The 71,696-nt window shown below is 44.6% G+C and overlaps 3 protein-coding genes and 1 pseudogene across 3 annotated transcripts; 2 read left to right on the plus strand and 2 right to left on the minus strand.

Moving 5' to 3' along the window:
- The first annotated feature begins 8,834 nt into the window (after nt 1-8,834).
- LOC121135765 (PRAME family member 12-like) lies at nt 8,835-17,858 on the plus strand. Its single transcript, XM_040734910.1, has 6 exons — nt 8,835-9,217; nt 9,528-10,115; nt 10,852-11,408; nt 16,542-16,592; nt 17,344-17,620; nt 17,849-17,858. The coding sequence occupies exons 1-6, from the start codon at nt 8,835-8,837 to the stop codon at nt 17,856-17,858; spliced, it is 1,866 nt and encodes a 621-aa protein (XP_040590844.1).
- A 10,520-nt stretch (nt 17,859-28,378) lies between these two features.
- On the minus strand, nt 28,379-32,595 carry LOC101827736 (oogenesin-3-like). Its single transcript, XM_040734911.1, is given in 8 exon segments — nt 28,379-28,398; nt 29,703-29,820; nt 29,822-29,915; nt 30,080-30,272; nt 30,275-30,366; nt 30,788-31,363; nt 32,148-32,150; nt 32,309-32,595. Coding segments are annotated over 8 exon segments (1,383 nt in total).
- Nucleotides 32,596-48,935: 16,340 nt separating this feature from the next.
- LOC121135766 (preferentially expressed antigen in melanoma-like protein 7) lies at nt 48,936-51,576 on the plus strand. Its single transcript, XM_040734912.1, has 3 exons — nt 48,936-49,222; nt 49,676-50,173; nt 51,012-51,576. Exons 1-3 carry the CDS (start codon nt 48,936-48,938, stop codon nt 51,574-51,576), a joined length of 1,350 nt encoding a protein of 449 aa, XP_040590846.1.
- An 8,682-nt stretch (nt 51,577-60,258) lies between these two features.
- On the minus strand, nt 60,259-64,574 carry LOC121132784 (annotated as a pseudogene).
- Between the last annotated feature and the right edge of the window lie 7,122 nt (nt 64,575-71,696).

The following is a 71,696-nucleotide window of genomic DNA, read 5'->3' on the forward strand; positions in this document are numbered from 1 at the left end:
TGGAAACAAGGTGGTATGGAGTAAATTCTGATCAGTGGCACTGAGTTTGATAGGGTTAAAATGGGATGAGGCACAGTTGTCCCTGGAGATAGATAGATGATTGTGTGTGATTTGGAGCCAGGCAATTTTAACTTGTAGATGTAACTCCTGGAGGAAGTAATAAATAGTGTTTCTCCACCATGTTATCCATTAAAGAATAATCATACCCTTCAACTCTAGGTGCACTCTCAGTCACTGACCTCTTTAGTTTGATCCTAGGTTCAATGTCAGGAGAATCCTGAGGCCTTTGCAATAGAATAACAGTGTATTTGATCCCCAAACTCCCTGCCTATATTTAAAGACCTTGGACTCTTACTGTTATTCAACTTCTTTTTTCCTTGCCTATGTCACTGTCCATCCATCTGCTATGCTGTTGATTGTATCATAAGAAAAGAATTTTCAATGCAATGAGGACATGGCAGTCCGTCTCTCCTGTGAAGAAGGTTTGAGAACTTGCCTAAGAATTGCAATCCACTATGTTCAGATGGATCATAATGTTGACTGATCAAAATGAAAGCATAGAGCAAAGGCATAGGGGTCTAGGTACACTCTCCTTTTCCTTTCATATTTTCATTTCTGGTCTTGATTTTCCTTCTGTTTTTTATTTCATTTCATTATACATCCCAACCACCATTCTCCCCATCCATATCCCCTTACCCCATCCCATAACCCCTAGACTCCTTCTACCCTCCCTGTCTCCGCCCTAGAGACTAAGGACTCTGTATGACTATGCAATGCATAAGTTAAAAATGAAAAATTTAAATGAAGCACAGTCATACATGATGGACATATTGTCATTTTGAAAATATTTGTGGATGGCTGATATTATTTGGTTTATATCTAAAAGAGTTGGTTGATAAGAGTACCATATACAAGCTATAGAAAAATGAATTAAAGCACAACACAATGGGATTCAAATTCAGTCAGAAGAGTTTAGGAAGAGCCGGGCGTTTCTCTGTGGCTTTGGAGGCTGTCCTGGAACTCGCTCTGTATACTAGGCTGGCCTCGAACTCACAGAGATCCGCCTGCCTCTGCCTCCCGAGTGCTGGGATTAAAGGCGTGCGCCACCAAAGCCCGGCTAGACTGATTCACTCTTGTGTAGAACTGTGTGGCCTTAGACTCATAGAGATCTTTCCACCTCTTAAGCTAGAGCTCATGGATTAAAGACATGTACCAACATCTCATAATTTCTGGATCCTGGGATTAAAGGTATGTGCCTCCCTTTGGTAGCTTTATAAATCCCCAGGCATGATTTACTAAATTGTAATAATTGTAAATAATATATCATCACATAAACAGATTCCTCAAACCATCAGAAGTAGCTGACGACATCATCTGTAACCATGTGAAGCTATGGAAACAGGAGCCTGGAACAAAAAGGCAAAAAGAGATCCCCATGTGATCAGCAAAAAAACAGAAATGAAAATGAAATTAAAAAGAACACTATTACTTGGAGATGACAATTTACTCTTGGACCCAGGAAACTCACTTGTTCAATGTCATAACTGTTTCCTTCTAGAGCACTAGAAAAGCCTACCTGAGATCTGGAGAAAATAATGGAACACCAGGGGAGCAATTTCATTTGGACACTAAAGTTATGCATACATGTCCTTCTTGTAAGTTTGAGGTCATTCTAGGCTCGAGGATGAAAGAGCCCATAGCTAGGTGATGGTGGGACAAGCCTATAATTCCAGCACTTGGTATACAGAGGCAGGCACATCTCTGTGATTTCTAGGTCAACATGATCTACACAGCAAGTTTCTGGACAGACAGAGCTATTTCCTAAAGAAACATTCTATTAAGAAAGAAAGAAAGAAAGAAAGAAAGAAAGAAAGAAAGAAAGAAAGAAAGAAAGAAAGAAAGAAAGACAGACAGACAGACAGGCAGACAGAAAGAAAAAAAGAAAGAAAGGAGGAAAGCCCATGTATCAACCACCAGATAGAAATAACCTTTTTTGTTTCATTTTGGTTTGTTTTGTATTTTGAGACATGGATTAATACAAACTATTTTGAAACTCACTGTGAACCCTGGAGTTCTTCAAACTTCCTCTGTAAATCAGGCTGTGGTCATACACAGATATCCAACACATTCTGTCTCCTACTTGTTAGGAACAAAGGGGAGTGTCACCACTGCCTGGATTGGAGCTCACTGTGAAGACTAGCCTGGTCTGACACTCAGACAACAGCTTGCCTCTTCCTCCCTAGTGCTAGGATTAAAAGTGCACAAGTATGCCTGGTTTAAATTGACATAGGATAAGCAATTTTGAGGCATTTGTGTGACTCATATTTATCCTTCTGAATCAAATAGCCTGTAGTTCAAGGACACCTTAGTCTTCTTACTGATACTGTCTTAACCAAGGAAATAGAAACCACAGATGAACTAATTAAGTATGGCATAAAAAGGAGAACATACATCGGTATTCTGGGTATTCGGGCCTCAGGTGGTTGAAGTAAGAGAATCTCTGTTTAGATTTATATCAAAAACAAAATAAAACACAACCTAGCAAACTAAAAGAATGCTTAAATCTAAAAGAATACATAAAATAATACATACATTTGAATTGAGGACAAGCTAGATTAACCTGCATGATATATACTGTACTTATGGAGCTGAGGGATTTCCTGTGCTGGAATCAGGTGACAAACCACCAAATTCAGGCAGGTGCAGGATGTGACTCCAGGCTCCAAGACTCTGAGAGTTTCCCTGATTGCTCTAAATCTTTATATACCATTCCACTGAACCCCCTTATTTGTAGACAAACTGTCTCTGCCAAAGTCTACCATCTGATTTGATAATTGAATCTTCACTCACTCTCTCCTTTCAGTATTTAGACCATTTAGATGGACAAGATCAGATCTAAACCAAGAAAAGTTAGACAATTGTTTGTAAATCATTCAATGAGCCAGGTGTTAATGGTATAACTCTATATTCCCAAGACTCAGGAAGTCTGAGGCAGGCTTATCTCTGTTTGATAGAGGCAAGCTTTGTCTGCAAAGTTAGTTCCAGGACAGCCAGAGCTATGCAGACAAATAGTGTCTGAAAAAAAAAAAAAAGAAATTGGCCAGGAGTTGGTGGCGCATGCCTTTAATCCCAGCACTCGGGAGGCAGAGGCAGGTGGATCTCTGTGAGTTCCAGGCCAGCCTGGTCTACAGAGTGAGTTCCAGGACAGCCTCCAAAGCTGCACAGAGAAACCCTGTCTCGAAAAACCAAAAAAAAAAAAAAAACCAAAAAGAAATCATGCACTGAAGCCAGGCAGCAGTAGTAGCACTTGCCTTTGATGACAGAGCTTGGGCAGGAGAGGCAGGCAGTTCTCTGAGTTCAAAATAAGCCTGGTCAGCAGGGAGATTTGCAGGACAGCAAGGACTAGACATAGAAACCATTTTTTGAAAAACATACATTAGTAAACAAACAAACAAATGAATAAATAAATGAATAAGAAGTCACTCATTGATCCAACACAGAATCACCCAGGTGTTAATTTTGCAAGTATACATTTCTTGAGATGGTATTTCACAATGAACACAAGGGTGGCTGGCACTCCTGATGTTGCCCAAAATGGCCTCCAACTCTCCACATTCCTGCTGTCCTAATCCTTCTTTGTTATGGGTTGTACTTCAGTGCCTGCTGCGCAGCCTGGTACCCAGAATCTGAGGAGGGTGTTGGGATTGATGACACAGAGACCATTCGGTGGTGACAGAAGGCTTGCTTAATTCTTACCCTGGCTGGTTATATACCCTGACACTAGAGGCAGGGATGGGGGTCAGGTAGAGTTGGTTAGTCATCAGAAAGGTCATGGTCAGGGTGTTCCCATGGGCGAGAACTTCCAAAAACTTTAGGAACTTATTGCTCTGGTAAACATGTTTTTACGGACACCAGATTGTTTTTAGTAAACATGTCTTCTACTGGTTACAGCTGTTTGCTATCAGGCTGATGGGGAAGTGAGCCTCCTGCCAAGGTCTCTTGTTCCCACAATTCCCCCTTCAAGGATGAGGTTCTCTAATGATGGGCAACCTGTGGGGAAGAGACCTCCTGCCTAAGACAGGGGTCGCCCGGTCCCCCAAAGATGGAAGGTGACCCTACTTGACCTAAGACAGGAGTGTCTCATTAGAAAATAAAAAAGGGGGAATTGTTTACTGGAGCAATCCCAACACAAAACTTAGCTTTATTCCACAGGACCAGATGACAGATAGTCTCTGGTGCTACCATATTAAATTGGGAATCCCCATGGGTGGACATTCGGACCCAGCCAATGCATCAACCTGTTGTGGCCCGAAGGTTCCAAATCAAACCAAGCAATCACAGAGGTGTCCCTATGTGTTCCATCATTTCCAAGCAACAGAAAGAATGAGCTAATCAGAATCATTTCTTCTTACTCTTGATAGGAAAAGCAATAATGACTTACAGAAATAACGATGCATGGCGAGACTGTTTTTCTTGTCTAGGAGGTATAGGCCAGCTATTGGTAGGTCCCTAGCTTCCCTAAGGATGGGCAATGGGAACATTTATTCACAATATAGTTAAAATGGATTCTGAAGTCAAAATGGCAGCACTTAAGACAAGGGGCTTTTGCCTGTTCCCACCAAAGGAATGTCATTTATTGGCCTGTTCATCCTAGATGAAACATAATTCACAATTCTCTTTGCAGTCAAAGGGTTCTAACACATCCTGAAGGCACCTTTCATGTGTTGGTTCACTTACTCAATACAGACACAGTCTGGATGTTCAGCAATGTAGGCTAGGCACCACTTTGTTTGGGTGTAGCTAAAGACAAACATTATCAAACACAACTTGTTTTATTTCCTTTTTGAAGGATGGTTTTCGCTGTAGGGAAGGAAGGCTATGCTTCCTGAATGTAACTCATTATGTAGGTCAGGCTAGCCCCTCTTTACCATGCTCTTGCCTATCTTTGAGTTCTCTGTGTTAGCTATTATACCTGACTAGTGCATTTGACTGTTGAACAGTGCACAGTTGCCTGGCTTTACTGATACATTATTTATGACTTATTAAATCTTGACTGAGGATTCAGAAAACAAATTCAACCTCAAGCTATAGAGATTAGACAGTGGGGATTCACACCTTTAATCCCGGCAGCAGAAGCTACAAGGTGGTGGCACACACCTTTAATCCTATGACTCAGGATTGAGTGATAGACGATTTCTTAGAGTTCAAGGCCTCCCAGGGATAAATGAGATTGAATTAGTCTAAAAGAATAACAGATCACACACCTTTAATCCGAGCAATAGTGGGGCATATAAGAAAGAAGCAGGGTCTTCAGTATTCAGTATCAACTGAAGACAGGAATTCTTTCATCAGGCAAGCAAGAGAGGCAGCAGCTTGAGGTTTGGTGAAGAGGTTGTGCGTGGATCAGTCCTTTCAGCTTGAGACTGAGGTAAGAGCTAGTTGCCAACTGCTTTGCTTTTCTGAAATTCAACTTTTAGTTTGCCCCCCAATATCTGTATCTGGGTCATTTGTTCAGCATATTATACCTGGCATTGTTGCAAGTTCCTGTAGTGACAGGACTTTATGGACAGTGTAAGAGGACTCCAGCACAGTCTAGTCTCTGTAGGGTGCTTCAGGCAAGTCCAGGTTAGGGGATTAAATAAGATATGTTATGTCTTGATATAGGTGGTTTGGTTGTGGGGTTTGGGGGCCAGTGTACAAGTGTTCTGCATTTACACTCCCAGGTTATCTGTCTGTTTTGTCTAATTAAGGCAAACACAATGTCTGTCAAGGCTGGATTGTCTGTCAATCCTGGATCTGTGATTTTCTATACTCATGACCTTAATTCTATTTCCCAGGTGTGTCTTATGTGCTTCGTGGATCTTTCATTTTTTAGTTGTCATTCTCTGAAAATATAAAGTCAAATAGTCAAGGCCAAAGCAACCACATTCCTAAAGAATAGTGCTCAGTTCAGCTAGTCATGGGTTTGGTTATCAGAAAACAAGTAGTATCCCAGAACAACTTGTAAACTATAGTTGAGGGAAATTATAATTCAAATAATAACAAAACATTAAACAGTGAAGCTTTTTCTTTTTTTTTTTTTTTTTTTTTTTTTACGAGACAGGGTTTCTCTGTTTTGGAGGCTGTCGGTCCAGCCTGGCCTCGAACTCACAGAGATCCGCCTGCCTCTGCCTCCCGAGTGCTGGGATTAAAGGTGTGCGCCACCAACGCCCAGCAAACAGTGAAGCTTTATTGAAGGGATTTTTAATGATATCAATTACAGAGCAGATTCTTTCCTGAATTCTAAAATGGGCCTAAGAATCTGTACAGTACCAGAAAGATCTGGAGTTGTAGAGCAGCCTTGTCCATTATAGATAAGTCTCAGAAATACTCAAAGGAAGTCCAGTGTGGTGGTTCTTGCCTTTTATCCCAGAGCTCCGGATTACAGACATTTGCCTTCAACCCTCTCTCAGGGCATTGCATTTCCAGTATCGAAAGATGTGATCTGCTCTATGTACATTCCTGGCCAGTGACTCCATGCATGGCTCACAGATCATTTGGTGATTTCCCATGGAACACAATCTCTCCTAAATCACTGATACTGACCTTGAGCTCCCTTTGAATTCCACACAGGTGTTGACTATGTTCCTTCTTTATCATAATGCTGAGTAATGGCCATTCCGGGCCATCAGAAATGGTTGTTCCCAGATCTAGGCAAAGCTGACTATGTTCTGGAGCACAAGTGAGGCCACAGATCATCCTGTACACAGCATAGCACACAAACATATAGGAAGAGCTAATTTAGCTGGGTGGTAGAAATGCATGCCTTTAATACCAGCATTTGAGAGAAAACGGCAGGGGGATCTCAGAGAATTCAAGGTCAGGATAGGCTCCAAAGTTACATACAAAAAACACCCTATCTTAAAAGAAATACCAACAAAAAAGAAAGAAAACAAATCATAATTTAGCCAGATGGTGGTGGCAGACACCTGTGGTTAAATATTGTTCATGATTTATTAAACTACTACAGATCAAAATAGCAAAGCAAACATACTAGGTGAGCCACACCTTTAATCCCAGGACAGAGTAACAGAGTCCACGCCTCTAATCCCAACACTAGAGAGGCATAAATGGCAGAAGCAGGGTTTCCAGTAATCAGTCTTTGTATTATTTTCCAGTGACATCGTGAAACTTGGTGAGAGCTCATGGAGACAGGATCAGCCATTTCAGCCTGAGGTAAAGGCAAGTGTTAGTGGCTTGTCTGCTTTGCTTCTCTGATCTTCAGCTTAAGCTTGAACCCCAATATCTGTCTCTGGGTCTGTTACGTATCATGCTACACATACCATTAATCCAGGCACTCAGAAGATTGAGGCAGGCAGATTTCTGTGAGTATACTTCAGCCTGGTCTGCAGAGCAAGTTCCAGGAGTGTGGGGCTGTTACACAGAGAAATACTGCCTCAAAAATCAATACCAAAGACAACCTAATCTTTACCAGAATCTCAGTTCGGTCCCTTTCCCAAAAGTAGATCCAATTGACCTGAACATGCCCTATTTATATCCTCTTCCACAAAAATAGGAAGGTTACTGTAACCCGGCTGTAGATTCTATACTTCTAGGCAAGGATTCCATAAAAGGTAAAGCAGATACAAACAATCTAATTCATTAATTAATTAATGAATTAATTAACAATACATAGACAAATCCTTAGTGTTTTGAGGTCACTTGGGGAATGGGTTTTTGCTGTCAGTGTAGTCTCAGTTCTTTCTGTTACCTGATTTGAGATGAAGTCAAAATGGTGTCACACACACTTCATACCACTACAATCAGGCAGAAGGATTACTGAGACTTCCAGGTCAGCTAAGGTTGCATAATGAGTTCAGGTATGCTTGAGTTACATAGAGAGAATTTATATGAAAATTGAAAATATATCATTGTACGGAATACAGTACATCCTATTGCTGTGAAGTGTTATAGAGGCTTTGGGCACTTGACTACCATCTGGGCTTTCCTGCTTTCCCACATCTGATTCACTCAAAAGATGGATGTAAAAGTCCAAGTAGGACTAGATTGGGAGATGCTCAGTTATCCTATGAGATGGCAGCTTTTGCCTCAGAGGTGAGACTATGAAGGGAAGTTTTGACAGGAAAGAGGGATATAAGGGTTAACAGGGTCACTTAGGCACTGGTGGTTGGATCCTAAAATAACTACCAGGATGTGCTGGGATTTGAACACCTGTTATGTGTGTCCTGATCAGGTAAGCCATTCATCCCCATCACATCACACAATCATACCCAGGGTCACCAGTCTCTCAGTTCATCTTATAATTCCTGATTTTGTTGTTTTCTTTGGTGTGGGTCTTTTGAAGCTGAAAATTCCATTTATCCCAGTCTAGTCTAGAATTCCATATGTAGCTTATTGTTATGAGTTCTGAAACCTGGAGCTAAACTTCTGTGCCCTTTAACTGAATGTTGAGGTTGCTATACTCAAGCTAAGGCACATTGAGCAAACACTGACCAACAACTCAAAGTGACTATGGACTTATTAACTGCAGATGAAGGAAGTTCCACAGAACACCAGTTGGTCATGAATCTCAGGAAAGCATCAAGAAGACAACTCCCAGTAATCAAACTCCTAAAGGGGTCTGTGGCTCACTTGACTCCAGGTTCTAAAGTTTTACAAATAATACTGACTCCATCCATTTCATGTATTCTCCCAACAAGTACCTTTGATTGAATGCCAAGCACAATTGGCTTTGGGATCTTTAACTTTGCTCTTGAGGATCATGAGAAACATTTGAAGATGGTTGCCAACAAAAGAGTCTGTCTCTCATTTGATTCTCCACTTTCTCATTGTCTATGTCAGTAGGATTCAGGGGAGCAGTGGATGGGATTGGCAGAATAACAGAAAGGATTTATTCTCTGGATCTTTCTATAGTGCCTGTGTATATTAAGGCCAGGATGAACTCCCCATCCTCGCTCAAGCTGTTGGCAATAAGAAGTCTGCTGAAAGATGAAGCCTTGGCTATCTCGGCTCTGAAGACCCTGCCCATGGAACTCTTCCCACCCCTATTTCAAGGGGCCTTCGATGGCAAACAAACAAATATCCTGAGGGCCATGGTGGCAGCCTGGCCCTTCAGATGCCTTCCTGTGGGAGCGCTGATGAAGACTCCTGAACTGGAGATTTTGAAGGCTGTGCTGGATGGCCTTGACCTGCTGATTAAGCAGAAGGATCGACCGAGGTAAGTGAGAAAATGGTAGCATGGAGGGAAGAGTGTGGGTAGTGAGTGGTGACTACAGAATTCAGAATGTGGTCCAAGTTGAATCAGAGCTTTCTTAGAGAAGTGCATAAATGAAAAATGACATGTGAAGAACACTGCTAATAGACACAGACACATACAGTGACTGTATCTCTGCTATTCTTTCCCCAGCCACTAGAATTGTTAAGAGGGTTGGTTTAAAGAATGGATTTAAGGGAAGTTGATGTGTGTGGTTTAGGCAGAGAGTACATTGGTATTTCTTGCATTTGATTCACTCTCGTTTGACCAACAGGAGTTGCAAACTAGAAGTGCTAGATCTTCGGGATGCACAGCATAACTTCTGGAGTGTGTGGGCTGGATCAGAGCATGGGGGGTGCTCTCCAGATGTCGTTAGTGAGAGTCAACCAGTGGTGAGTCTACACACACAACATGGAAAACAGGCTGTGACTGTGATGATGAACCTTTCCCTCAAGTCCAGGTATCTCTGTAAATCCCTAAAATATTTCCACTGGTGGGCTAAGCAGAGGAAAGATGTGCTGCAGGTTATCTGTGAAAAGCTGGAGTTTGGGGCCCTCCCTGTCTATAAGCCCCTAAAGCTGCTGGAGGTATTTGAGCCAAGCTCTATACAGGAGTTGGAAGTGAATGCACGCTGGGACCTGAAAACCCTTGCGATGTTTGCCCCTGGCCTGGGTCAGATGAGAAACCTTCAGAAACTCCTTGTCAATGAAATCTTCACTCCTGTAGAATGGATTACTAACAGAGAGATGAGAGAATGGAGTTTTAGAGAGATCATTTCACAGTTCTTCCAACTCAACAAGCTCCAGCATCTCTATTTGAATGGTTTCTTCTTCCTGAATAAAAGACTGGACCAAGTGCTCAGGTGAGGAAGATGGAGAGCTTGCTCAGCAGGGCCGGGAGGAGCTTTTCCTTGTTATGTAAAACACCAGTGAACACCTGGGGCTTCTCAGTTACCCCTAAGTATGCACTGATGTGACCTGAGGATGATTGATCTAGTAGCCTTTCTGTTCCTTTGGTATCCATGATCTAGATAAGGTCTTTGCTAGGGACCCAGATGAGGGGAAAACAGATCTGCAGAGGGGATGAGGTTTTAAATCACATGTTGCCCCATGTCAGCCCTGTCCTCAGAAGTTTGTGCCCAGTTTACATCTGTCTCTGTTTCCCAAAGCGACAGGTGCTCTTTGAGCTCAGGTATAGCCTTAGTCAAACGAAAATGACTGGTAGTGATTAGGGCCAAAGGGAAGCCCTGCAAGCAGGACAGTGTCTATGCTAAGAAGGTGGGGATCATGGAGACCAATGCTGGCACACACAGGTATCGCACTATGTTCCTGCTAGGTGTCCATCTAGGTTTCCTTCTGATACCATTTGCCATCCCATGAGGTTTTGTTCTGGACAGTGCAGAGGGACCTAAATTGGGACAGAAACAGTCAAAATAATGGTGCATGCGTTGGTAATTCTCCATCAGGGAGATCCTTGGCTTGGACTTCAGGATGCTCCCAGAATGACCTTAGGAATAACTAACCCCTGCTGTGTTGAAGTCCTCCCCTTTCTCAGCCACTATTAGACTTAATGAGATAAACTCCTTTCCCTTTCTGCAGGTACTTGGAGAGTCCCTTACAGACCCTTGCAATCACAAACTGCACGCTATCAGAATCAGACATGAGGTATCTGTCACAGTGTCCAAGCGTCCTTCAACTCACATATCTGGAAATTAGTAGTGTCACCTTTTCAGATTTAAGTCAAGCACTTCTAGGAAGACTGCTAAAGAAACTGACAGCTACATTGCGGACTTTAAAACTGAAGGGTTGTATGCTCACGGACTACCAACTCGGTGACTTCCTCCCTGCCCTGAGCCAGTGTTCCCAGCTGGTTGAGGTGAATTTTGTGAGGAACTTACTGATTATATCCAGTCTTAAGAAGCTGCTGCAGCACACTGCTAACCTTAAAAAACTGACTCTGGAGATGTACCCTGCCCCTGTTGAAGTCTATGATGACAATGTTGATGTTCTGCCACAAAGATTTGCCCAACATTGTTCTGGGCTCTTGGAAACACTCAGAGGTATAAGAGAGCCAAATAAGGTCTATTTTTTCAGTAACAGATGTCGACGTTGCCGGGAATTCTGTGTCTATGAACAGGATGTCTCCCTATGTTCATGTTGGGAATAAATGATGACAGACCACTGCTGAGCTATGAAAATGAAAGCCAGGAATCAAGTGACTCATTAGAGACACAGAGCATGTCTTTTAAGGGATTTTGGATTTATTTGAAAATATAATTTCATTGATTCAGACAAGAGAGAGAGAAACTTTGACATGGAGAATAATGGTACACAAATCTGCTGTGGGCCAACAGTGCATTCCCAAACTCAGATAAGAAGAGAGATTTGAGAATGGTAGGGATTGTCTTCCAGCACGATCAGGTTGTGAGAGACCATAGACACAGGGAATGGAATAAAGACAGAGGATAGGACAAAGACCATATTGCCTGGATTAGGTGTGTTCCATCTCTCTATATTTTTTTGGCCTCTGCATTTTCCTTTTCCACCTAACTTAAAGATTTGTAATACATGCACATATATTACTTTTTTGCACAATAATGTCAGCTGATGAACTTGTGTTGAGCATATAACACTCACAGTATTCAGCTTGATCTCTCTATGATTTCAAGAGGGATGTAAGCATGATATTATTTCCCCCACCATCCTTACCATTACGGTTTCAAATAAGTTCAATAAAACACTTTTCCTTTTTCTCTCAATACATGTTTTTATTTAAATTAGAAACATGCATGTTTCACATGTCAATCCCAGTTCCCTCTCCCATCCCTCCTCCCTTATCGATTCACCAGCCCCTCCCCGGGTCCCTACACAATCCCCACATCGTTCCCCATGGAGGGTGAGGCCCTCCTTGGTAGGATATCCAGAGTCTGTCATTTCGTCCAGGGCAGTATCTAGGCCCTTCCCGATGTGTCCAGGCTGGGAGAGCATCCCTCCCTGTGGAATGGGCTCCCAACGTCCATTCATACGCCATGGTAAACACTGATCTACTACACAAGGTTCCAGAGATTTCTGAGGCCTCCTCATTGTCACTACATTCAGAGGGTCTGGATCAGGCCTCTGTTGGCCTCTCAGCCATCATCCTGGGGTTCAAGAGCTCCTCATTATCCAGTCAGCTGTCTTTGTGGGCTTCACCATCATGGTCTTGACTCCTTTGCTCATAACTCCTCAATGTCTATCACTGGGTTCCAGGAGTTTGCTTCAGTGTTTAGCTGTGAATATCTATCTTTGCTTCCATAGTCACTGGATGAAGGGTTCTAGGATGGCGTATAAGGTAGTCATCAACCTTATCTAGGAGGGGCAATTAATGTAGTCTTTCTAATATTGCTTAGTTTGCCAGATGGTGTTTTCTTGGAGATCCCTGGAGATCTCACTAGTGTCAGCTGTCTACTCAAGCCTATAATGACTCCATCTATTATGGTGTCTCTCATCCTGCTCTCCTCTATTCTTACCTCAACTCAACCTTCCTGCTCCCCCATGCCTTCTTCTCCCCTCTTATTCCTCTCTCTTTTACCTCCTTCCCTCTCCCCTTCCTCTATGTTCCCAATCTTCTCAGGAGATCTTGGCTCATTACACTTCTCTGGGGTATCATGCATCTCTCTTGGTAACCTCCCTGTTTCCCAGACTCACTGGCACTGGGACTGTAGGCTGACACTCCTCTGATCCATATCAAAATCCATATATGAATGAGAACATACCATGTTTGTCTTTTTGTGACTGGGTTACATCACTCAGGATGGTCTCTTCTAGAGCCATCCATTTGCATGCAAATTTCAAGATTCCATTTTTCTTCTGCTGATGAGTACTCCACTGTGTAAATGTACCACATTTTCTCTATCCACTCTTCAGTTGTGGGGCATCTAGGTTGCTTCCAGGATCTAGCTATTGCATATAATGCTGCTATGAAAATAGTGGAATAGACATTCCTGTTTTGTGAAAGGGCATCTTTTGGATATATGCTTAAGAGTGGAATTGCTGTGTCTTGTGGTAGACTGATTCACTTTTTCCTGAGGAATCTCCATACTGATTTCCAAAGTGGCTGTACAAGTTTGCAATCCCACCAGCAATGGACAAGTGTTCCCCTTTCTCTACATCCTCTACAGCATAAACTGTGATTGGTGTTTTTGATCTCAGCCATTCTGAGTAAATTCTTGGAAATTTTCTACACCTCAATTTCTTGTATCCCCAGTCAGAAAGCTAGAGAGAATCTCTTGGAGAGATGGCTCAGAGTTTAAGGGTGCTTGTTGAGTTTTCTGGGAACCAGTGTTTGATTTCAGCAGGCAGAAACACTTTGAACTGTTTCAGGTGGTCTGAAGTTTATTTCTGGTCTCTGGGAGCACTCACAGTCATCTCCATCTACACATGTACCACACACATGCCATTTAATATACATAATGAATGATAATTAAAATTAAAGTATTAAAAATATAAATAAGCCGGGCGTTGGTGGCGCACGCCTTTAATCCCAGCACTCGGGAGGCAGAGGCAGGCCGATCTCTGTGAGTTCGAGACCAGCCTGGTCTACAGAGTGAGTTCCAGGACAGCCTCCAAAGCCACAGAGAAACCCTGTCTCGAAAAAACCAAAAATAAATAAATAAATGCATAGAATTAAATATGAAGGTCTTCTAGAGACTGATAAACCCATTGGATTTAACCCATGAAAGCCTGAATACCATATGGCAGATGTACTGATGATGCCCATGTGTGACCTCCAGAGCAGAGGCTAAAGGTAGAAGATTTTGTATGTTTGTGGTTAAGGACTGTGGTTCCAACTCAATGGTTAATACTTACCATGTATGAAGGAATACATTGATCACACCACTATTTCTATGTGGAAGAAGTTTTCAGTTCCTTTGGAATACAGGGTTCCATCCCTACTCTTGACAAATGTGAGCATCCACTTCAGAAAGCTCCTCCCAATCTTTGTCATCTCACCTTACTCAAGATACTAAAGCTTCACAGCATGTTTTGAGGGCATGCATGTGAGTCTGGATGTAGGTCCTTCTGTGACATTGTGACAATGTGGATGGCAGAAGATGCTTCTCTCTGTCTGTGCCTCTGTCTGTGCCTCTGTCTATCTGTCTCTGTCTGTCTCTCTCTCTGTGTGTCTCTCAGTCTCTCTGTCCCTGTCTCTGTCTCTCTGTCTGTCTCTCTGTATCTTTCTATCTCTGTCTCTGTCTCTCTCTGTATCTCTCTCTCTCTGTCTGTCTGTCTGTCTGTCTGTCTCTGTCTCTCTCTCTCTCTCAGACCTGGTCTCACTATACAGTTCAGACTGTTTTTTTTTTGTTTGTTTGTTTTACGAGACAGGGTTTCTCTGTATTATTTTGGAGGCTGTCGGTCCAGCCCGGCCTCGAACTCACAGAGATCTTCCTGCCTCTGCCTCCTGAGTGCTGGGATTGAAGGTGTGCGCCAGCACTGCCCGGCCCAGACTGGTTTTGAACCCACTGTTTATCAGGACAATTTTCAAGGTTCAGTTTCTTTTTCCACAGGGAATTCTGGGGATCACAGCAATGTCTCTGTGCTTGTTTAGCAAACTCTCATCTGTTTCCCACAGAGATCCCCTACAGTGTGTATCTGTACCCTGCTATTGATTGCATTCAATAAGTGTACTGGGTTGCTGGTGTGTCTCCTTCAGAGCACAATCCTACTCCATTCCATAATTTGTCCACCTGTGTCTGTGGTATTTTCCTCTGTCCATCACACTGACCTAGTCAGTCTCAAAGCTTTACAGGTCCAGACATCCTAGGGAGTGGTCTCCTATTAATAGGACACAGAGCACAAGGCTTCACAAGGTATTCAATGTTTTGGAACCAACATGGTATGGAATAAGTTCTGACCACAAGCACTGAGTTTGATATGGAGAACTATGGAATGAGCCACAGTTGTCTGTGGAGATAGAACTACAATTGTGTGCTTCTAAATTATAATTTGAGCCAGGCAATAGTTAACTTGTAAATGTAACTGATGAGTGTTTTTCCGATGTGGTACCCAGAAAGAATACTCAGAACCTGAGAGCCTGGAGCAGTATACTGAGGGTGCACTTACTGTCAGTGTCCTCTTCAGATGGGTCTTAGGTTCAAGGTCAGGAGAATCCTGTGTCTTTGCAGGTGCATAAACAGTGAATTCAATCCCCAGAACTCCCTGTCTGGAGTAAAACCCTTTGGAGTCTCACTGTCATTCAAATCCATTCTTCTTGGCCTTTTCCTCTGTCCATCCTTCTGCAGTGCTGTTCAGGGGATTGTGTTCAAAGATGTTCAGGAGCATCAGAAAAAGGACACCACCAGAATACTGAGACCCAAAAGCACGAAGGCTGGAACACCCCAACACAAATAAACCAGAAGAGACTGGCATAAAAACAACTTCATAAAAATGATAGAGGCCCTCAAAGAGGATATGAGAAAATCCCTTAAAGAGATGGAAGAAAAAACAATTCAAAAAATGGAAGAAAAGACAAACCAAAAAGTGCAAGAAACAATTCAAACAGTGCAAGTGCTCAAATCTGAAATAGAAACAATTAAAAAAACACAGTCTGAAGGAATGCTGGAAATAGAAAAGCTGGGAAAATGGTCAGGTACTACAGATGCAAGCATAACCTGAAAGACCCCGGCCCAGCACAGGCGGCTGAGGCCTATGGAAAATTCCTTTCCCCCACAGCTCAGCCGAATAGTCATTTTTTTATCAGAAGGGAGCTCTGCCCAAGGACATGGGCTTTGGATGTCTTCTGTGACCAGATGGCCAGCCCAGCAAGATTGGGCAAGCACAGAGACCTATTGTTCCTCAGATAGGGCCAAGGCCGAGACTTGAGTTCTGAGAGAAACCTCAATTGCCCTCGTTCTGAGCCCCGGCCTTATTTACATAGCCCAATCAGGGTCCCGTAACTAGGCTTCTCGCTTCTGTACTGCGCTTTTTGCTATAAAAGGACCCCTGAGTCCCCAGCTCGGGGCTCTCAGTTCCCGAGACTGAGATGCCCCGGGTACCCGTGTATTATCAATAAAGCCTCTTGCTGTTGCATCCAAGCTTGTGGTCTCGTTGCTCCTTGGGTTCGGGTCTCCCTCCCGTGAAAGTCCCCCGCTTGGGGTCTTTCATTTGGTGCGTTGGCCGGGAAACTGAGACCCCGCCCAGGGACCATCGACCCACTTCTGGGAGGTAAGAATTGTCCGGACTAAATTTCTGTTGTTTCTGTTGTCTGCTGTCTGTCTATGCCTGTTATTCTCTCGTGCCTGCGTTTGTAGTATACAGCTGTATACATTTGTATTTGGCGGCCACCGAGGAGGAACTGACGGGTTCGTACTCCCGACCACAGCTCCAGGAGACGTCCTGGTAGCGTTTGGAGTACTCATTTGTTTGGGGTGGATGTCAATCTGCCCCGTTTGTATTTGGAGTACTCATTTGTTTGGGGTAGATGTCAATCTGCCCCGTTTGGAGTTCTTAGGGACTCATTTGGGTTAGGGGTAGATGCCTAGGAATCTGCCCCGTCTGTTTGGGGAAGTCCCACTGGCCGAGGGATTTTCCATCCTGGTAGGGGACGAGGACGGGAGCACAAGGCCCCCGTCCCCGATCTGAATTTGCTTTTGACTTTCGTCAAAGCCGCGCAGCGAAAATCTGTTTGTTTTTGTTTCTTATCTGTTCGTCCGTCTTAGTGTCGTTTGTCATCGCTCTCGAGAAAATGGGCCAGACAGTTACCACTCCGCCTAGCCTGACCCTTTCACATTGGCAACAGGTCCAGAAATACGCTCACAACCGGTCTGTCGATGCGCGCAAGAAGCAATGGATCACCTTTTGCTCTTCTGAATGGCCAGCTTTGGATGTTGGCTGGCCACGAGGTGGCACCTTTAACTCTCAAATTATCTTCCAGGTGAAGGAGAAAGTCATGGATTCTGGACCCCAGGGCCACCCGGACCAAGTACCCTATGTAGTTACCTGGGAAGTGCTGGTCTATGACCCTCCCTCCCCCTCCTCTTCCCTAACCCCCATCACCGCTGCCGCAGCTGCAGGCACCGCTCAGGCTGAGGCTCATTTCCGGTTCGCGTTCAGCGTCCCGGCCGCTGCGGGAAGGGCGCCCTGAGTATGACGGCGCGACCGGCGGCAATGCGAGGGGGAGCTTCGTCTGCCTCCCTGGTGGTCTAGTGGTTAGGATTCGGCGCTCTCACCGCTGCGGCCCGAGGTGGACTGGGTACGGACAGAGAGCGGCCGCCACGCCCTCGCCCCGCTCCCCGGCGGCTGCTCCGGCTCTTCCGGGCGGCGCCGCAGCCTCAGCCTGCTCCGGTCAACCGCCCTGCCTCCCCGTACGGGGCCCCGATGGCCAGTTGCAGTACTGGCCGTTCTCTGCCTCAGATCTTTATAACTGGAAAAATAATAACCCCTCCTTTTCAGCAGACCCCGTGAGACTGACTGATCTATTAGAATCGGTTCTCACTACAGCGGATCCTTCTTGAAGCCCGGTAAAATTGTTCCTGGGGCAAATGGACAACCTATGCAGCTTCCAAATGAAATTGATGCTGCTGCTTTCTCCCCTTGACCGCCCCGTCTTTATTGCCAGTTGCTTGTAGCGAGTCTCCGAGAGACGGGTAAGCAATCTACAAATCTGGCCCAGGTAAGACAGAGAGTTCAGAAGGCAGAGGAATCGCCAGCCGCATTTTTTTAGAAAGGCTTAAGGAAGCTTACAGAATGTATACCCCATATGACAGGGGTATACACTACCAGATGTATTGAGGGAGGCAGAACGCATTTTTAATAAAAAAGAGAGAGAGAAAAGATGGAGACAGAATGTCAGAGACAGGAAATTAGAGAGAGGTAGAGAGAGGGACAAGAGGCGTAACAGAGAAATGACTAAACTGTTGGCCACAGTAGTCGCAGAGCAGAGACAAGATAGGTAGAGAGAGGGACAAAGGGGGCCATCGGCGGGAAGCAGTATCGATGGACCACGGACCGCCAGCTCCACCTAGCGACCGGTAAGGTGATGCACTCCTTTTTACATGTTCCTGACTGTCCATACCCCCTCCTGGGTCGAGACCTCCTAACGAAGTTAAAGGCTCAAGTACATTTCGAGAAAGCCAACATAAGAGTCACGGGGCCAGAAGGGGCCCCACTCACGGTGCTGACCATAGCCTTAGAAGAGGAATATAGAATACATGAGCCCAAGGATGATTCTTTTAAGGTCGAGGACCACTGGCTGACCGACTTTCCCCAGTCCTGGGCAGAGACCGGAGGCATGGGACTAGCCCTCCAGCAGGCTCCCATCATAGTCCACTTAAAGGCATCTGCTCTCCCGGCCTCAATTAAACAATATCCTATGTCCCGGGAGGCCCGCGATGGGATCAAACCTCACATTAGGAGGCTACTGGAGCAGGGCATTCTAACCCCCTGCCGGTCCCCCTGGAACACTCCCCTGTTGCCAGTCAAAAAGCCCGGAACCAATGACTATAGGCCGGTCCAGGACCTCCGGGAAGTCAATAAGCGGGTTGAGGACATACACCCCACGGTCCCCAATCCCTATAACCTCCTGAGTGGACTGCCACCTGACTATGCTTGGTACTCAGTCCTGGATTTAAAGGATGCCTTCTTCTGCCTGCGGTTACACAAAGACAGTCAGCCACTGTTTGCCTTTGAATGGCAGGATGCAGACCTGGGAATCTCGGGACAACTTACATGGACTAGGTTGCCCCAAGGGTTCAAAAATAGCCCCACCCTCTTTGATGAGGCCTTGCATCAGGATTTGGCTGGATTTAGAGTCCACAACCCTGAGGTCATCCTCTTACAATATGTGGATGACATCCTGATAGCCACCAAAACAGAGGAGGAATGCCTTAGGGGGACAGAAGCTCTCTTAAAGACTTTAGGAGACTTGGGGTACAGGGCCTCTGCCAAGAAGGCCCAAATCTGCCGGACCCAGGTCACCTACTTGGGGTACAAAATCCAGGATGGAAAACGTTGGCTAACAGAAGCCCGCAAACAGGCCATACTTGATATCCCTCCTCCCAAGACCCCCCCGAAAACTGCGGGAATTCTTGGGAACGGCAGGTTTCTGTAGACTGTGGATCCCCGGGTTTGCGGAAATGGCAGCACCCCTGTACCCCCTCACCAAGACGGGGGCTGCTTTTGACTGGGGGGAGAGTCAGGAAAAAGCCTTCATGGACATCAAGAAGGCTCTGCTCTGCTCCCCAGCTCTGGGGTTACTTGACCTGACTAAACCCTTTGACTTATTCATGGCTGAGCAAGAGGGTTATGCGAAGGGGGTCCTAACTCAAAAACTTGGGCCCTGGAGACGACCGGTTGCCTACTTATCTAAGAGATTAGACCCCGTAGCGTCAGGATGGCCCCCATGTCTCCGCATGATCGCCGCCACCACAGTTCTCATAAAGGACTCTCACAAATTGACTTTGGGGCAGCCTTTGACTATCTATGCCCCCCCATGCTATGGAGGCGGTCATCAGACAGCCACCAGGCCACTGGCTCACCAATGCCAGGATGACTCATTACCAGACTCTGTTGCTGGACAAGGACCGAATTCACTTCGGGGCTCCGGTGACCCTGAACCCCGCCTCGCTACTTCCCCTCCCCGGGGAAGCAGAGACTCATGACTGCTTGCAGGTCCTGGCTGAGGTCCATGGGATGAGAGCTGACCTCACGGATCAACCCCTTCCCAACCCTGACCTTGTCTGGTTCACGGACGGAAGCAGCTTTGTACATCAAGGGGAGCGGAAAGCCGGTGCTGCAGTGACAACTGAGTCAGAAACAATTTGGGCCGAGGCCCTGCCGCCAGGAACATGGGCCCAACGAGCAGAACTGATTGCCTTAACACAGGCCCTGAGACTGGCAGAAGGTAAGAAACTCACTGTCTATACAGACAGCCGCTATGCTGTTGCCACCGCTCACATCCATGGTGAAATTTATAGGCGAAGGGGGCTATTGACCTCAGAGGGCAGAGACATTAAAAATAAAAAGGAAATCCTGGCCCTCTTAGAGGCTCTGCACCTGCCAACCGCCCTCAGTATCATACATTACCCAGAGCACCAGAAAGGCGACAGCCCAGTCGCCCGGGGAAACCGGAGGGCAGACCTGGCTGCCCGGGAGGCTGCCCTGGCCATGGAAAGTAGCAGCCACCTCCTCCAGGCAGTTGTAGTCCCTGTAACTAATGAGGCTTCCGAGAAGACCTCCCCGTCATGGGACTATGAGATAAAAGACATCAAAGCCATGAAAAGACTGGGGGCGACCCGAGTACATGATGGTCTCTGGACCTATCAAGGAAAAACTGTCCTTCCCCGCCTAATGACTAGATATCTGGTTAACAGCCTACACAAACTCACTCATTTGAGCTCCAGGAAAATGCGAGAACTATTAGCCCGGGAAGAAAATACTCGCCACCTGTTGGGAATAGAAGAAATAATAAAACAAGTGACTGAGCAATGTGATGCCTGCGCCCGCGTCAATATGACCAGGCTAAAGCTACCCATGGGGACTCGAGCTCGTGGGCACCGGCCTGGGGTGCATTGGGAAATAGATTTCACAGAAATTAAACCAGGAAAATATGGATACAAGTACCTCCTGGTTTTTGTTGACACCTTCTCGGGATGGACTGAAGCCTACCCCACCAAGCACGAGACGGCAAAGGTGGTCACCAAGAAACTTCTTGAAGAAATCTTCCCCCGTTACGGAATGCCACAGGTATTGGGGACAGACAACGGGCCTGCCTTTGTTTCTCAGGTAAGTCAGTCTGTGGCCACCTTGTTGGGGATTGATTGGAAATTACATTGTGCTTATCGACCCCAAAGTTCAGGGCAGGTAGAGCGAATGAATAGAACCATTAAGGAGACTATAACTAAATTATCGCTGGCAGCTGGCACTAAAGACTGGGTCCTCTTGCTCCCCCTTGCCCTCTATCGTGCCCGGAATACACCGGGCCCCCATGGCCTCACCCCTTTTGAAATTCTGTATGGAACCACCGTTCCCTTTGTTCAGTTCTTTGACCAAGATATTTCTGACTATGCCAATTCCTCCTCTCTTCAAGCTCACCTGCAGGCACTCCAGCTGGTTCAGCAGGAAGTCTGGAAGCCCCTGGCCCAAGCCTACCGAGACCAGAGGAGACACCCTATCGTCCCTCACTCCTATTACGTGGGAGACAGCGTTTGGGTCCGGCGCCACCAGGCTAAGAACCTTGAACCCCGCTGGAAGGGACCATACACGGTCCTGTTGACCACCCCTACTGCTCTCAAGGTGGATGGGATTGCTGCTTGGATACACATCTCGCTTGTGAAAGCTGCCTCCCCTGAGGATCCGGACCCAGGATGCAGGGCTCAGCGCACTCAAAATCCTCTAAAGATAAGACTCTCCCGAGTTGTTTGATTGCCTTCTTATGCTTCATGCTTACCTTTCCCCTTATTGAGGAAAGTCCTCACCAAGTATTCAATATTACTTAGGTGATAACCAATCTGGGGACGGGACAGACTGCAAGCCTGAGTTCCCAACTTGGGGCTCTGACAGACACCTTCCCCACCCTGTATTTGGATCTATGTGATCTGGTGGGGGAAAATTGGGACCCCTGATCATTATACTTTTGATTCTGATGTTTGGGCCATGCATCTTAAACAGATTGACCCAGTTCATAAAGGAAAGGTTATCAGTTGTACAATCACTGGTTTTGACTCAACAATACCAGCAGCTAAAGCAAAGGGATTTCGAGATGGCAGAAACCTCTGAATGAAAGATTTCATTCAGTTACAAGAGCAATGGGGGAATGAAAGACCCCGGCCCAGCACAGGCGGCTGAGGCCTATGGAAAATTCCTTTCCCCCACAGCTCAGCCGAATAGTCATTTTTTTATCAGAAGGGAGCTCTGCCCAAGGACATGGGCTTTGGATGTCTTCTGTGACCAGATGGCCAGCCCAGCAAGATTGGGCAAGCACAGAGACCTATTGTTCCTCAGATAGGGCCAAGGCCGAGACTTGAGTTCTGAGAGAAACCTCAATTGCCCTCGTTCTGAGCCCCGGCCTTATTTACATAGCCCAATCAGGGTCCCGTAACTAGGCTTCTCGCTTCTGTACTGCGCTTTTTGCTATAAAAGGACCCCTGAGTCCCCAGCTCGGGGCTCTCAGTTCCCGAGACTGAGATGCCCCGGGTACCCATGTATTATCAATAAAGCCTCTTGCTGTTGCATCCAAGCTTGTGGTCTCATTGCTCCTTGGGTTCGGGTCTCCCTCCCGCGAAAGTCCCCCGCTTGGGGTCTTTCAAACCAATAGAATACAAGAGATGGAAGAGAGAATCTCAGGTGTTGAAGATACACTAGGAGAATTAGATTCATAGACCAGAGAAAAATTTAAGTCTAACAAATCTCTAACACAAAATATCCAGGAAATATAGGACACCATGAAAAGATCAAAATTAAGAATAATAGGTATAGAAGAAGGTGAAGAAACCCACCTCAAAGGGCCAGAAAACATATTCAAAAAATAATAGAAGAAAACTTTCTCAACCTAAAGAAAGACATGCCAATGAAGGTGCAAAAAGCTTACAGAACACCAAATAGAGAGGACCAAAAATAAAATCCCCTTGACACATAATAACCAAGACCCCAAACATGCAGAATAAAGGAAGACTATTAAGAGCAGCTAGGGAAAAAGGACAAGAAACATATAAAGGCAAACCTATCAGAATTATACCTGACTTCTCCATGGAAACTATGAAAGATAAAAGGTACTGGATAGATCTTCTATAAACACTAAGAGACCATGGATGCCAGACAAGACTAACCCAGCAAAGGTCTCAATCACTATAGATGGAGAAAACAAGATATATTATGACAAAACCAGATTTCATCAGTACATATCCACTAACCCAGCCCTACACAAAATTATGGAAGGAAAATTCCAACCCAAGGAAACTAAATATAACCAGGAAAACATAGGAAATAGATAATCCCACTTTACCAACAGGCAAAAGAAAGAGTGGTGGAAATCCACAAACAATTCCACCAACAACAACCATTCCAAAACAAACAAGAGCTGTCAATGGTCATTAATTTCCCTCAATATTATTGGTCTTAACTCACCCATAAAAAGACACAGGTTAACAGAATGTATTCGAAGACAGAATCCTTTCATCTCCTGCATACAAGAAGCACACCTCAGCTTCAAAGACAGACATTATTTCAGAGTTAAGGGTTGGGAAAAGATTTTCCAATCAAATGGACACAAGAAACAAGCAATCCTAATATCTAAAAAATTAGACTTTAAACTAAAATCAATCAAAAGAGATTGAGGAGGACACTTCATGTTCATCACAGGAGAAAACAAACAAGATGAAGTCGCAATTCTGAACACCTATGCCCCAAATACAAAGGCATCCACGTTTGTAAAAGAAACATTACTAATACTCAAAGCAAATATAAAATCTCACACACTTCTAGAAGGAAACTTCAACACCCCACTCTTACCACTAGACAGGACCACAAGATAGAAACTTAACAATGATACAAAGGACCTAGTAGAAGTTATGACCGAGCTGGGTTTGACAGACATCTATAGAACAATCCATCCAAACACAAAAGAATATGCCTTCTTCTCAGCTCCACATGGACCTTCTCAAAAATTGACCACACATTTGGCAACATAGACAACCTCAACAGGTACAAAATAATTGGAATAACTCCATGTATCTTATTAGACCACCATGCCTTAAAGTTTGAATTCAACAACAACACATATCTCAGAAACCCTGCAAATTCATGGAAATTGAATAATGCACAATTGTAGCACTCCTGGGTCAAAGAAGAAATAAAAAAAGAAATTAAAGACTTCCTAGGATTCAATAATAATGAAGACACAGCATACCCAAACTTATGGGACACTTTGAAAGCAGTGCAAAGAGGAAATTTCATATCACTAAGTGGCCACATGAACAAACTGGAGAATAGTCACACCAGAGAATCAACAGTACAACTGAAAGCTCTAGAACAAAAGGAAACAAACACACCCCAGAGGAGCAGACGACAGGAAATAATTAAATTGAGGGCTGAAATCAATAAAGTAGAAACTAGCTGGGCGTTGGTGGTGCACGCCTTTAATCCCAGCACTTGGGAGGCAGAGGCAGGCGGATCTCTGTGAGTTCGTGGCCAGCCTGGTCTACAAAGTGAGTTCCAGCCTCCAAAGCAACAAAGAAACCCTGTCTCGAAAAACCAAAAAATAAAAAAATAAAAAAAAAGAAAGTAGAAACTAGGAAAATGATACAAAGAATCAATGTAACAAAGAGTTGGTTCTTTGAAAAAATCAACAAGTTCTTTGAAAAATCAACAAGATAGACAAACCTTTATCCAAACTTTCCAAATGGCAGAGTATGAACATGCAAATCAACAAAATCAAAAATGAAAAGGGAGACATAACAACAGACAGTGAGGAAATCCAGAGAATCATCAGGTCATATTTTGAAAAGCTATACTCCACAAAATTTGAAAATTTAAAGAAAATGGACAATTTTCTGGATAGATATCACTTACCAAAATTAATCAAGAACAGATAAGCAATTTAAATAGACCTATATCCCCTAAGGAAATAGAAGTAGTCATCAAAAGTCTCCCAAAAAAAAAGTGCAGGGCCAGATGGCTTCAGTGCAGAATTTTACCAGAAATTCAAAGAACAGGTTATAACAATTCTCCTCAAAGTATTCCATGCAATAGAAGCAGAAGAGTCTTTGCCAAACTCTTTTTACCAGGCTTCAATAACCTTGATACCCAAGCCACACAAAGTTACAACTAAGAAAGAGAACTTAATACTCAATAAAATACTGGCAAATTGGATCCAAGAACACATCAGAAAACTCATCCACCATGATCAAATAGGCTTCATTCCAGGGATGAAGGGATGGTTCAACATGAGAAAATCCATCAGTGTAATCCACCATATAAGCAAGCTGAGAAACAAAAATCGCATGATCATCTCACTTGATGCCACCAATGCCCAGCCTTAACATCTTTTGAGTATATGAAGACAAATATAACTTAATAGTTCCAATGTGCACTTCTCACCGTGGTTTTTGGTATCTGCTAGTACTTAAAAGTGTGACTCTACCCTAACTGTTTTGCAGACACATGTTACCTGCTGTTTCCACAATGTAGGTTTCAGTATAGACTGGCAATGCTAATATATATAAAACTTTTATATCTGTTTATAAACTGCAAAAAATCATGTCAACTTCAGAGAATCTATGGAGTCCTCAGACTTGAATCCTCTTCTCACAGGTCAAAAGAAGTCCAGATTTTCTCCACCTGTCTATTCCTAAAGATAGTATCTCTTCCTCTCTCCCTTCTTGGGACTACTCCCCTTCCATAATTACTAGGACTATGGGCCTGAAAGTTCTAAGTAGAGCTTTGTCTTCAACCCATAGACCATCAGTTAGCCTTTGGGTTCTGACATTGTTGATGGGCAGCTGATGCTGGCCATGAACATCTGATTCCCTTTGCCTCCACCTCTGAAGTGCTGGGATCACAGACCAATTATCTGGCCCTATGACTTTCTTTACCTCAAAGCTTAAAGGCAGGGTTGGGACTGGGCACTGGGATAAACAATGAGATGATATCTGAAGTTAAAGGATACATAGTGGAATCCAGCCATGACCGCATTGAATCTGTCTCAAGAGAAACATAGGGCTTGACAGCATTAATTGGGCTTGAGAATAGATGTATACTATGTAGAAAAGCTTCCTTGGCTGGGCCTGTTTTCTCACTTTGGATGCCTGCTTAGTAAGGGTGCTGGATTCTCAACAGAGCATAAAACTGGGTAGAGGGTCATAGGCTTCAAGCATCTGGATCTGGTCAGTCACTCTCCCCCCAGCTACAAGAAAGCCTGTCTCAAAAGGCCAACAAACACTTCCTGTGCAATATTTCATATCTCAGGTATTGTGTGTTCTTTATTTATGAAGGTATCCTAATGAGTGGCTGGTCACTGGAACATTGGTTTCTGGCTGGCTTGAATCTCGTAGATCTACCAACCCCTGCCTTCCTTCTGAGTACTAGGATTGAAGGCAAGAAATACCCAGTCATGTTCTTTGTGGATTTCTTGTTTGTTCATTTGTTTGTGTTTCCTGTGTTATATTTTTTCTTAGTACTGGAAATGAACCTAACATATTCTAAGCATTCATCATACATATATTTCTGGTGCCTTTTATTATTATTGTTATTTTAAATTTAATTTTTATAAGGACTCACTATGTAGTCCTGATTATCCTAGGACTCAGAGAAATTGACCTGCCTCTGATTCACAAGTGCTAGGTCTTAAGGCATTTACCACCTTATCTGGTTTCTAGACTCTGTTTCTTTTCTGTTTTGTTGTTGTTCTTTTTTCAAGACAGTTTTCTTTGTAGCCTTGGAGTCTGTCCTGGAACTCTCTCTGTAGACAAGGATGGCTGCAAACTCAAAGAGATCTGCCTACCTCTTGCCTTCAAAGTGCTGCGATTAAAGGTGTATGCAGCCACCTGGAATTCCTTATCTTAAACAAATGTTTTATAATGTTTGGTAGAGGACTCATTTAATATTTCTTGTTCAAAGAAAACTGCTCTTCCTTCTGCTAGACTGAGTGTGAGGCCAACAAGATGACTCTACCATTGTTGCCACTTAATCTGCAGGCATGGAGTCCTAGGTTCAACTCCTAGGTACCATGTTAAGTTACAAGTTGAGAAGCAACACCACAAACTTGTACACTGCAACAAGTATGTCCTCTCATACACACTAATAAAAAAGCATTTAAAATGAAGAATTCCCTGGATCATCTTGGGCTGAATTACTCTAGTGTCAGTTGCTGGACTGAATCAGGTGGGAAGTCCTGATGGAGCTGAGTGAATCCCAAGGTCTGGACTAGATGGAGACCTGCAACCTAAATTCCACGGAAGAGAACATCTCATCTGAGTGCAGAAGAGATAGATCCCTTGGGATCCTCTGATCTGGGTTTGTAGGGAGCTATGAGATCAGACACTGGTCCAGCTTTCTTTGAAGGTCACATTTAGGGTGTGGAAAATTGCCAGTATGCTTGAAGCACAAGTTACCGAAGAGACATTTTGTACTAATAGGTTATTAATAACTTATCAACACAAAAGAAGTCTTTTAACCCCAGGAAAGACAAAAGTAATGATTCCCCCAGATACAGTTGGATCACTGTTGGTTGGATTTCTTGATAATCAACAAGTCTCATAGCAGCATGGAGATGTCCCTACTATGACAATGATGATATCCTCCATAGAGGTAAGTTCCACTGCTCACATTTTCTAACACCTTCTTAAGGAGCATAGTATCTCAAGCTTATCTTTGGAAATTAGAAGCAGCAACGCATTGGACTTTGAGATAGGGAACAAGAAAAAATTCAGACTTGTAGAGTTATTCATACTTTGCCCACCACAAGCACATCATTGTTTTTTGATTGAATTGAAATTTTGAGAATTATAATCTAGCCAATTATGTGTCTATTGTTAAATATCATACTGGAACTGTTAATGTTTGCAACCATTGTTATGCTATTTGTTTGTTGGAGAACTGTAGTTGAAGTGGTCAATTGTAAGGGTCCCATCAAGACACTATAATCTTCAAAGAATGAAAAGGCAGTGCGTATTTGACATTGTCAGCCTGGATCAGATGTGGGGAACTCTAATGCCAGCTGTTCACTTGCAGCATATTTAAAACATAGTACAATTTGGGTGAGTGTTCCAGGCAGCAAACAGTCTAATCAATCTGATTTCAGGTGTAAAATAAATCTTAGGGTTTAACTACATAGACACTCTTTGGCAAAGTACAGGAGATCATGAGGGTGAGTTCTACAACTAAAAGGCCAAAATCTAACAAAGACCAGCTGTAATGATATATTACTTATGATTTATTAAATCTTCACTGAGAATTCAGAAAAGCAAAGTCATCCTCAAGCTATAGAGATCAGTTAGTGGTGACACATACCTTTAATCCCAGCAGCCAGAAGCTAGGCAGTGGTGGCACACACTTTTAAGCCTAGAACTCAGGATTAAGAGGTAGACACATGTCCATGAGTCCAAGTCCACCCAGATCTACACAAGACTGAATCAGTCTAAAAGAGAATTATAGCTCACACCTTTAGTCCCAGGACTAGAGGAGTACAAAAGGCAGGAGCAAGGATAGTATGGGGCATCCATTCTCCAGACATAATGAGAATAGAGGCGTTGATTCTCCAGCCACACTGAGGAGAGATTATAGTCTGAGGCTTGGTCAAATTTCCTGGAGTCAGGGTTAGCCCATTCAGCCTGAGGTAGGGGTAAGAAGCTATTGGCCACCTGCTTTGCTTTATTATATTCAGCTTGAAGTATGAACCCCAATATCAATCTCCGGGTCTTTTATTAATTTGTGTTACAGTCATCAGGTCATAAAGTACATGTGCTGTTACCTTTATAGATAGGTAATGGTCTAGGGAGAGAAGAATCTGGGAAAATCACTGTAGTAGGTTTGGGTGAAGTCTGCCTCTATAGCAGAATGTAGGTGAGGATAACAAAAGCTTACCAGGTCCTTAATAAAATCCACTCTGGGTTTTCTAGATTGAATGCAGCTATTGATTTGTATCTCCATTAGGAGGCACCAGTGCATGATTAAAATTCCTGGCATTTTTGGGGTGGTTGCTTTGGAGGCTGTCCCAGAACTCACTCAGTAGACCAGGCTGGCCTTGAACTCAGAGAGCTGCCTGCCTCTGCCTCTTGAGTGCTGGGATTAAAGGCATGCACCACCAATGTCCGGCTTCCTGGCTTTCTTGATGCTGTGAATATAAGGACCTCTGTTCTGTGTCCCAAATAATCACTAACCGTGAAAGACACCAGACAGTACCACTCCAGGGTCCTGGGGACCCACTGTATCTTCCCAGCTACCAGAACAACATTTACGAGTCTATGACTGTCTCTCTGATGCCAAATCATCACTTGGAAATGCCTGAGTGACTGACTGTATCTATCTCCTGGCCCCTTTTTGTATTGTTCTCCATGTCAACGTCCTTCTGTGATCTGAATGAACCCTTTGCACACTATTTTCTTTCCAATATATTTAACACTGTGAAGCCAAGTGCAATAGATCCTCATTAAACACTGTGAGGTCATGTGCAATAGATCCTCGTGATGAGACTAAGTTGCCATGACCTGTACAGTTTTAAGATTGACCTGAGTAGGATGATGGAAAATGAAACAGGTATTAAAATGATGGAACCTAGTGACTGTGTGTTCTGATGGAGACACACTAGCAACCTAAAAAGCTCAACACATTTATTATGTGCAATCTGGGATTACACAGTCTACATACACTCCCCACACTAGGCTTGCATTCTCACTACCAGAAGCAACCTTATCCTTCCCACAAACAGGGGCAAAGTCTGGCCTCCTGGTCACAGAAACAAAACCTAAAACATTTCAAACCGAATGGTGTAGCAAAGGAGACTTTCTTGGGCTGCCTTTCTACCTTGAGTATATCTAGCAGCTCAGGACACAGTTGTGTAAATTTGTCTCTAAGTATTGTAAATTAGTCATAGCATTCCAGACGGGCGGGGGTACAGCTCCTGGATCAGTTTTCTCATCTTGGCTGTGTGATGTAGAAGGTTCTTCAGGACAAGCATAGAGATAAAATTATGATAAAAATTGATCTTGGTGCAGCCGGGTGGTGGTGGGGAATGCCTTTAATCCCAGCACTCGGGAGGCAGAGGCAGGTGGATCTCTGTGAGTTCGAGGCTGGGCTGGACCGATAGCCTCCAAAACAATACAGAGAAACCCTGTCTCGTAAAAACCAAAAAAATAAAATAAAACTGATCTTGGTAAGCTGGGAGCACTGGGTCAGGGCAGGCAAGATGGCATTGAAATGAGGATCTGTCAAGTTGCACCTCTCCAATTCTAGAGTTTGCAGGGTACTTGAGATTCTCTCAAGCAGAACCACAAGAAGCTTAGGGCACCAATCACACAGCCCTACACCACTCAGGTCCAGATGTTTAGTGCACTGATATTCTGGCACTGGCTCAGGTAATCCAGGTCTGACTGTGAGAGACAGCAGTCAGTGATTGACAGGGTTACCAAGGGGTTGTTAAGGCACCTAGGGAGAGATCAAGAGTTTAGTTATGCCATATGGTATTGAGGAAGATTGGTGGGATTGAAAACAAGGCAGATGATGCTTTCCCCAAATTTAGTCGACCCCTAGATGGATTCAGATTCATCCTAGCAGTGTTCCGAAGAGTCCCCTTGTGAGTATGATATGTACCACAGTCATGTCCCGGATCCCCAGCTTTAAGCCTAGGATCATATATTTACCATCTACTCAACTCCTTTCACACATGAGCAATTACAGGCATGGTGGTGCCTGTTCATACTTGTCTGGGCACAGAGCTCCTCTGCTGGCTGTCCTATGTCTCCACTACTGCTAGGTTGACAGTGGGCAGACCATCATGACCCCCCTACCCTGTAAAGAAAAGGATGTGTTTGATATGCTCTGGAGGAGCCTCTCCATCCTTCCTTACCTGAACCACTCTTCAAGGCAGCCTGTTAAAAAGTAGATGTCATGTGCATAGAGGTTCTGGAGACAGGGGAGTTTGGAGAACTGAGACAGCAACAGGCATATCCATCCCGGCTCTGCAGAAGCATCAACCCTGAAGGGCCTCTGAATTCTTTCTAGGATGAGGGTGTGAAGATTTCTCATCTGTCCCAGGTAAGGAAAAATGTGTGCCATGTATTGAAGAGACCACTGACTCAACTGCAGCTCCCGGATGCAGTCTACGCCTATGATTTTGAAGAGCTGTGTAGCAGTGAAGACAGGTGGATGGCACATGTGCAGCTTCCTACAGCACAGATGAACGGAAGCTTCTCGCTGCTTGGCCCACTGCAACAAGTAGGTGGCAGATTCATTGAAACTGGCCATCCTGACTTTGAGATCAGTTACTACTGTGAAAGGCTTCTTCTGCCCAGAGTTGGGACACATCTCCACTGACTGCTGCTGCCTCATGGCTTGTAGTGAGCAGTCACCTTCACAGCTTCCAGCATTGAGGCTCAAGAAGTCAAGGTTGACATTTGTCAAATCAAGCATTCTGAGTTTTGACCTGTTGGTAAACAGGAAGAATCCCCAGAAGATGAGACAAGACACCTCTTACAATACACTTCTTGTCTACATAACACGTCAGCTTTCCCTTATAAATCTTTGCTTTGTCCCAGGCCTTCGTACTGAGTGAAAATGGAACTTGGCCAGGGAAGCACCTGTAGCCCAGTCTCACGTCCCTCTACTCTGTTCCCGTTAACCCCAGCCTCTCTCCACTTGGGACTGTGGGCCTGGCAGAGAGAGGACTATTCCTCGGTGGCTACATCTACTCTTGTGTCCTCCACATTTGCCATCCCTTGCCCAGATGGCTGACATCTGCCCAAACCTCTACAGTTCTCTAGCTGATGCTGTAAGAAGCCTCTGGTCTGTCTCTGGCCAAATACTCCTGTCCCCCATCCCCGTCCCCCCCCCCCCCCCGTGCCCCCCTACCCTGTTGTTCCTTCTCTGCACCACAGAGCCTTCCTCCATCGTAACTGGGCCCTGCTTGTTGGGAGCCAGTCTCAGATTGCCACCTAGGACAAACAGAGCTTCTGGCCACAGGACCAAGCTAATTAGATCAGTTATGCAGCCAGTTCCTAGAAACCTTATAGTTGCCCTTAACAAGAAATAATCCTCCCCTATCATGCTCAAACCCAGACGCTAAACATAACCTTTAGGCACAGTTACCAAGGCAACCTTTTTTTGTACCTTTTGCACCCTGTCAGACATGCTCTTTTTGTGGCCTTTTAATATCCTGCCTTTCTTGCAGCTACATGCCGTCTACCCCCAAAAACCTACCCTCTTCAAACCTGCTTCACCAACTATATAGCTAGCTCAGCAAAAAATAAAATTACCACTTGATCAGAATCCTGTCTTGTGGTCTTTTCTCTTGTCTTCTGCCCCAGTATTTTCATTCCTCACAGGTCTCCGCTCCACATTCAGTCCCCGCCTGCCCAGGACACATGCTTACCTGGGATGAACCCTCTCTGTAATCAACACATTTAGTCCATCAAGCACAGCTTTCAGAGTCTCCAGGTGGGAGTCACATCTCAGGTCTCCTGCTGGAAGGCATGGGAAAGGCCAAGCAGGCACCATGGCCCTCAGGATGTTTGTAACTCTGAGACTGAAGGCCTCCTCAAAAATCTTCGGGAACAGCCCCACAGGAAGGTCCTCCAGAGCAGAGATGATCAAGGCCTCCTCCCTCAGCAGCCTCCAAAGAGCCAGTTGCATGAGTGTGGGTTGGTCCCTGGATCCCATTCTGAGGCAATAACTTCAAAAGGAGGTGTCCTGGAAACAGTTGTCGAACTCTCAGTCGGAGAAAAATATTGGGCTGTGATTCTCGTGGCGATTTCTGTTTGTTCTTCTATTCCATTTTTTTTCACATTAATGAAATTTTCCTTAAAATCTATACTGACAGCCGGGCGTTGGTGGCGCATGCCTTTAATCCCAGGACTCGGGAGGCAGAAGCAGACGGATCTCTGTGAGTTCGAGACCAGCCTGGACTACCAAGCGAGTTCCAGGACAGCCTCAAAAGCCACAGAGAAACCCTGTCTCAAAACCTCCCCCAAAAAAATAAAATAAAAGCTATACTGACATTCAAGTGAGAGGTATCGGTAAGAAACCATCCCCTGAGATAGGGACACTGGCCATGACCTCATCTCCAGAAACAGCAGCACTTCCCAAATCATTCATGTCATTCACATAAGTACAAATAGTGAAATCTTACCCAACAATAAAATTTCACGTGCTATACATGTGTCATCAAGAGTGGGCTTGAGTGTCTGGTAACGAAAACTTTTAATAAGAAAGAGCTGAAATAGTTAAAACAGCTCAATGTTTCAAAAAACTCACAAGAACTAGGTAATAGATGTTGAACAATAACTGACCATAAAAATATATCAATTTTTTAAAAGAAATACGCAGTTAGACTTGGATGATTCTATCTTAATCAAGGATGGTCCTAGGTTTTGATTGACCAAGGACAATTTTGTGTTTCGATTAACTCTGGATGATTTCATGTTTTGTATATCTGAGTTTCTGTGCCAAGTAACAATAATGTTATATATTTGGGTTTGTTTGTCACCCCTGAATTCTTAGGACCCTCATCCCAGGGACTCCCATACCTGGCTGGGGTAGGCCATGGCAATGAATGACTCATATGTAACTAACCCCAGAATTTCCTGGAGTTCAAGGTCATCCTGACATTCAGAGTGGGGCTCTTTCTAAACACAGAAACTACAGACTCAAATAATGACTTTGATATTAAAAAAAAACTCACTGGAATTCACAGCAGAATCTGTGAATTCCATCCAGACCAGGCATGGTTATGTCTGAAGCTCTTATCTAAAAAAAAAAAAATCAGCAAACTAAAAGAGATGTAAATGGTCCACTGAGCAGAACCCAAGCCTAGACTCTGCTGGGTGAGATGCAGTATGTTGATGAAGCTAAGGACTTACCTGATGTGAACACTGGCAGCAGGTCTCCACATCCCAGCAGGAATAGGCAGTGACTCCAAGGGACTGCTGGCTCCAAGACCTTGAAGGTTTCTCTGATTACGCTGACCCTGGCACACCTTTCCCAGAACCTCCCTTCTCCTTTTTAGACACTCACCTGCCAGTCAAAGTCTGCAGTCTGACTGAATAATTGAAACTCCACCCAACACTCCCTTTGTGATTTAGATGTTATCCAGGTGCATGAGATCAGATATCAATCCTGGAAAAGAACTTAGACTAGAACAATAGTTACACCCTCACTCATTTTGGTTGGTTGGGACGAAGGACATTTTCTTTTTTTTAAAGATGTATTTATTTATTATGTATACAGTGTTATGCCTGTATGTATGCCTGCACCCCAGAAGAGGGCATCAGATCTCATTACAAATGGTTGTGAGTTGCCATGTGGTTGCTGGGAATTAAACTCAGGATATCTGAAAGAGCAGTCAGTACTCTTAACCACTGAGCCATGTCTCCAGCCCGATGAAGGGCATTTTCCACAATGTCTGGATAATTGTAAGGCTTTAGATATATAAAGATAGCTGGGGATTTGTGGCTCAAGCCTTTAATCCCTGAATTCTGAGTTCAAACCCAGTTTGGTTTACAGAATGAGTTTCAGGATGGTCAGGACTACATCCTCCAGGTAGTGACCGCTTGGACATCATCATGAGAACAAGTCTCAAAACAGGAAGGAAAAAGGCTGGCGTGAGGCCGGGTTAGTACATACAGTTCCTGTGCAGCACGTGTCTGGTCTGTGGGTTGATCCTAAGTACTCCTTAAAACTGGTTGTCCTGGAAGCCTGTATCCCACCAATATGAGGCTTAGTGAATTGAAATTGATGAGATGAATCCTTGCCTGGGTGATGGTGTAGTTCAGGACAACATGAGATCTTGGAAAATGGAAAAAGAAAGAGAGGATGCGGAGGAGCAGAAGAGGGGGGAGAAGAAGGAAGCATGACAGTCTGTGAGACACAAGCATGTAAACCCAGCACTCTGGAGACCAAAGAAGGAAGAAGCTGTCCAGGTCAAGCATGGCTAGAGTTCATCTTGTCCTAAAAAGGCCAGTTGAAGGAGCGGGGGTATTACTCAGCCCTAGAGTGCTTACCTGGCATGTACAAGGTCCTGATTTCAATTTCCAAACCCCATGTGCTCCATAAAGAAATAGAGATATGGCGTTGGTGGTGCACGCCTTTAATCCCAGCACTCGGGAGGCAGAGGCAGGCGGATCTCTGTGAGTTCAAGACCATCCTGGACTACCAAGTGAGTTCCAGGACAGCCTCCAAAACCACAGAGAAACTCTGTCTCGATAAACCAAAATACAAAAAACAAAAAGCAAAAAAAAAAAAAAAAGAAAGAAAGAAAGAAAAGGAGCTGAAAATACAAAGAGGAAAAGGGAAAATCAGAATGAAGAATTCCCTCACAACTCTGTGAGATTACATCCTGGATACGACATTGTAAACTAGGAAATTTGAGTGTTTGTGTTTTGTTGAGATAAGGTCTTCTGTTGACCAGAATGACCATGAAGTCCCAAGGTGGCTGAGGGTGGCCTTGAACTTACCACCTCTTGCCTAACTTGCCAAGTGTTAAGAATAAAAGTTACAGCCAGGCAGTGATGGTGCATGACTCTTTAATCCCACCTCTCTGGAGTACAGGAGGGCAGCTCTCTGAGTTGGGGCCTAGCCTGGTCTGCTGAGTGAGTTCCAAGATAGCCAGGGCTACATAGAGAAATCCTGTCTTGAAAAAAACAACATCAGAATGGAGAATTGTACATCATTCAGCCTGGGTCATGCATTTCTGGGGATCCAACCAAGGCCTCCTGTGTGTTAAGTAAGTGTTCACCCTACTCTGCCACATTCCCAATCTTCAACCCTAGATTCCAATGTTTACCCCTTCTGCTGCTACCCTACAAGAAAATGAGTTTGAAATGACCCATGTAGTCTCTGACTTTGTTGGATTTGAGAAACTTCTATTTGTTTTCTTCTTTTGGGGGGTGTGGGGTGTTGGTTTCAAGACAGGCTTTCTCTGTCGCTTTGGAGGCTGTCCTGGAACCAGCTCTTGTAGACCAGGTTGGTCTCCAACTCACAGAGATCTGCCTGCCTCTGTCTGCCGAGTGTTGAGTGTGCCATCACCACCCGAATTTCTTTTCTTTTTTTTTGGTTTGGTTTGGTTTTTCGAGACAGAGTTTCTCTGTATTGCTTTGGGGCCTGTCCTGGTACTCACTCTGTAGCTGAGGCTGGTCTCTACCTCCCACGTGCTGGGATTAAAGGTGTGTGCCACCACTGCCTAGCTTTGTTTCCTTCTCTTGATTTTGGATACTAGATCTCACCATGTAGCCCAGTCAGCCCACTGCTGAGCTCTAGATGTCCCTGCCTCAGGCTCCATAGTGTTAGTGCTCCCAGCTACATTTCTGCATCTTGAAATCCCGCTGCTGGGCGTTGGTGGCGCACGCCTTTAATCCCAGCACTTGGGAGGCAGAGGCAGGCGGATCTCTGTGAATTCAAGGCCAGCCTGGTCTACAAAGTGAGTTCCAGGACAGCCTCCAAAGCCACAGAGAAACCCTGTCTCGAAAAACCAAATCCCGATGCACTTTGCATAGCCTGTTACTATAAAGCACGTGGGGTGACATAGGCAGAGGGACAAAATGCCAGGCAGACAGAACTTACTGAGAAGTTTTATTAGAAAGGCAGTGAGGGGGAGCAAAGATAAAGAGGCACAGAGGCATGGAGAAAAAGAGACCCAGAGAGGACAGAAAAGGGAGACAGGAAAAGTCCTGTCTGTCCCAGGGGAAAGAGACAGGGAAAGACAGGGAAAACAGAGAGCATTACTGGATAGAGGTCTTTCTTTTCTTTCCTGTCTTTGTTTGTTTGTTTTGTTTTGTTATTTGAGACAGGGTTTCTCTGTGCAGCTTTGGAGCTTCTCTGGGATCTAGCTTTTGTTGACCAGAGTAGTCTCAAATTCACGGAGATCCACCTGCCTCTGCCTACAAGTGCTAGGATTAAAGGCGAGCGCCACCAGCCCATGTTGAGGTCTTTCTTTTAAAGGGGTCCTTTGCACCTGCATACAGACTATGCAACCATAGAACCCTGGACTGCCCAGGGTACTGCCTGAATTCATTCTGCCACGTGACATGGACAGGCCAGCAGAATGGCTGAATCGTTACACCACCATCTTCTGTGATTGCCACACCTAATGCTATTCATAATGTAGAGGAGGCCCCAGCATCCACACTATTCTATTCAATATCTCAGACACAAGCTTGGCTTCCTACTTGGAATCTTTCCCTCCATCCTTAAACCCTTGTTTCACGGTGCAGAGGAACAGCATGCAGACCTTCTGGCATGCTAGGCAGGAGCTCAAATGCCAGGCAGGGCACTGCACACCGCTAATCCCAGCACACGTCAGTCACAGTAGGTAGATCTCCATGTGTTCCAAGTGGCCTTGCTATACATAGTAAGTTCCAGGAGAGCCAGGGAAATATAAAAAATCCCTGTTCAAACAACAACAAAAGACAAAAGCATACCTCCTCAGATAGACAACCACAAAGTCTTCTCTCACTTCTCAGTATCCTCCACCCTTCCTGTGCCTGTAGCAAGAGGCAATGACTTCATCCATTGATGCACGGCCCAGGAGCAGTGCTATGCACCTGGAGGCCCCTCCCTCGGAATGGGCAAGGACTCTCTAGAAGTCTTCTTACTGAACTGGCTGTCCTGCCCTTTGACCCCATTCTCACTAAGACAGGTTCTCCTGCAACCCACGCTTCCCTGGACCTTCCAGTTCTGCGCCAGCTAAAACTGAACACCAGATCCAATTGCCTTCACCTTACAAGCCTAAACAACCACACTTATCTCAAATCCAAATGTCAGCATTTTTATTTTCATTTTTCTGTCTCTTGCCCTAAAAGAAAATGACAGTGGTTTTAAGCCAGAGAGCATAAAAGAATGCTCACAGTGTCACCTGGGCAACTGTCATCCCTGGATATTGGCTGAGGATGGACTGGCTTCCTTTGGGGTCATTGAGTTAACACATTTGGAACTGATGGTCAGATACTGAAGCCAGAAAGTGAGTGCAGCCTCCATCCCTTGGATGACTTCAGTGACCAGTGACCTCTGTGAGACTCTGAGACTGCTAAGGACCATTTGAGTCAAGGGTCCCCTAACATCCACCGCCTTCTAATCCCAGGAACTGAGAGATCATATTTTTCTGTCTCCACCATGCTCATCCACATGGAGTACCAGGTGATCCGTGGAACTGATGGCATCAAATGTCATTAAGTGATGATTGCTAGGGATGCACTAAGTCCAGGAACTCATTAATGACCCATGAGCATTCTATGAGCATTGACTGAGGATTGTTAACCTGTGGCCACAGCATCCAGAGTGGTGGCTGGGACAGACTTTGTCTACTCTTGGTCTTAGACAGAAAAGTAATTTTGTGGAATCCTGGGATGGCTCAGTGGGTGAGGATTTGCCATGTAAGATCAGAGACCTTAGTGTGGTTCCCATGTATTCCTGTGGAAGGAGAAAACTGACCCTTGAGAGTCATCCTCTAAGGCCAGGAATATTGGCAAGTGCCTTTAATCCTAGCACTGTGGAGGCCAGCCCGGTCTACATAGTGAGTTCCAAAGAAAACCATCCTCTGACTCACATGAAACCACTGCACACAAGAGCCATCTGTGGGGACACCAGGCCTTGAGCAGAGACCCACTTACCCATTGGCCTGGGAGTGGGCAGCTGTAAGACAATATTTACTACAAACATGTTTACTAAAAACAATACAATGCCCTGGGCAACAAGTTCCTGAAAAGGGCTGGCCCACAGGAACCACCCTGACCTCGACCTTGTCCAAAGACTAAAGCCTCTTCTGACACACCCAACTCAGTTTCTGGTGTCAGAGCAGAACCAGCCAGGGGTAGAGAGAGAGCAGAAGCTTTTCTGGAGAGAGGCCTTTCTTGGGAAGTTTTCTTGAGCCTTTTTGGGGCCTGCTTAAAGTTTTCTTTACATCGTTGAACGAGTCTCTGTGTTGTCAATCCCCGACACCCTCCGCACATTCTTGGACACAGGCTGCTCCCCGGACGTGGCACCACCTAGGATTCCATGTGGATGAGCAGAGTGGAAATTCAGCAAACTGATCCCTCACCCCTTGGGATTAGAAATGTGGTAATTTATGACCCCCTGAAAGGAACACAGCCCACCCTTAGTCAATCAATGTCCCAGGACAACAGTAGCCCAAGGTGGCTCTCAGAACATTCTTTTCTTTCTCCAAATGTAAACCATTAAACATTTGAGTGAAGTACACAAAGAAAATAAAAACATGACATACAGTGGTGGTGGTGTTGGTGCATGTCTTTAATCCCAGCAGGGGCAGGTGGATCTCTGTGAGTTCTAGGCCAGCTTACTCCACAAAGCAAGTTCCAAGACAGACAAATGAAAGACCCTGCAGTCTTTCTCTCAGAACACTCCCCTCAAAGACCACCAGGGAACCAAAGATTATTGCAAAATGCAAGAGGATTTTTATTAAGCAGGCTCACCGGGGTTCAGCAGCGTTGGGAAGGAGTGAACCCCAAGCAGAAATTACAAGTTTTTAATGCCTGAAACTGCAAATGGGGGGTACAAGGGGAGTTTGGTAATCGGTGCCAGACCTTCATGCAAACACACACGCTTGTGGCTAACTGGCTTGTTATCTGTCTTAGGCAATGTCTGTGCCCTGGCTGAACTTTGTGACCGGCCTGGAACCTTGAGGTCTTGGAAATGTTTTGAGGACTGAGTTTTGGGAAATGTTTATCTTTAGGTGCAGCTGCTCACATTCACAGATAGGACAGCTTAGTAATTTTCAAACTGTTAGGGACTCTTAACTGTTAGGGCTCTTTACAACAAAGCTATACAGAGAAACCCTGCCTCAAGAAACAAAATCAAAACAAAACAAAAGAGCCTAAGTTGAAATATGGATTTGAGATGAGTATGAATTTCAGGGTTGGAGGAACAGGATCAATTGTTTGAAGCCAGCTGGGGCAGGATTGGGATGATCAGGCCAATATGGATCACATATGACCCTGTCTTTGTCAGATTGGCTTGAAAAAGTAGAACAGCAGTTTCTGGATGAAGACAAGATAGATCTTAGGCCAGTAAGAACCCATATTAGGCTCTGCAGAGATTGCTCAGTGGTTGAGAGCGTTGGTGTTCTTCCAGAGGATCTAGGTTCAATTCTCAGCACACACATGGCAGCTCACACCTGTTTATAACTCCTGATCCAAGGGATCTGACACCCTTACACAGACAAAAGTACACATAAAATGAAAAAGAAAAACAAAAAAATAAAAAGTGCATCTTGCATAGGGCTTCCAGGTGTAGCGTGCAGCAATGGCTGAGGGAGCCTTTACCCCTTCCCACCAGCATGGGAGGGAGAAGAGTCCACTCTGTATTGCAGGGTGAAGGATACTAAGAAGTAAAGTGAGCGCTGTGGCTGTCTCTCTGGGGAAGTGGATGCTCTGTTTTATTGGTTTGTTTTTCTAGGTGGGAGGTGTTTGTTTGTTTGCTTATGAGAGATAGGGACTGTGTACACACTCTGTCCATGCTGGGGCTCACACAGACAAGATGGCCTTGGACACCTGGAGATCTACCTCCTGTGCCTGTGGCACGCTGGGATTAAACACTTCTGCAGCCAGGCATTGGTGGTGAACACCTTTAATCCCACAACACAGGAAAAAGAGGCAGGCAGATCTCTGTGAGCTCGAGGCCAGCCTGGTCTACAGAGCGAGTTCCAGGAGAGCCTCCAAGCAATACAGAGAAACCCTGTCTCTAAAAACAAACAGAAAGTTTCCGCCTAGCACACCAGAAGCCCTTGATGCTGTGCTTAGCACCATGTAACCCGAATCATGAAATCACCATGTCCCGGACATCAGAATGTCCTGTAGCTGGGCTCCAGCGATTTCACTTCAGACTTCTGGAAAACACTACATGTTCCTGGCTAAACGACGAATTTCACAAAACTTCACATCTACACAGTGGGACCACATCTAAAGACAAAAGGAAACCAAAAGCTAAATCATTCCTGAGTGTTCAGAGTTTTCAGGCATTGTGAACACTGACTGTTCTTCCAATGGATCGCCATTCCAGTCACAGAATTCACGTAGCTCCAGCTCCAGACACCCGGGATGAAAGCAATGATACTCCAAAAACAAAATCAAAATTAAAATTGGTGGGGGATTGAGACAGGATTTCTCTGTGTAACAGCCCTGGCTCTCCTGGATCTCCCTCCTTAGACCAGGCTGTTCTCAAACCCACAGAGATATGACTGCTCCTGCCTCCCAAGGTCTGAGATTAAAGGCATGTGCCACCAAAGCCTAGCTATGTTTTCTTAATTTTTAAGATTCTTTGTAGTTTTAAATTATGGACATGTGTGTGTGTATCTGAAAATAAAGGTGTGCACATGAGTGTAGGTGCCTTGGTAGACTACTTGCCTCACATGCAGGAAGCCCTGGCCCTGACTTGCAGCAGAAAGCACTGTATGAACTGTGTAGTGGGGAAATCTCCGCTCTCAGGAACTAAGGCAGGAGGATCAGAAGTTCAAGGTCCTCTTGGACAGCACAGTGAGGTTGAGATCAGCCTAGGAAACACTAGACTCCTGCTCAAATCAGGAGCTCTGGAGAGAAGGCTGTGTGATTAAGAGCACTGGCTGCTCTTGCAGAGAGAGTACCCAGGGTCAGCACCAACACCCACATGGTGGCTCACAACCTTCTGCAATTCCACTCAGTTCCAGGGGTATTGACACTGCATTGTGGGCATCTCTGGCCCTGCACACATGTGGTAGTCAGGCATACATGGAGACAGACAGCCACGCACACATGATGAAACTAATGTTTTTTAAGATTTATCCATTTATTAATTATATACACAGCATTCTGCCTCCATGTATGTCTGCACACCAGAAGAGGGCACCAGATCTCATTATAGATGGCTGTGGGCCACCATGTGGCTGCTGAGACTTGGACTCAGGGCCTCTAGAAGAGCAATCAGTGCTCTTAACCTCGGAACCATCTCCCCAGCTGAAACTAATTTTTTTTCCAAGACAGGGTTTCTCTGTTGCTTTGGGGGCTATCCTGGAACCAGCTCTTGTAGACCAGGCTGGCCTCGAACTCACAGAGATCCACCTGCCTCTGCCTCCCAAGTGCTGGGATTAAAGGCATGCACCACCACCACCCAGCAAAACTAAATATTTTAAAAAGGAAAATTAAAGATGTTTATGAGACAGATTTCACGTAACCCTGATGCTTTCATAAGGAAAGAAGTGTTGTCTTTTTGTGAAGAGGGCTGTCCATCTAAAGCCCCATGTTCCCCTCCTGGCTCTATTTCAAACTCATGACCTCTTTGTTCCTTAACTGCTGTTACCTGCACATATGTAATGTGTATACATATTTATTCTGAAGCATAGCCTGCTCCACCAGTATACATGTGTGTTTGCAAGGCCGACCAGTTTACAGTGAGCAAACAATCAGTGTGTCCTTGCCTAGGGAAGACTAAGTCTCCATTCTCAATATTCCTTAGTGATTTGTACAGGGTGGAGGCCTTCTGGTTATTCCTGTGGCGACTTTGGCATGACCACTGTTGTTCCTCGGCTCATCTTTAGGTAACCATGTTTGTGAGAAGTAATGCTGTAACTGCTGACATTTTCAGAAGACAGTCTCACAATTAATTTCCTGATCTCAGGCTCTCACAGTCCTTTTGCCCCATTTTCTGCAATTCTTCCTGAGCCCTAGTGCTGGAGTGAATTTCAGATTGTGGTGCCCAAGTTGGGAAGATCCCCAGAGACCACAAGGGAGACAGACCCACCATACTGCAAAAGCAAGGTTTTATTGTTCATCCAACCAAGACAGGGAACAATTAGGAGAATTCCTCAAAGTCATATTTTGGCACAAAATAGTTGTGTACCAATTATTCTCATTGGTCAGTTCTGAGAGGGAACATTCTGTGCTTTCTATGGCATAGTCTTGTTGCTTGCAGGTTGCCTGTTGTACAACGATACCAATAGTTTTCAGAAACTGTATCCTGGAGACTACAGGGGAGGTTTTGGTCCACTATGGAGTTTCTTTTATGGCCAAACAGTTCTCAGAAACCAAGTATCTAGGAGGCTGGGGTTGGGGGTGGGGAGTCTGGAGTTTGGTGTTCAGTTTTGGCCCTAGGCTCTGGGAGGCCAGAGGATCTGGAGTTTCCTTGTGTCAGAGGCCTACATGTCTTTTCTGTGGCCTGTCATGGCTGCTAAATCAAGGGTTGAGTGAGGGTCTGGTCCCTTCAGGATGTATCCACTAGGTCTCAAGTAAATAATAATGCATTTTAAATAATTAGAAGCTAGGTGTTGGTAAAGCATGGCTTCAATCCCAGCACAAGGGAGGCAGAGGCAGGCCTAGTTTACGGAGCAAGTTCTTAGACAGGTTCCAAAGCTACACAGAGAGACCCTGTCAGGAAAGAAATGAAACAAAAAGAAATATGTTTTAAAAGGATGTCAGTTGCTCACAGCAGGTCCTTATGCCTCTTATTGGGCTCTGTCAGTGCTGACACAACATAATTACATCAAATGTCAAATGAAGTATCAAGAGCCTTTGTAACTGGGATGTGCCTGAAGGGTGCCTATCCTGGGTACCATCACATTTCTCAGCTTGGCTTCTGTTGAAAGTGTACGTTTTGACCTGGTGGAGGTGCACACCTTTAATCCTAGAACTGGGGGAGGCAGAAGTAGGAGGATCTCTGTGACTTTGAGGCTGGTCTGGTTTACACAGTGAGTTCCAGGGCAGCCAGGACTGTTTCATAGAGAAACTCTGTCTGGAAAAACCTAAATAAATAAATAAATAAATAAATAAAAGTATATATTTTAACTATCTTCTATAATCAGTTATGTTTTATCGCAGTCAGCACATAACCACAATGGCATTTAGCAGACAACTTTGGGCTTTTTAAAACCTATTTTATTCTTTTTGTTTTGTACGTGTTGGTGTGTATGTGAGAGCTGGGTGAGTGGGGTAAGTGTTGAGGTTGTCACCTGTCCTGGCTGGAATGTTCTCCACTGACGACCTAATGGAGTTCCTGACTGGATGTGAAGATGCTGTCTGTATTGACTCCCAGATGCCACTGCTGTCCATTGGTTACCTGAGATGAAGTTTCATTCAGTAGTTTAGGCTAGACTCCATCTGATGGCAGTCTTCTTCAGCCTCCTTATTTCTGGGACAAGCTCCAGCCACCATTCTGACCAGCTTCCACATATTTTCACACTTATTTATTTCTATTTGGGAGGATTTGTCCGGGACACATGTTGAGGTGGAGAACAACCAGGGGCAACTTTCTCTCCCATATGGAGGTTCTGTTAACTGAACTTAGGTAGTAAGTCTTAAGATAAACACCATTGTCAGTGGTGTCCTTTCACTACACAGGCCCCTTGGTAAATGAAAAACATGTTTTCTTCTCTTTTTTTCTTTTTTTTTGGTTTTTTGTTTTTCTTTTTCTTTTTCTTTAATTTTCAGACAGTCTCACCATAAAGCATGAAGTTCTCCACTGTCTAGAATTGTCTTTGAACACCTGGCTGGACTCAAGACACAGGGATCTTTCAGCTTCTGTCTCCCCGGTGTTGGAATGAAAGGTGTGATCCACCACACCCTGCCCCCACCCAGGGTCAGTTTCCTCTTCTCCATTCAGTCTGGATCTTTATCTAACAGTCTGCCCCCTGGGGAGCTAAGGGTGGCCTGTCCCTCAAGTCATTGTTGTTTGTTTTTACTTAAGTCTAGAAAAAGACAATTTCCATTACCTCAGGCTGTCCTGAACTTTCGGGTAGCTGAGCATGACCTTGAACTGTTCCTTCCCCAGTCTCCTCCCATCTGTCTTCTCAGACCTGCCACAGTAGATGACAGAGAAAGCAGCTCAGCCTGGAACTCCAGAACACACTCGGTTATGACACTAAGAATTTCACCTTATTGTCTTACTTTTTGTCTATTATAAAACACATAAATCTTGAGCTGACTCTTACTTAGAACAATGTGGGCACCTGAATGAAAGATGAAGCAGGATTGTGGAGATTCCACAAGATCATCCGCAAGGTAAGAGTCCTTCCCAGAAGTCATTTGTGAGCCAAGAGCATAAGGAAGTAAATAAATGAATGATTCTGAAAAGCAAATGAAGTCAGTGTTGTGAAGGGGATCTGTGCATGGACTCCTGATACTCATCTTAGGGTCTGGATTGTCTTTGTTTCTCCTTGGAGCTTTGGTTCAAAGTGCATTGAGAAAGAAGTTCCATAGAAGATTAAATGAATACAGCAAAATCATCCAGTCAGATGGCAACTTTTGTTGGTGGTGCAGCTGCTCAGGGGTGAGAGGAGAAAGTTCTGTAAAAGTGACATTGGAGCCAGAGAAGACACTCGGAGCTTCGGAGCCTGTCACCACTGTCCAGATCAGGTAAGTCCTTTACCTCCATCAGGACACCCGAACTGCTTCAGAGACATTTTAGACCTAAGACAGCATGGGGCATCCTGCAGTCTGTCCCTTCATGGACAGACAGAAGACACCGGGCTTCAAAACCCAGGTCCGCTTTCTTCTCCAGTGTCCTCCGTGTCTGCTTGGTGTTATTTCGGCTGTTGAGATGAGACGGGTGGGGAGGAAGGCTTCACTGTGCTGCACAGAGTCTCCTAGATCTGGCCAGGATGCTATACTGGGTTGGGGATCAAGATCCTCTTGCCTCAGCCTCCTGAGTGCTGGGATGGCCTGCAGGCTCCACCGTGTTCTGGTTCATATCAAGTAATTGTCTTGCATGTGCTTCTTTTGAGATGAGGCCTCATTCTGTAAACCATGATCTTTTTAATTCATGGCATGGCTTCTGCTTCAGCCGCCCCACATCGGGGATTCCTGTGGGAACATAATCCGTGTCTTCATTTAATCATTGCTGGGTGCACATAAAAACTTGTTTCTTTGCTTTTTGAAATAGTCTGGTTCTGTAGTCCATGTTAGACTCAAACCTGCAGGAATTCACCGGCCTGGTCCTCCTGAGTGTGGAGATCAAACCCTAAATGTATTTTAGTATTCCCCTTAGTTTTTGGACACAAGGTAACAATGCAGAATATATTAGCCTAGAGATCATATGTGACACAGGATGACTTTGAACTGTCTTGCAGCCTCCACTTTCCAATTATGATCACGGAATAAAATGAGCTTCCAGCTAGTAGCAGGGACAAGTGCCTTTAATCCCAGCATATTAAGAGGAAGAGGCAGAGGCAGGAGGATCTCCATGAGTTTAAGGTCAGCCTGCTCCACAGTGCTAGTTCCAGGACAGTCAAGGCTATACAAAGAAATCCTTCATCAAGAAAAAAAAAACAGATATTTGTTTTTAAAATTTTAGAATTTTATTTGGGATAGAATTTTGTTAGGTCATGAACTCTCGTAACTCAGACTGACTTTGAACTGGTAATCTTCCTTAATGCACCTCATGCGATATGGGACATAGGTCACAGATCTGTTTCTTCATATCTAGTTCTAAAAGTTTCATTTTTGAGATGTAATCTCAGATAGGCCAAGATGCCTTTGAATGTGTTTTCTTTCAAGTGCAGTTCGCTAATGTTCAGTTTCTAGGTGTTTTCAGGTTAAATCCAGTGTTAGAACAGAACCCAGAGACCCCTGCATTCCAGGCAAGCACTCTTGAGTAACTCAGCTACATGTTATGAACCAGGTTTTAAAATTCTCTCCATGACTGGAGAGATGACAAAGCTGATAATACGCCACTCTGGCTGTTCTTCTGTAACCTGGGTTCCATTCCCAGGACCCACATCAGAGATCACAGGCATTTGTAAGGTATCTAAAGCCATCTGCTGAGGATGGCACTTCAAACAAATAATGCACATGGATACATGCAGTTCCAAAAGCCATACTGCGAAATCAATATTTTTTAAAATCCAAGTAAAATAACTTCAATAGGCTGGCTGGTATAAATTTTATTTGGATGGTATTCTTGATTTAGTTAGGTTTCTTGTTTGCTTGGTTTTTTAGAGACTGGGTTTCTCAGTTGCCCTGGCTTTCCTGGAACTCACACTGTAGACTAGGCTGGCCTTGACCTCACAGAGATCTGCCTGCATTTGCCTCCTGAATGCTGGTATTAAAGGCCATCACCACCACCGACGAGTGATTTACCTGTTTTTTTGTTTTGTTTTGTTTTGTTTTTTTTGTTTTTTCGAGACAGGGTTTCTCTGTGGCTTTGGAGGCTGTCCTGAAACTCACTCTGTAGACCAGGCTGGTCTCGAACTCACAGTGATCCACCTGCCTCTGCCTCCTGAGTGCTGGGATTAAAGGCGTGCGCCACCAACGCCCAGCCTTAACTGGGTTTTTAATGAGAGATGACTGATAAACTGTAATTTATGTTTTAGGTTGTTCAGTTCATTGAGGGATTTTGAGACAAGATTTCACAGCTGGGCTAGTTTCATACTTCTGGCTTTCTAGCTCCACAATGCTGTTTTCAGTTAACGGTCTCTTGGTTTTTCCAGGTAGGATTTCTCTGTGTAAATCCTGGATGTCAATCTATAGACCATGCTAGCCTTGAACTCACTGAGATCTGCCTGCCTCTGCCTTCCAAGAGCTGGGATTAAAGTTGTGTGCCAACACCTCCCTTGTGGCCTCATGGTTTTCTGTGTTTGTAATCCCAGGAATATACTTCATGAATTTGTGCTTTAATTGAAATAGAAAGCTGGACATTGGTGACACATGCCTTTAATCCCAGCACTCGGGAGGCAGAAGCAGGCCGATCTCTGTGAGTTCCAGGCCAGCCTGGTCCACAGAGCAAGTTCCAGTACAGCCTCCAAAACAATACAGAGAAATCCTGTCTCAAAAAAAACAAAAAAAAAAGGAGAGAGAAATTTATTTTGTTTTGAGACAGGGTTTCTCGGTTTAGCCCTGGCAATCTTAGAACTGGCTCAGCAAACCAGGCTGGTCTGCCTCTCTGTCTCAAGGCTGGGATTAAAGGCATGTGCCACCACCACCCAGTTAATTGAAGGAATTTGTCTCAGTATCTTGAAAACAAGCCAGGAGATGGTTTTCAGAAGACACCGTGATTCTTGGGACAGTGCCTGTTAGAAAACGGTGGCTTCTTCCTTGTCAATTTGACAAGTTCACACTTCAAGCTGACATTACCAGAAGCCAGGAATCCTAGCACTAGAGATGTGAGGAAACAAATTCTGTGTTCTAAGACAGCCTGGCATCTATGAGTGACTTTCTCTCTGTAAAATAAAACGGAATGATTGAGTTGAATACAGTTCATTGGTAGAGCACTGGTCTACAATGGTCTAGCATCTGATCACAGCCCAGTACCAAACAACCTCAGTCAAAACCAAGGGAACTCATCAATACAATTGTTTTTGAAACCTTTATTGCTTGCCTGGTCTCAAAGGCAAAGTATGAACTAGATTGCAGGGAATCATCCTGCATCTGCCTCCAAAGTAATGAAATTTTAGGCTCTTGCCAACCAGACTGACTTTCATGTAGGACTTGAAAGGGAAATGCTTGAATGACAACACGCTGAGCAATAAGGTCACATCAGATTGGTTAGTGTACAATGCTGGGATCTTAGGGTGAGTTGAGTCCAGCCTGGACTACATAGCCAGCTGTAGGCAACAGAGTGAAACCCGTCTCAACAAAAGCAAGTTGATACAAAGACAGAACCTTCTAACAGCCCTCCAAACACACAGCTAGTGCACTCTACTACAGAGTAGTATGGCATAGCTAGGTGCCACAAACCAGGCTCTAAATCTTTGAAAATTAAAGCAAGCACACATTTCACAGATTCTCCAGGCAAAATCGGTTAGTTGAAAGCAGAATATGGGTAGGATGGGCACATAACATTCCCATTGTCCCTAAGAGGTGGTTAGTGTCCTTTTTGCCAGAAGGAATGGAGCTCAGATTTTCCCTTCCTGGATTCATCCTTCCAAAGGGTATGGGATTCAGAGTGAAATGACTGTGATGAGTAATCCCAAGGCTCTAAGGCCAGAGTGATGACAGATGTTCACTGAGGGGGAGAAAGCTTCCTAAGAAAGACTCTGACAATATGTTTTCTCCCAAATTCTCCCCAGCTGGGATCATCTCCCTAAACTCAGAATGAGTTTCCAGGACCCTCTCACACTCCTGCAGCTGGCAGCACAGAGCCTGGTAAAGAACGAAACCTTGGCCAAGTCTGCTCTGCAGGACCTGCCAAATGATCTCTTTCCCCCACTGTTCAAGGAGGCCAACACTCAGAGAAAAGCAAGTTTGATTAAGGTCCTGGTGGAACAGTGGCCCTACCCTAACCTTCCTGTTGGGTTGCTCACGAGCAACCCCACCTTGGAGACCCACCAGGCTATGTTGGATGGGGTAGACACATGGCTGAGACGAAAGTTTTGCCCCAGGTAAGCAATAACCATTTAATGCCAAACGGCACACCCTGGGGTATATGGAAGGAACTTCTGGGTTCAGTGAGTATGGGACCAAAGGTGGACCATACACATTTGCAGCTGTTGAGCCCACATAGCAAGCATCAATTAAGTATGAGATGCCTCTTGGAGTCGATGTAGTCAAAGGAGAATGACCCTGTCCCTGTGTCTCCCAGGTAATAGAAATAAGAGCTGAGAGAACTCCAGAGCTACTAAATGGAGGGAAACAGGACAGATGTAGCAGGTGTGGCTAAGGCTAAGAGTTATAGCATGGCCATCTTGAGGTTCTGTGTTGGAGACCCAGCACTGAAAACCACCAATATGAAGAAGACAGAGCAGAGTGGGGGAGGGGGACTCCATCAGAGATCAGAGATGGAGAAAACAGTTTTGGGTTCAATTTACCTTCTGTCACTTCACTTTTATCCACAGAGGGCAGAAGCTTCAAGTGGTTGACTTGAGGAATGTCCAAGGAAAGAATTACTGCTCTACATCCACACTGAAGCATCGTTTGGAGGTCGTCACTGAACTTCAGCTCCCCGAGGACGAATACCAGACACAGTTGTTGCAGTGGATAGAGAAGAGAAAGGCTTACCTGCAGCTGTGCTGTGTGAAGCTGACAATTGGGACATTATCATTCCACAGTGTCAGGAGCGTCTTACAATTTTTACAGCCAGAATTCATCGAGGAGTTGGAATTGAATACAGTGTGGAGTCTCTCCACACTGGCAAAGTTTGTACCTTACATCAGAAAGATGAGGAGTCTTAACAAAGTGCTGCTAGTACGTGTCTTCCAAAGAAGGACTTCTCCTGACACAGAGGAGAAGCATGTCTCCAAGGTCATTTCTCTCTTTTCCAAACTCAGCCTTCTGAAGGATCTCACCATAGAGGATGTCTACTTCCTCAATGACCACGTGGCACAGTTGCTTAGGTAAGAAAGATGGAGAGCAGTTTCTGCTACTAGGGAAAACCGTTCTTTTCTACATGAGAGTAGTGGGCACCTAGACTCTGCAGAGCACTGTGCATTTCACAATGAATATGTAAGGGTGATCTTATCCCATGTGAACTGATTCAAGGGTACTCATGACCATGCATAAAGCTGAACAATGAAGTGGCATGGGCTGTCTGGACAGAACCACCATGGTAGGACAATCCTGTGGGTTAGGTCTGATGAGTGTGGGTTGCAATTCCCTCCAGAGCAATCCTGTCTGATCTAATGAGGAGGAACAGGACAAAGAAGAGGGCATGCACAGGGAGGGGAGGACTCGTTTCCCAGGTGAACCCTGTGTTTAGATCTGGGAGAACCCATCCCAGTCTGCCCCTAATTCCCAAACAGTGTAAGCCTCTATTGAGAGCAGGAGTGGACTAAGTGGACAGGAACTGGAAAAGCTGAGGTTGAGTCAGAGTCAGTGCTGAAGAGTGAACAGGTGTAGACATTGTGACAAGGAGTCGATGATTCTTCAGGAGGCAACCTGACTTGTGGCCATGTGGGTCCCTTCTTTCTCTTCCTGTGGGCCCTGTAGCCTAATGGTATCCATAGCAACTGTGGGTGTCTGCTTACCACTGAAGAACAGGAAAGGTAGCTGTGGAATGCGCCATCCCACCCTGAAGGTGATGCCCCAGGATGAAAGGGGTGTGACCTGAGTAAGTGGAATCCAATGGGCAAGACTGCGCTCATTGCAATCCCATGGCCACACTCACCCTGGCTATGTGGTCCCCTCTACCTCTACCATAAACTCACCAGTATGTTTCAAACGGTCTCTCCTTAGGTGCCTGACGACCCACTTGGAGTGCCTGACCATCTCTCTCTGCAAGTTCTCACAGTCAGACTTGGATTCCTTTGCCCAGTGGAATCACTCCAGACTTAAACACCTGCAGTTGAGAGGCCTCATTTTAAGTGATTTGGATTTCACGCCTCTCAGAATTTTCTTAGAGAGTGTCGCAGACACCCTGCAAACCCTGAAAATAAAAGACTGTGGGATGAAGGATGCTGACCTCAGGGTCCTTCTTCCTGCCCTGAGCCAACTCTCCCAGCTCACCACCATCAATCTCATTGACAATGACTTCTCCACAGACGCGCTGAGAGAGCTTTTGCACCACACTGCCAACCTCAGACAGCTGACTAAGGAGCTGTACCCAGCTCCTAAGGAGGTCTATGATGACTATGGCTATATCCAAGTAGAAGAATTTTCCCAACGTTGTGCTGAGCTCAAGGACACACTCTTCTCTATAAGGCAGTTCAAGGCACTCCGCTTTGGGAGCACTGCCTGCTATGACTGTGGCCAACGTTATATGCATGAACTGGAGACCACGCTTTGTGAGTGCCCACTCTAAGTTCCCTCTGGGTAATAAGACATGAATGCATAAGACGGGCCTCTCATCCAGAGGACTCCAGAACACATGGTTTTGAACATTGCTCAGCACGATGGAAACAACCACGTGCAGTGAGCACAGAACAAGGAGGCTGACATTGCTGAGCACTCTGGCATAGTCAGGATGCATGTCTTGTGGAGAGAGGAAGAAGTCCTCCATTTCCAAATGGAGCTCCTTTCGGGAATGCCCCTGCAGGGCCTTTCTCCAGCAGACAAAGTGATGGCGAGATCCTGAGGACCGGATATTCTCTCTGTGCTGTGCTTCCCAGTCTTTAATCTGCTTCTGAAGATTGTGGTCCTTCAAAATGGCGATGTAGACAAAGCCAAGGTTTGAGGAAAGGGAGTGTTGATGAATGAGCATCAGACTGCAATCCAGGATACTCAGGCTAGGAGGGGCTGTGGGGACGTCAAAGATGGCCTAAGCAGAACAAAAGACAAAAGGCAAAAGAATAGGGGATGAGCAGACTGGCCATGGACCCCTCATCCTCTTCCTGCCACTTAGAGGTTAATGGGTCTCCAACAGATGCCAGCAAACCCAGCTTGTAGGTCACCTGACTGTGGGGCACTAAGCTTCAAGGTTCCCAACTCTGACTGGCTACCTGCGCATTAAGACCTCCACGAGATGAGCAAAGGTCTATGTCCCGTCCTAAGGTATTGCCAGTTCCTAGAATCTGCATAATGAATTCCCAGTTGTGCCTGTCTTTATTTTACTTTTGGTTTTACATGACAGGGTTTCTCTGTAGTTCAGGCTGCCCTCAAACTCAGATATCTCCCTCCTGAGTGCTGGCAATGTTTAGCTCAGGATGGCCTCAAAGCTGTGATAGTCCTGCCCCTGCCTCCCTCAACAAATGCTAAGGGCACCACAACTGTGCTGTCTCTGTTTTGTTAATGAGTCTCTGAGCCTCGCCATTGTGCTTGCTTATGTCACTTTTGTTTTTTTTTTCTTTATTAGGAGTACAAAATATGGACAGCCAAGATTGCCCAGTGGGGATAGGGTACCTGGGGCCAAGCTTGGCAATCTGAGTTTGATTCTGGACACCCATTTAATGTAAGGGGCATGCTGGCTGCAACATTGACTTCTACCCCCCACAATCAGGTGATGTAAAGAACGTTGCGTCGTGTGCAAGCACACACAAAATAAAATGAACACACTGTAAAGATCCCATGATTAAATATTGTGAATGGATGCTGAATTCCATAAAACATAACTGAAGAACCTGCACCCATTAGATATTTTCTTCTTAGATTCTAATATAATACACATTTATCCCATCTCTTAAATACCCTTCAATATAGTACTCATTGCTGTTCAAACGCATGACCTATTTTTTTTCATTACTGTGTATTACATGCATGTATGTATATACATACATGTATAAATATTCCTAAATATATCCTGCTGTCTGTACACTGTCACTTACATGTATGTCTTCAGCACCACCTATTACAATCTGATTAAAAGTAGCAATGTCATGAGAAGAGAGCTATAGTTACAGCTGAGAAGTTCAAAAGGACTTGTTATTTTAAGGGACCTAGAACAGGTTCCCAGTAACTATGCGGTGGCTCAGAATCCTTTGTAATTCCAGTTCCAAGGGATCAAGCATCTTTTATGACTTCCACAGGCACTGCATGAACTTTGTGCATGCATGTACACACACACACACACACACACACACACACACACACACACACACACACTTAAAATATATAGGCAGAAGAGGCGTAGAGAGTTGGGACCTGAGTTTAATTTCCAGAACCCAAGTCAGATAAATTCACAAATACATGTATCTCCAGCTCTGGTATCCATATATTCTGGCCTCCTGGAGTACCTGTACAAAGATACTACATACAGTCACAGAGAAAAACACATGACCGCATTAAAATTTTAATTAAAAAATTAAGTTTTAGCTGGGCGTTGGTGGTGCATGCCTTTAATCCCAGCACTCGGGAGGCAGAGGCAGGTGGATCTCTGTGAGTTCCAGACCAGCCTGGACTACCAATCGAGTTCCAGGACAGCCTCCAAAGCCACAGAGAAACCCTGTCTCGAAAAACCAAAAAAAAAAAAATTAAGTCTTGGCACTCCTATAATGTTAGGCTGGCTAGTGTTTAGGGTTAACTTGACACAGGCTAGAATCATTCTGGAAGAGGGGATGTTTTGTTTCTGTTTTGAGACATTTCTCTGTAACTTGCCATCTTGGAAGTACCTCTGTAGACTAGTCAATCCTCAAACTGAGATCCACCTGCCTCTGCCTCCAAGGGCTGGAATTAAAGGTATGCACCACCATTGCCCAGCTTTCAAGAGGGTACTTTTGATTGATAAAATTATCCACCAAACTGGTCTGTGGGCATTTGCTTGATCAAGGCTGTTATGGATGGACCCATCCTACTGAGAGTAGTGTGTTCCTAGATGATGTAAGAAGTACACAACTTTAATCCCAGTACTAAGGAGGCAGAGGCAGGCGGATCTCTGTTCTAGAGTTCTACAACATCCTACCTGAGGTCTCCAAAACTGGAAGACAAAAAAACCTGAAATGTCAAATCTAGAGTAAAATGATGGTTCACACTAATTTGAACACTGAGACAACGGAAGCAGGCTGTTTCCTGCAAGATTCAGAACATCCTGGTCTCTATGATGGGACCAGGACACAACCAGCAGAGAAAAAAGAACATGTTCTTGATCTCAGCCCTGGGGCAATCTGGGAACTCACTCTGTAAACCATGCTGGCCTTGACCACAGAGAGCCTGCCTCTGCCTCCTAAATACTGGGATTAAAGGTGAACAAAATAATGCCTGGTTTCACCAGGCTTTGGTGGCACATGCCTTTAATTCCAGCACTCAAGAGACAGGGGAAAGCAGATTTCCTATTATTTTGAGGCCAGCCTGGACAACAGAGCAAGTGCCAGGATAAACTCAAACTATACAGGGAAACCCTGTCTCAAAAAATTAAAAGGAAAGAGAGAGAGAAAGGAAAGGAAAAGAAAAGAAAGCAAGCTGAGTAGTCATCTATGGGGAATAAGCCAGTTAGCACTGTCCTTCAGTGAGTTCCTGCCCCAGATTCCCTTCATTGATGGCCTTAAGGTGAAATAAACTTATTGTTGGAAACCATGAATGCCTGCTAGAAAGTCCTACACACTATTCACAACACAAAAGCCCTCAGAGGCCAAATATCACAAACATATGCTCTGCTATGTGACTTTTTTTTTTCTCGAGACAAGGTTTCTCTGGCTTTGGAGGCTGTCCTGGAACTCACTCTGTAGACCAGGCTGGCCTCGAACTCACAGTGAAAGACCCCAGGCGGGGGACTTTCACGGGAGGGAGACCCGAACCCAAGGATCAACGAAACCACGAGCTTGGATGCAACAGCAAGAGGCTTTATTGATAATACACGGGTACCCGGGGCATCTCAGTCTCAGGAACTGAGAGCCCCGAGCTGGGGACTCAGGGGTCCTTTTATAGCAAAAAAGCGCAGTACAGAAGCGAGAAGCCTAGTTACAGGATCCTGATTGGGCAATGAGGCCGGGGCTCACAGAATGAGGGCTATTGAGGTTTCTCTCAGAACTCAAGTCTCGGCCTTGGCCCTATCTGAGGAACAATAGGTCTCTGTGCCTGCCCAATCTTGCTGGGCTGGCTATGCGGACGCTATGCAGATAGCAGACACCTGTGTCCTGCCTGGACAGAGATAGTAGTGACTATTCAGCTGTAAAGACCTTGAGCTGAGCTTCTTTCTGATCAAAAAAATGACTATTCGGCCGAGCTGTGGGGGAAAGGAATTTTCCATAGGCCTCAGCCACCTGTGCTGGGCCGGGGTCTTTCAACAGAGATCTGCCTGCCTCTGCCTCCAGAGTGCTGGGATTAAAGGCGTGTGCCACCAACGCCCGGCTATGTGACATATTTTGACACTGCCCACGTAGTTTTATATTTTAGCTATGAAAATCAGTTCCCCCAGCACAGCATCATCTCAGGAAGTCCAGAGTGTCAGGGTACAATCTGTAGGGCAGATCAGTTGAAGAAATAATGCACTTCAAGCCAGGTGGTGTCATTAGAGCTTTAATCCCAGCACTTGGGAGGCAGAGGGAAGTGGATCTCTGTGACTTTGAGGCCAGTAGGGTCTACAGAGCAAGTACCAGGACAGGCTACAAAGCTACACAGAGAAACCTGTCTCAGAAAAGCAAACAAACAAAAAAGATACATTTTCCCAACAATTTCAATGAGTGACTGTGCCTCACCAGGTTGGGGTGAGAGTTTGAGAGTTTCCTAATAAACCTCTCAAACAAAAAAGACTTCACTCCAAGATGCAATCTTAAGGCCTATATGGAAGCAAGAAGGCCCAGACTCTCTGATGGACTCAACCTGGAACAGCCGTACAAAGGCGTATTTGTTGATTGTCACACAACGTATTTCCTCATACCAAGGTCCCTAATCTAATGTATATGCCTTACTGAAGAACATCACATGTCCCCAGGACTCTAATCCTTTATTAGGGGTCATTTGCAATACACAATAATATAAAAGCCACATGTTAGTTCCAGGACAGCCTCCAAAGCCACAGAGAAACCCTGTCTCAAAAAATCAACCAACCAAACAAGCAAACAAAAAGTTACAGGTGTGTCAGGAGGCCTCTGGTGACCAAAGTCATGGAATGGTTGCAATGGTCCTTCAACCAAACGCTGTTTTCCACAAGGATTCTTCAAGGTCAAAGTACTTCTAGAAAACAGCTGTTCTTTCTAATGTCTGCCCCAGATACAGTGACTTTGCTAAATTCTTAAAGTACCAATGGACCTTGTAATTACTCAAGTATAATCTCAGGCCTTTTATTTGACCTAATTCACCTGTAAAGAGACAAGGACACAAACCAGGGTCTTCATGCCAAGCTCTAACCTGGGACCCCACCTTCATGCATTACCAAAGTTCTTCAGGATAACAGAATGACTGTAGTAGGAACATGGCCATGAGGACATTGCCCTCAGAGGAAGTCATGTCCCTCCCCCACATCTGTTTCATCTCTTCCAGTCCAGCTTGGGCTGAAGGACCTGCATCTGACCCCTGGGCCTCTGCCTCAGCTGATTGTAGCTACTGACTTTTGTGCCTCAGTCCATCAGAGAAAATAAAGTAATTATCATCCGGGAAACATATTTTCACGGATCCTAATCAGGTCTTCCCCTCCCAAACTGCGGTACTGTGGTACTGTGGCTAAGTGTCAGCAACCCCAGTCAAAGACTCATGGGGTGGGACATGAATGAGCTCCTGCCTTCACCCCATCTCTATTGCCTTCCACGTCTGGATGGCACATCGAATGCATCAGTCACATACTATCTAGGACATCTGGAGGACGAGCTGGGTCGGCACTGAGGGATCCAGTCAGGACTGGAAGGCACTTTCAGAAAAGGGTATTGGACATTTTGAAACAGTTGAGTCATGGTGGCAAATACCTGCAGTTCCTGCCTTTGAGAGGGCAATGCAGGAAGAGCATAAAATTCAAGGTCACCTTGACTTCCATTGGCTGCTATCTGCTAGCCTGAGAAACGTGATTAGCTAGTCTTTTCTTTTTTGGGGGGGCGAGAGGTGGTTGGAGACAGGGTTTCCCTGTGGCTTTGGAGGCTGTCCTGGAACCAGCTCTTGTAGACCAGGCTGGTCTCCAACTCACAGAGATCTGCCTGCCTCTGCTTCCCAAGTGCTGGATTAAAGGCATACACCACCACTGCCAGGCTGTTTTTGTTTTCTTTTTGGCATTTTTCAAGACAGAGTTTCTCTGTGTAATAGTCCTGGCTCTCCTATAACTCACTTCGTAGATTATGCTGGCCTTGAACTCACTGAGAGCTGCCAGCCTTTGCCTCCTCAGTGCTGGGATTAAAGGTATGTGCCACCACAGCCCAGCATTTAGTATGTTTTATTTTTTTTTTTTTTGAGACATAGTCTCATTATGTAGCCATAGCTGGCTGAGACTCTGTTTAGATCAGGCTGCCCCAAACTCATTAAGATCTGCCTGTTTCTTCCTCTTCAGTGATGGAATTAAAGAGCTACTACTGCATTGTGAACATAATTTTGGACTCATCTCACATAATTTTGTTTGTTTATTTTTAAGCATGAATATTTTTATTTTTTCACAACCTTATTATGTGTGTTTAAAACAAATTAACCTTGTCTTTTCTTTTTTTTTCTCGAGACAGGGTTTCTCTTTATTGTTTGGAGGCTGTCCTGGAACTCTGTAGACCAGTCTGGCCTCGAACTCACAGATATCCGCCTGCCTCTGCCTCCAGAGTGCTGGGATTAAAGGCATGCGCCACCAACGCCCTAACCTTGTCTTTTGGAAAGCTGTGTGTAAAGAACTAGCACTATAGTTTTTTTTAATTGATTTATTACATATATACCAGATTGAATTGTAGATGGTTGTGAGCCACCATGTGGTTGCTGGGAATTGAACTCAGGACCTCTGGAAGAGCAGTCAGTGCTCTTAACCTCTGAGCCATCTCTCCAGCCCCGAACTAGCACTATAGTTTAATGGAATATTTCACATTCTTTCTTATCAGAAACCCTGTACCAACCTATCTGACAAAAGCAGCCACATTTTACACTAAACCTGTTTCTAAAGGGCATTAATACAGTCAAATGTATAGGAAAATTGAGGACACAACTCACATGCCTTCTTTCTTTTTCAACACTCAAGAGGCAGAGTCAGAGGCAGGCAGATCTCTCACTTCAAGGATACCCAGTCCACAGAGTGAGTTCTAGGACAGCCAGGGCTAGACAGAGAAACTCTGTGTAGAATAAAAAAGTAACTTTACAGTTTGATATCTTTTCTTGGTTTTTCAGTAAGAGTCTCTGTATGCACTCCTTGCTGCCCAGAAGACTGCCTAGACTTAACCAGGCTGCTGCTTCTCAGACTCCAGAATTCTGGGATCAAAATCATGTGCCAACACCCTTGCTGAATTTCAATTAATATATAAATTTATTTTCTATAAATAAGTTAACAAATTAAATTTAAGATATAAAATGGAGTGACTCCAGAGGAAAGATATCTATTCCCATCCTAGAATTCAGATAATGGCCCTGCCTCTGCCTCCTCCATGCTGAGATTAAAGGAGTGCACCAGCAACTTTGCCTGTGAGACTGCATCCTGAATTCCAGTGTGTACCAGGGGTTTCATGTGTTTGTTTTATTGAGGTAAAGTCTCCTGTATCCCAGAAGGGCATGAACCTGAGGATAGCCTTAAACTTCGTAGCTCCATCCTCTACTAGTCAAGAGCTAAGATGACAGATGTGTACACCACTCACCCTGTGTCTTACATAGGGTCTCTATTGCTGTGAAGACACACCATGACCATGGTAGCTCTTTTTTTAAAAAAATGATTACAGATAATACATACAGTGAACTGCCTCCGTGCCTGCACACCAGAATAGGACACCAGATTCCATTATACATGCTTGTGAGCCACGAAGTGGTTGCTGGGAATAGAACTCAGGCCCTCTGGAAGAGCAATCAGTGCTCTTAACCTCTGAGTCATCTCTCCAGTCCCAACTAAGGAAACTCTTTTAATTTTATTTTTGTGTTTTGAGGCAGAGTGTCTCTGTATTGTTTTGGAGCCTGTCTTGGAACTCGCTCTGTAGACCAGGCTGGCCTTGAACTTACTGAAATCTGCCTGCCTCTGCCTTCTGAGTGCTGGGATCAAAGGCGTGTGCCACCAACACCCGGCTCAGGGCAATTCCTATAAAGGTAAACATCTTATGTAGGAGGCTCTCTTCAGTTTCATAGGTATATTCCATTATCATCATGGCTGAGCTTGGTAGCAGGCAAGCAGACATGGTGTTGGAGAAATAGCTGGGAGTCCTACATGTGTCAGGAAATAAGAAGTGGAATGTGACTCTGAGTGATGCATAAGCAAAGGAGACCCAAAGCCAGCCCCCACAGTGACACCCTTCCTCCAACAAGGCCACACTTAACTTCGACAAGGCCACACCACACAATAGTTCATCTCCGTACGAGCCTATGACGGGGCCAATTACATTCAAACTACTACCCCCTGGTTCATACGTTTCTGTGGATCCAACCAAGGCCTCCTGTGTATTAGGTAAACACTCACCCTACTCAACCACATTCCCAGTCTTCAACCACAGATTCCAGGGTTCATACCTCCTGCTCCCACTGTATAAGAAAATGAGTTTGAAATGACCTGTGGAGTTTACGTTCACTCCTCTAGCTTTTGTGGATTTTCCAGGAACTGGGTTTTGTTTCTTTTGATTTTGATTGTGATACTAGGTTTGTCCATGTAGCCCAGGCCAAGGTTGAACTCTAGGTCTCCCTAGATCAGCCTCCATTGTGTTGGTGCTCTCCTAACTATAACTGCACAAAGACATTCTGATGCATGTTTCCTCTAATTATCCACTGCATTCCGGTCCCACGGTGTAAGGGTTAAGTTTTCTCAGACTCCACCATGGTCATCCACATGGAGTCCTAGATGCTCAATGGAGCTGATAGCATCAAATGTGCCATCATTAAGTGATGAATGTTAGGGATATGGGGAATCCAGGAGCACATTGATAACCCAGCCCATGAGCATGTAGCCACAGCATGCAGAACATTGGCTGGGAGATGTGTCATCTATCCTCAGGCTTAGAGAGAAAGTCAGATTGCAGAACATTGGGGTGGCTCAAGGGAAGAGTGCAAAGACCTTGCTGTGATCCCCAGAATTTCCTGTGCAAAAAGAAACTGAACCTTGAAAGTTATCCTGTGAGGCCAAGCAAGATGGCAAGTACATTTAATTCTAGCACTGGGAAAGCAGGTTCACGTGGATTCCTGTGAGTTCAAAACTATCATGCTAAACATAGTGAGTTCAAGGATACCCTGAATTATGTAATGAGGCCAGGTCTCTGACAGAGAGAGAGAGAGAGACAGAGAGACAGACAGAGAGAGAGAGTCAGAGACAGAGTCAGAGACAGAGACAGAGACAGAGAGAGAGAGGATAGAGACAGAAATTAGAGAGAGAAATTAGAGAGGGGGTAGAAAGCATCTTCTGCAATCCACATTGTTTCAATGGCATAGAAGGACCTACAAACAGACTCACATGCACTCATGATAAAAAACAAAAGAAAAGCTATGTCCTGAAAAGACGGCTGTGCAGCTTTAGTGTATTCAGGGAGGTAAAATGGCAAAGACCTGGGATCAATGTATTCCTTCATACATGGTAAGTATGAGTTGGAACCACAGCCCTTAACCACAAACATAATCTTATACCTTTATCCTCTGCTATGGAGATCACACAAGGGCATCATCAGTACACCTGCCATTAGCTTTTGCATACTTTGATATGTTAAGCCCGGTGGGTTTATCGGGCTCTAGGGGGCCTATATAATTAATTCTATGGAATTATTTTTATTTTTTAATACTTCATTTTGCTTATTTTTGGTTATGTATATTAGAGGGCATGTGTGCAGTATGTGGGTGGAGATGAGTACAGGAGCTCCCAGACTCCAGGTATAAATGTCTTATAGCCTGGAACAGTTCAAAGTGTTTCTGCCTGCTGACATCAAACACTGGTCCCCAGAAGGAGCAGTAAGCAACCTTGCCTTCTGAGCCAACGCTGCAAGAGATTCTCTCTAGTTTTCTGGCTGGGGTTACATGAAGTTGAGATATAGACATTTTCTAGACCATGGCACATTGAGTCATTATTTTCTGAAATTTCTAGGATGCAGAAGGCAGAGACAAGTGGACACAAGACTATGCAAACACAGTAAGTGTAATGAATGGAGTATGTAATTGTCAATGAACTGCCTCAATAAATTAAAAGACTGCAACACACTCTCTCATGAAAAAGTGTTGAACTTCCTGGAAAGTGTAATGTGAAAGATGGTGGAGGAAATGACAACAAGCTTATGTCCCTCTTGAAACCAGAGGAAGAGAGATCAAGCTGAGAATTGGGGATACTGTATGCTCAACACCAGTTCATTCATGAGTCAGCGTTACTGTTCAAAAAAGAAACATATGTGCATATATTACAAATCTTTATGTAAGGTGGACAAGGAAAAGTTGAAGGCCAAACAAAGACAGACACATGGAGCACAACTCATCCAGTCCACTGTGCTCTTTGTAGTATCCTGTCTTTCTCCCCTTCCCTGTGTCTATGGTCTTTCCTTCCCTGATTGTGCTATAATGCAATCCCTACCATTGTCACATCTCTTTTTCTGTCCAAGGTTGGGTCTTCACTGTTGGCCCTAAGCAGATAAAGAATCACTGATTCTCCAGGTCAATACTTCTCTCTCTCATCTGAATCAATGAAAATATATTGTTTCCAAATGAATCTGAAACCCCTTGAATAGGAGTGCTCTGTGTCTCTAATGAGTCACTTGAGTCCTGGCTTTCATTTTGCGGAGCCCAGCAGTGATATCTCATCATTTATTCCCAACATGAACATAGGAAGGCCTCCTGGTCATAGACACAGAATCCCCTGCAATGTAGACATCTCTTACTCACAAAATATATTTCTTTCGGTTCTCTTATACCTCTGAGAGTTTCCAAGAGTTCAGAACAGTGCTGGACAAATCTGTCTGGCATGACATCACCAGTGTCATTATAGACTTCAGTAGGGGCAGGGTACATCTCCAGGGTCAGCTGTCTCAGGTTAGCAGTATGCTGCAGCAACTTCTTGAGACTGGACACAGTGAGTTCTTCACAAAATTCACCTCAACCAACTGAGAACACTGACTCAGTGCTGGGAGGAGGTCAGCGATTTGGAAGTTCATGAGCATACAATCCTTCAATTTTAATGTCTGCAGTGTAGTTGTCAATCTCTCCAACAGTCTTCCTAGGAGTGGATGACTTAAATTTAAAAAAGTGACACCACTCAGGTCCAGATATGTGAGGTGACAGACGCTTGGACACTATGACAGATACCTCATGTCTGATTCTGATAGCATGCAGCGAGTGATTGCAAGGGTCTCTAAGGGACTCTCCAAGTACCTACAGAAAGACAAAGGTGTTTACCTCAGTAAGTCTAATAGTGGTAGAGAAAAGGAAAAGACTTCAGCAGAGGCTAGTTAGTCCTAAGGTCACTGATAGCATTGTGAAGCCCAAACCCAAGATGCTACCTGATGGAGAATTACCAACACATGCACCATTATTGTGACTGTCTCTGTCCCCAAATCTGTTCTCTCTGTACTGCTGAACACAAAACCTCATCAGATGACAAATGGTATCAGCAGTAAAGCAGGAAGGACCACCTAGAGGAATATAGTGCCATCACTGTGGGTGCCAACATTGGTATCCATGACTCCACCTTCCTAGCATAGCCTCTGTGTTGCTTGCAGGGCTTTCCTGGGGCCCTCATCACTCTCAGCCATTTCCCATTGACTCAGGCCCTACCTGTGCTCAAAGAGCGCCTGCTCCTAGGAGAATCAGTGACAGATGTAAACTGTGGATACAGTTCAGAGGACAGTGTTGACATAGGGCAACAAGGACTTGAAAACTGCACCGCTTCAAAGATCTGCTTTCCCCTCATCTGGCTCACTAGCAAAGACCTATTCTAGATCATGGATACCAAAGGAACAGAAAGGCTACTAGATCAGTAATCCTTAGGTCATATCAGTGTGTACTCGGGGGTGACTAGGAAGCCCCAGGTATGCAATAATATTTCATGTAACAATGAAAATCTCCTCTCTGCCCTGCGGAGCAAGCTCTCCATTCTTCCTCACCTGAGCACTTGCTCCAGTCTATCATTCAGAAAGAAGAGACCATTCAAATAGAGTTGCTGGAGCTTGTTGAGTTGAGAGAACTGCGAAATGATCTCTCTAAAACACCATTCTTTCATCTCTCGGTTCCAAAGGTGTGAAGATTTTATTGACAAGGAGTTTCTGAAGGTTTCTCATCTGGCCCAGGCCAGGGGCAAACATCGCAAGGGTTCTCAGGTCCCAGTGTGCATTCACTTCCAACTCCTGTATAGAACTTGGCTCAAACACCTCCAGCAGTTTGAGGGGCTTATAGACAGGAAGGGCCCCAAACTCCAGCTTTTCACAGATCACCTGCAGCACATCTTTCCTATGCTTGGCCCACCAGTGGAAATAGTTTAGGGATTTACAGAGATTCCTGGACTTCAGGGAAAGTTTCGTCATCACCGTCACAATCTGTTTTCCTCTTTGAATGGGATTACACACAGCTGGTTGACTCTCACTAATGGCATCTGCAGAGCCGACAGCATCCTCTGTTCCAGCCCACACCTTCCAGAAGTTATGCTGGGCATCCCGAAGATCAAGTACTTCTAGTTTACAACTCCTGTTGGTCAAACAAAAGAGTGAATCAAATGACAGGATTACCAATGTACACTCTGCCTAAATCCCACACATAGACTTCCCTTAAATCCATTCTTTAAGCCAAGACTCTTTCCAGTTCTAGTAGCTGGGGGAAGAATAGCCGAGGTACAGTCTCTCTATGTGTCTATGTCTATTAGCAGTACACTCCACACAGCATTGTCCTTTTTCACTTATGCACTTCTCTAAGAAAGCTCTGATTCAACTTGGACCACATTCTGAACTCTGTAGTCACCTCCCTCCATCCATACACTTCCCCTCCATGCTACCATTTTCTCACTTACCTCAGTCCATCCTTCTCCTTAATCAGCAAATCAAGGCCATCGAGCACAGCCTTTAAGATCTCCAGGTCAGGAGTCTTCATCAAGGCCCCCACAGGAAGGCATCTGAAGGGCCAGGCTGCCACCATGGCCCTCAGGATGTTTGTTTGTTTGCCATTGAAGGCCCCTTGAAATAGGGGTGGGAAGAGTTCCATGGGCAGGGCCTTCAGAGCAGAGATAGCCAAGGCTTCATCTTTCAGCAGACTTTTTATTGCCAACAGCTTGAGCGAGGATGGGGAGTTCATCCTGGCCTTAATATACACAGGCACTATAGAAAGATCCAGAGAATAAATCCTTTCTGTTATTCTGCCAATCCCATCCACTGCTCCCCTGAATCCTACTGACATAGACAATGAGAAAGTGGAGAATCAGATGAGAGACAGACTCTTTTGTTGGCAACCATCATCAGGTGTCTCTCATGACCTCAAGAGCAAAGTTAAAGATCCCAGAGCCAAGTGTGCTTGGTATTCAATCAATCAACAGAACTTCTTGAGAGAATACAAGAAATGGATAGAGTCACTACAATTTGTAAATATTCTCTTTGAATTAAGTACTTTTAAGGTCGACTGGAGTTGTTGGTCAGTGCTTGCTCAGTGTTCCTTAGTCCTTGAATACAACAACGGCAGCATTCTATTAAAGCACACAGCAGGTTCGCTCGAAGTCTCAGAACTCACAATGATAAGCTACATATGGACTTCTAGGCTAGACTGGGCTAAATGAAATTTTCAGTTTCAAAACAGCCACACCAACCAAAATAACAACAAAATCAGGAATACTAAGATACTTGGGAGACTGGCGACCCTGGCTAAGGCTGTGTGATCTGATGGAGGTGAATGGTTTATCTGATCAGGACATACATAACAGCTATTCAAATCCCAGCAGGTCCTGGTAGTCACTTTAGGATTCAACAGAGAGTGCCTAGCTTGCCAGTGATAACCCTTATGTCCCCACGTCCAGTCACAACTTCCCTTCATAGCCCCACATCTCAGCCAGAACCTGCCATCTGATTGGATGACTTAGCATCTCCCAATACAGTCCTACTTGGCCTTTTCCATCCATGACTTGAGTGAATCAGATGTGGGAAATTATGAAATCTCAACGGTAGTCAAGTGCCAAAAGCCTGTATAATACTTCTCCACATACTCATTGCACTGAGATACACTCTCTTCCTTACATTAATACATTTGTAATTCTCAGGATGTACTCAGGCATATCTAAACTCATTATGTACCCTCAGCTGACCTAGAAGTCTCAGTAATCCTCCAGTATGATTGTAGTGTTATGAACTGTATGCGACACCATTTTGTTTATATCTCCCATCAGGAAAGAGAAAGAATTGAGTCTATGCTGACAGCAAAAAACAATTCCACAAGTGACCTCAAAACACTAAATATTCATCTATGATTGTTAATTAATTAATTTGATTGTGTGTATCTGTTTTACCTTTTATGGAATCCTTGCCTACAAGAGTAGAATCTACATCTGGGAACTTTCCTGTCTTTGTGGAAGAGCATCTAAACAGGGCATGTTCAGGTCGATTAGATCTACTTTTAACAAAGAGAAAGAACTGAGATCCTGGTGAAGAGTAGGATGTCTTTTGTATTGTGTTTTGAGACAATATTTCTCTGTGTAACAGCCCTAAAGTCCTGGAACTTGCTCTGCAGACCAGGCTGAAGTATTGTCACAGTGATCTGTCCGCCTCCATCTTCTGAGTGCCTGGATTAATGGTATGTGTAGCAAGATACATAATAGACCCAGATACAGATATTGGGGTTCAAGCTTAAGCTGAAGATAAGAGAAGCAAAGTCACTACCTCTTACTTTTACCTCAGGCTAAAAGTGCTGATCCTGTCTTCATGATGCGCTATCACAATGTTTCAGACTGCTGCTACCTCTCCCCTTTGTGGCTGGAGAATAACACTGAGACTGACTACTGCAGACCCTTCCTCTATCTTTTATGAGTCTCTAGTGTTGGGATTAAAGGCGTGGACTCTGTTACTCTGACCTGGGATTAAAGGTGTGGCTGGTTTATAGCTACCTAGGATGGTTGCTTTGCTATTTTCATCTGGAGTCGTTTAATAAATTGTGAACAACATTTCACCACAGGTGTGTGCTACCACCACCTGGCTAAATTAAGATTCCTTTTCTTTTTTTGGTTGGTTTTTCTTTTAAGATAGGCTCATTTTTAATGTACCTTTGGAGCCTATCCTGACCTTAAATTCTGTGATATCCCCTGCCTCTTTCTCCCAAATGCTGCAATTAAAGGCGTACACCTCTACCAGCTAAATCAACACATCCTTTATGCTTGTGTGCTATGTTGTGTACAGGCTGATCTGTGGCCTCACTTGTGCTACAGAACATAGTCAGCTTTGCCTAGATTTGGGAACTACCAATTCTGATAGCCCAGGAAGCGGCCATTACTCAGGATTATGATAAAGAAGGAATAAAGTCAACACCTGTGTAGAATTCAGAGCAAGCTCAAGGTTGGTGTCAGTGATATAGGAGAGATTGTGTCCCATGGGAAAGCATTAAATGATCTGTGAGCAGTGCATGGAGTCACTGGCCTGGGATGTACATAGGGCCAATCACATTTTTTGATATTGTAAAGACAATGCCCTGAGACATGATTGAAGGCAAATGTCTATAATCCTGAGTGCTGGGATTAAAGGCAAGAACCACCACGCTGGACTTCCTTTGAGTATTTTTGAGACTTGTCTATAATGGACAAGGCTGCTCTAGAACTAAAGATCTTTCTGGTATTGAAGAACCCCCCCCCCAACAGTTGGAAAATTCCTAAGCTGTGTGGTCCACAGACGTGAGCAGCTGCACTTAAAGATATACATCTTCCTCTGATGGTCCTCAAGGACTTGAAAATATTTCCCAGATCTCAAGGTCCCAGGCCGGTCAACGAGTTCAGCCAGGGCACTGACGTTGCCTAAGACAGATAACGAGCCAGCCAGCCAAAAGCATACATGTTTGCATGAAGGTCTGACCAAACTCCCCCTCGTAACCTCACCGGCCATTTTGTGTTATTAGGCATTAAAAACTTGCTGTGCCAGCTGATGTTGGCTCATGCCTTTAATCCCAGCACTCCAGAGGCAAGGGAGGCAGATCTCTGTGAGTTCCAGGCCTGGCTGGTCTACAGAGAGAGTTCCAGGACTGCCTCCAAAACAATACAGAGAAACCCTGTCTCAAAAAACAAAAAAACTTGCTGTATTTTCTGTTCGGGGTTCACTCCTTCCCAAGGCTGCTGAACCCCAGCAAACCAGCTTAATGTAAATCCTCTTGAGTTTTGCAACAAACTTCGGCTTCCTAGTGGTCGTTGGGGGGGGGGAGGATCCTGAGACTGAAAGGTCTTTCAGTACTGTACAGATTCTTAGGCCCATTTTAGAATTCCAGTAAGAATCTGCTCTGTAGTTCATATCATTAGCAATCCCTTCAAAAATGCTTCACTGCTTGGGGTTTTGTTATTGTTTGAATTATAATTTCCTTCAACTGCTGTTTACAAGTTTTTCTACTAGCTTTCTGATAACCAACTCCATGTCTAGCTGAGCTGGGCACTAATCTTTAGAATTGTGGTTGCCTCAGCCTTAACTACTTGACTTCATATTTTCAGAGAGTAACATATAAAAAATGAAAGAGCCATGAAGCACATACAAGACACACCTGGAAACTAGAATTAAGGTCCTGAGCATAGGAGATCACAGATCCATATGGACAATCCAGCCTTGAGAGACATTGTGTCTAAGTTAATTAGAGGAAAACAGACAGATAACCTGCGAGTGTAAATGTAGAGCACTTGTACATTGGCCTCAAAACCCCACAACCAAACCACCTTTATTAGTAAATAACATATCTTAATTGATCCCCTAACCTGAACTTGCCTGAAGCACCCTACTGAAACTAGACTGTCCTGGAGTCCTCTTACTCTGTCCATAAAGTGCTGACAGTACAAGCACCTGCAACCATGCCAGGTTCAACGCACTGAATAAATGACCCAGAGACTGATATTGGGGTCAAACTGAAAGTTGAATTTCAGAAAAGCAAAGCAGCTGGAAACTAACTCTTACTTCCGTCTATAGCTGAAAGGACTGATCAATGCACGACCTCTTCACAAAAACTCAAACTGCTGCCTCTCTTGCTTGCCTGATGAAAGAATTCAGGTCTTCAGATACTGAATACTGAAGAACTTGCTTCTATGTTTTATACCACACTATTGTTTGGATTAAAGTGTATGATCTGCTACTCTTTTAGACTGATTCAATATCATGTATCCTTGGGTGGCCTTGAACACCAAGAGATCAGTCTATCTCTCAATCTTGAGACCTAGGATTAAAGGTTTGTGATATGTTACCCTTTAGAGTGATTCAATGACATGTATCCCTCTCTGGGAGGCCTTGAACACTGAGCGATTGTCTATCACGCCAACCTGAGTCATAGGATTAAAGGTGTGTGCCACCACCATCTAGTGTCCGCTTCAGGGATTAAAGGTGTGAATCCCAACTGCCTGATCTCTAAAGGTTTGTGCTTATTGTGTTTTCTGAATCCTCAGTAAAGCTTTAATAAATCATAAATAATATATCAGTATAGCCAGGCAACTGTGCACTGATTAACAGTCAAATTCTCTAGTCAGGCATCACAGCTAAAAGAGAGAATCCCAACACTCTCAAAGATAGTCAAGAGCATGCATGGTAAAGAGGGGCTAGCCTGAACTTCATAATGAGTTACATTCAGGAAGCATAGCCAATTGCTCTCCTGCCTTCCCGGTAGGAAAAACCATTCTTTAAAATGCAAATAATACTGATGTGTTTGATACTGTTTGTCTTTAGCTAGACACAAACAATGTGGTGACTAGGCCACCTGGCTGCACACCCAGATTGTGTCTCTATTGGGTAATCGAACTCCAGGATGTGTTAGAACCCTTTGACTGCACGAGAGCATTCTGAATGATATTTCATGTGGGATGAAAAGGCCAATAAATGACATGTTCCCTTTGGTGGGAACAGGCAAAAGCCCCTTGTCTTAAGTGCTGCCATTTTGACTTCAGAATCCATTTTACCTGTAGGGTGAATGAATGTTCACATTGCCCATCCTTAGGGGAGCTAGGGACCTTCCGATAGCTGACCGACACATCCTAAATAATAAAAATAGTCTGCTGTCCATCATTATTTCTCTAAATCATTAGGGCTTTTCCTATCAAGAGTAAGAAGAAATGATTCTGATGGGCTCATTATTTATGTTGCTTGCAAATGATGGAACACAAAGAGAAACCTGTGTGTCTGCTTTATTTCATTTGGAACCTTGGGGCCACAACATGTTGATGCATTGGCTGTGTCTGAATGTCCACCAACGGGGATTCCCAATTCACTATGGCAGCACCAGAACTATCTGTCATCTGGTCCTGTGGATGTGAGCCAAACTTTGTGATTCCCATCTGCTTCTTGGTGTTGCATCTCTGGGACCTTAGAGAGGAGAATCCAGGAAGCAGTCAGCCCCTGAGTCTGCACTATGCTCTGTGATCATTCCGTTTCTATAATGCTGCCCAGGAATAAATCCAGCTTTTTTGGAACCTCTTTGTCTGCCTATTTGGATTCAGATCCTCAAACCCACAATACATTATGCTGCAGTCACTTTCCCTCCCCTCTTCCCCCTCTCCCCTTTTTATGGATGCAGCTGAAGTTAGGACAGCACCATTACTCTGGAAGCTGAGACAAGGTGATTTATTGTTCAAGGATAACCTGGGCTAAATAGTGAAACCTATTGTCAGAGTACAAAAAGCAAAGAAGGAAAACCAAATTTTTGGAAACCCACAAGAGACAGAAGAGTGTAGGTGAGTCACGTGTGTCATTCCAGTCTTATTTTCTGGAAGTGTTTGAGCAAGTAGGTGGAAAAAGAGAATTCACTGGGTAGGTAGCAGGAATCTGGCAGATGAAAGTATATACTTAACTAGGATGGATGAGGTCTTGGTAAGATCCACAGTAGTATACAAGCCAGGATCAATGGTATCCAGCTCTCATCCAATCAAGTGAGAAGGAACAGTGGGACTTTAAAGAAAACCCTTGGCTACATGGGGGAATCCTTGGGCACTCTGAGCTATAAGAGCTCTAATCTCCCGAAAACTCAAACACATGATATCCTTGGTTCAGGTCGTGCTGTTGAGGTTACTGTGGTAGGTAATTAAAAGACAATCTCACACAAAAACTTTCAAGGGACTCCTCCTTTCTGGTTTTCCTTTTCTGGGTTTTATTATCAGCCATTTATTTTTCATAGGCATAAATCTTTGACTTAACATCTGTAATTGCTCAACCACTGAGCTGTCTCCCAGCCTGTTCTATTTGCATTTTGAGATATGTGGAACTATAATGAAACTTGACCTGGAACAGGTCATTCCTGTACTACATCCAGCAGTTTTCACCCCAGCCCTTTCTTACTGTTTGGATACAAATCCGCCTGACACTGTCCAGACTAAACTGTACCTGGCAGGCTCACTACTCAACCCCATTCTTGCCATAAACTTTTGACTTCCTGCATCCACACTCATGTACCTCAATCCTAGCCCTTGAGATACAGGACATCCTTGAGATTCCTCAGCAGGTCCATTCTCTGCCTGCATCCCCATGAATATCTCACTTCATTTTCTGCAAGGAGAGCACTAACTATGTCATTTGGTCTTCTCACCCTTGGGTTTGTGTTGCATGTTCACACTCATGCAAACACAGAAATAAAAAATAAAACTTAATTTGTGCCTAATCAAGGGATAATCTATATTGAAGAGATGTAGAAATATCTCAGTGGTTAAGAGCAAATTTTCTCCTTGCCCAAGACCCAGGTTCATTTCCCTGGTCCCATTCATCTCTACCTTGAGTTCTAGGGAGAGCCTCTTTCTGGTGTTCAGAGTAATCAAGAACCATATTGTGCACAAATGTTGCATACACACAGGCAAGGCTCACAAACATGAAAAAGAAAAGGAAGAGAAAACAGTCATTAAGTAAAAAAACTGTGCCGGGCGTTGGTGGCGCATACCTTTAATCCCAGCACTCGGGAGGCAGAGGCAGGCGGATCTCTGTGAGTTCGAGGCCAGCCTGGTCTACAGAGTGAGTTCCAGGACAGCCTCTAAAACAATACAGAGAAACCCTGTCTCGAAAAAACAAAAAAACAAAAAACAAAAAAAAAAACAAAAAAAAAAACTGCATGGAGGTAAGGTGGTGGCACAAGGTTTTAATCCCATCACTGTGGAGGCAGAAGCAGTTGAATCATTGAGGTCAAGACCACCTTCTCTTACAACTAAGAACAAAGGAGGATTAAGGCAGCAGGATTGTTGAGAGTTGGAAGCCATTTTGGGCAACATCAGGAGTGCCAGCCACACTTGTGTTCATTGTGAAATCCCATCTCAAGAAATGTATAAGCTAAGAATATACTTGCAAAATTAATGACTGGGTGATTCTGGGTTGGATCAATGAGTGACGTCTT

Source organism: Mesocricetus auratus, unplaced genomic scaffold (assembly GCF_017639785.1).
Source record: "Mesocricetus auratus isolate SY011 unplaced genomic scaffold, BCM_Maur_2.0 Super-Scaffold_100042, whole genome shotgun sequence".
Taxonomy (NCBI): Eukaryota; Metazoa; Chordata; class Mammalia; order Rodentia; family Cricetidae; genus Mesocricetus; species Mesocricetus auratus.

Excerpts from the sequence above, each read along its gene's own strand:
- LOC121135765 (XM_040734910.1), top strand. The coding sequence starts at position 8,835 with ATGTCAGTAGGATTCAGGGGAGCAGTGGATGGGATTGGCAGAATAACA. Across the intron at positions 10,116-10,851 it reads AGACTGGACCAAGTGCTCAG|GTACTTGGAGAGTCCCTTAC; the intron begins GTGAGGAAGATG and ends CCCTTTCTGCAG. Across the intron at positions 11,409-16,541 it reads GGATGTCTCCCTATGTTCAT|TATACAGCTGTATACATTTG; the intron begins GTTGGGAATAAA and ends CTGCGTTTGTAG.
- LOC121135766 (XM_040734912.1), top strand. The coding sequence starts at position 48,936 with ATGAGTTTCCAGGACCCTCTCACACTCCTGCAGCTGGCAGCACAGAGC. Across the intron at positions 49,223-49,675 it reads AGACGAAAGTTTTGCCCCAG|AGGGCAGAAGCTTCAAGTGG; the intron begins GTAAGCAATAAC and ends TTTTATCCACAG. Across the intron at positions 50,174-51,011 it reads CACGTGGCACAGTTGCTTAG|GTGCCTGACGACCCACTTGG; the intron begins GTAAGAAAGATG and ends GTCTCTCCTTAG.